This window comes from Rousettus aegyptiacus, unplaced genomic scaffold (assembly GCF_014176215.1).
Source record: "Rousettus aegyptiacus isolate mRouAeg1 unplaced genomic scaffold, mRouAeg1.p scaffold_m13_p_13, whole genome shotgun sequence".
NCBI classification, from domain to species: Eukaryota; Metazoa; Chordata; class Mammalia; order Chiroptera; family Pteropodidae; genus Rousettus; species Rousettus aegyptiacus.
The window spans coordinates 46,086,916-46,147,863 of NW_023416288.1; the positions used below are offsets into that span (position 1 = coordinate 46,086,916).

A 60,948-nucleotide genomic window follows, 5' to 3' on the forward strand; every position below is an offset into this window, starting at 1 on the left:
AGACATGGCAGGACCCGCTCGCTGTAGTCCAGCCGCGAGGCCAGCCGCGCGGGCGGGGGGCTCGTCGCACCGGAGGAGGCCCCGCCGCTGGTGACACAGAGGGCTCCGCAGACGTCCTGCCACCTATGAGCTTTCCTTAATTTTTTTAATTACATTTTTGGGAAAAAAAATTATTTTTGAAAAGTTCGTCTTGCAATGTATTTATAATTGGTAAATAAAGTTTCACAGTGAAGAAATCCTCTCCCTGTGTCAGTGGCTGGCTCCGGGTTTGGCGTCACTAACGCGACAGTCCAGAGAGGGCCGGGCACTCCGAGAGTCCGAGCTGTCACAGCCAGTGCCTCTGCCTCGGGAGCAGCACGCAGGATGATGGGCAGAGGCCGGTCCCCGGGCACGGATCCTCCCGGGAAAGGGGGCGGGGACGGGCCAGATGTGCATCTCCGCGGCCCTCACTGTACTTGAGTTTGGCTCCCAGTGTCCTCTCTGTCACCACTCAGGCAGGCACGGGAAACAAACTGGATGATTCAGCCCGATGTCCTTTCCTCTCGGTCCCTGGAGAAAGGAGTGGGCAAGGACCCAAGGAGACGCTGCGAGGTGGCAAGGTCGGTTCTGGGGTCTCGGCACCCCTCCGCAGCCTGGGGACGAGTGCCCCTTGTCACAGAGCCACTTCGAGCAAAGTTCTGGCCTTAAGACTTTAGAGCATCGAAGGATGTGTTGAGTGTCAGGGAGTCATGTGATCAGAGCATCTGGGCCATTCGCAAAGCCCCTGGGGTGGGTCTTCAGCATGGTGGCAGCAGTGTGCCCAGCAGTGAGTGCTGAGTGTCCAGACACCGAGGGTGGGGGTGGTCCTTGGAGATGACACGGGAGCCAGGGAGCAGAGCACAGGTCCCGGGGGCAGGGTTCCCCCCAGGTCGTGATGCCCCAGGGAAGGAGCGAGGTAGCGGCCAGCAGGGCCAGCTGTGGGGAGCAGGCACGGTGGGCCCCAGCATGGATGCAGGGCGGGCGCTGGGCGCAGCGAGCCGTGCTGGACGCCTGGCCCGTGCACCCGGCTCCCCTCCCTGGAAGCGCCACCCCCACCCGGCCTCCTGTCACCCTTCCTTCCGAGTGCCCTTCTGTCGTGCTTGGTGAACTGGGGAAAGCTGCACTGGCCCCTCCCATCTCCCCTCCCTCGGGCCCAGCTGGACCCCCGGCTGCCTCACCCGCCCAGGGTTCAGCACCCACCCAGCCAGCACCACGGGTGCCCAGCCACCGTCCCCCAGACACACACGCGGTGGCCACTCCATGGCGTCAGCCGCGCACCTCACCGCACGGCCTTCCAGGGTCCGAGGAGCACATGGGTGTGGGGGAGGCGCCGCCAGCACCCGCAGCGACAGGCGTCCTGAGCAGGGATCCCCGGCAGCAGCCCGTCAGGAGAGACGTCTGCTCCTGCGGTCGGCCCCGTGTGCCCAACGCTGCGGGACCTCAGGACGGCCAGCGAGGTTCAGTCGGGGGGGGGCTGCCTTGTCACCACTCGGTGGCGAGGACCCCGGGCTCACACGCTGGAGGGAGGAGCTCGGGGATGCCAAGCGCCCCGCGCGCGTGTGGGGTGCATGCCCACCGGCTCTGCCTCACCGCAGCTCGGGCGGCCCCTGCAGGAGGCGGGCGCAGACCCCGTGCCCCGCGTCTGGAGGCCCAGCGCCCACCCGCCTGGTGCGCGCCCCGCTCCAGTGGCCGAGCAGAAGCCGGCAGCTGCGTGGCCACCGGCCACTGGCGTCTTCCCTAGGTCAGCATCTCGGGTCCCCACCCGCCTCTGTCCAGCCCCTTCCTTCACCTCAGACGTGGCCCAGACCCTGTCCGGTCCCCAGAAAGCGCCCCCGGACTCTGACCGAGGGGGGACCCCACGCGGGAGGGGTGAGCGCTGTGGCCCGGTGCAGTCCTCCTGTGTGCCTTTCCTCTTCTCTCTTATTACTATTGTTTTTTTAATTTTGAAAAGCTGCTCCAGGAAGGGCTCCGATACGGTGACTTTCAAGTGGCGACTGAAGGCAGCGAGGTCGCAGGCCGTGGGACGCCGAGGGGCCCTCTCTAGCCAGAAGCGAGCACGGATCCTGGGGAGGAACCCGGGACAGCAGGGCGTGTGCCCAGCCGGTGGGGGGACAGGCGCTGAGACCAGGGAGGGGCCGGCCCAGGGACAGGAGTGGAGGGAGAGGGGCGTGACACCTGCAGGGGCCACAGAAGCCGGGCTGCGCGGGACGCCTGGAGAGCAGCCTTGGGCCCCGGTACCTGTGGCCCGGATGGAGGTCCGCGGACTCCCAGGAATGGCGGCGCGTCTGAGCCACCTAAGGCGGTTTCCACGGAAGAGCCAACGGCAGGAGGCGGCTCCCAGGTGTGCGCCGTGGGCGTGGCTCGCGGGAGGAGCTAACGGTGAGGCCCCCCCCACCGCCGCAGGGAGGCGCCCCAGGGACTCTCAGCTGGGCTGCCGGGCAGCCCTGGAGGACGACTTCACTGCGGCCCAGCGGGGACGTGCAAACCGACCTGACTGCCTCGGAACTGCCAGACGGTCTCCCCAGCAGCCATGCGAGCCTCCCCACCTGCTCACGCCCGGGTCACCTGATGTTTGAGCCAGCGCCCTGATGGCACCGCAGTGGGTCTCACTGCATTTCCCTGGTGACCAGTGCCGAGCACCTTCACCTGCTTAGCCGCCGTGTGCAGGCCTCCTGTGGAGAATGTCTTCTCAGACGCTGTGCCCACCCTTAACTGGGTCGTTTGTCTTTATATCACTGAGTCGTAAGGTTTCCTCATGCTGCTGTGAGCTACAGACTCCAGTCCCTTATCAGGCACGCAGCTTGAACATAGTTTCTCTCTTGGGAGGAGTCTTTTCACTGGCCGATGGTGGCCTTCAAAGCACAAAAGTTTTTAATTTTGATAAAGTCTGATTTACCTTTTTCTAAGTTTATTGCCTGACTTTTTGATGCCAAATCCAAGATCATAAAGATTTGTCCCTATGTTTTCTTCTTAACGTTTCACGTTTTTAGCTCTCACATCTGGGTCTTTGATTTTGAATTAACTTTCACGTAGTGTGAGCTAGGCTTCCGCTTCTTTCTCTTGCCTGTGACCATCCAGTTACATGTGACTGCCCCAGCCCCATTTATTGAAAACACAATTGTATCCCCATTAAAGGGTCTTCCCTCCGCCATCGCCGTGTGGGCTTATTAAAGGTCTCTCGGTTCCGTCTCTCCGTTGATCTGCACGTCCCCTTCTCCAGTGACACTGTCATGACCACGCAAGGGTGTGGGATATTATCAACTGCTTTTTCTGAGTCTGTCAGGGTGATCATGTGATGTGGGGAACTTTTTTATTCTATCGATACAATTTATCACACGAATTGATTTGGGAACGTTAAAACAACCCTGCACGCCTGAGATAAATGCCACTTGCTCACGGTGAATGATTCTTTTCATATGTTGCTTGAGTCAGTTTGCTAGTATTTTGTTGTGGATTTTGTGTCCATGTTGTTCAGATATTATGATATGGAATTCTGGGTTCACAGATGGTTTCTGGGGCTTGGCGGTGGGGTCAGAGGGTGAAGGGGGAGACTCGAGATGGGGGCTGGAGTCAGGGGAATGGCCACCTGAGGTGAGGGCATCCAGGAGGCGGGGCTGGATGCAGCAGGGAGGCCCTGGTGGGACCCTCAGGGAGACCACCCAGGGAGCGAAGTGGCAGGAGACCTTGTCGGGGGCGGGGGGGGGGGGGGAGGCAGAGTCAGGAAAAGCGAGCGCTAAGAAGGGGCCCAAGGAGCAGAGAGGACCGGCGAGCTCTCAAGGCTGAGCCCCGCGAACAGGAGGGGCAGGCAGGGCGCCCCCTGGAGGCGCCACTCAGGCCCTGCAGAGGGCCGAGGCTGAGGGGAGGTGGAGCGGAGGGTGCGGGGCGGGGGGGGGGGGGCATGGGGCGGGGAGGCCAAGGGAGGGTGCTTCTCTCTGCCCCGCAGAGGGGACCACCCCTGGCCTGTTTACAAGTGGGAAGGAAGGGGCGAATGGTGGCGGAGCCAGCCAGGGGTGCCCAGCCCAGGGTACCCAGCCCGGGGGTGCCCCAGCGGCCCTGCAGGAGTGAGGCAGGACCCGCAGACCCGCGTGACCGCAGGGAGCTTCCAGAACATCCACAGCAGTAACGATGTTGCGAGTAGAACTTTTATTCCAAATATGTTACATTGTCCGAGTGCGTTTGACAACGTGTTCACAGGCAGCGACATGGCCGCGAAGAGCTGAGCTTAATCAATATGCATCTCCTCCCGCGCTTACAGCGAGCGCGGACCGCCGAGCCCGCGGCTGAGTCCGCTGCGGCGCGCGGCGAAATCCGCGGCCTCCGGTTCTGTTCGGAAGTATTTTCTCACGCTCTTTAAGAAACAGAAGCTCGAACATTTAAAGAGCTAAAATACAAGTATTTACAGGCAGGTGGTAAGAAGTGTTTCACGATATATAAATTATACGACACAAGTTACTGTGTAGAAAAATAAACTTACAGTGAATAAATAAATTGAAGCTTTATATATCAAGTACTATGTGCAGCATAAAAAGTATATACAAATACATATCTATGTAACCGTGTGTGTGCTCCAGAGTATAAATACGCTATGCACTTAAATATCCCCTGCGAGGGACTAGGTCGCACTCCTCCGTTCTCAGTGAAAATACTGAGGGCAGTTCGGGTCTCCTCGGACCTTCGCGGACTCCGGGATCCTCTTCCCGCTCCAGGGGTACACGCACCAGCAGAGCCCCGCCTCTCCGTCCAGAGACGCCTCACACTGCGGGCACAGATGCAAGGTCAAGAGCAGCCCGTGACAGGGCCCTGTGCCGCCCCGCGCTACGCAGAGAGCATCCCTCGCTGGCCGTGACTGTGACCGAGGGCACACCCAACACCCTCCTGGTTCTCCTCATAAAGTGGAGACCAAGGTCACGTGTCCAGTGAGATGAGGCCCCCACGCGTGCGGGGGCCGCGTGCTGCGCCCACAGCTGTCTGCCTCGCGGCCCCATGGCCTCCGCTCCCGCCCCAGGCCCTGCTCTGCTGTGATGATGCCGCGTCTCGGCACCCCCGCGGTGTTCACGGAGCCCGCACTTCCCGGAGCCCTCCGCTCCCCGGGTCTTGGCGTGTGTGATCACATTTATTATCTGCCCAGTAATGACAGAGTCCCTTCCCCTTTGTGGGGAGGAAAAAAGCACGAGGTGTCCGAACGGATGCTCCCCGCCCTAAGCAGAGCTGTCCGCCCTCGTGGTGTAGGTGAGAGGCTCAGACCCAAAGAGCGGGGCCTGAGAAAGTCCCTCCTGCTCAGACAGCCCAGCGACGGAGCGCCCAGGGCCCCTGCCCCCAGCACGGTGTCCTCCGCAGCTGAGCGCTGAGCTGTCCAGCAGGCTACTGGGTGCGGGTGGCTGGATCCTGCTCAGTAGGACCCGCCTGGGCACTGTCCACGGTGTGGGGGGTCTGGATGCCCTGTGACAAGAAGGCGTGGCTTTGCAAGGGGGCGCACCTGTTTGGGGTGGTAGAACCCGCTCCGGTGGCAGTTGGGCAGGTAAAACTTGTGTGGTCGGGACCCTCTGGCCCCCTGCTGCTGCTTGGCTAGTCTTTCCAGCACTTCATACAGCTCCCGGCGGCACGGCTCCTGGAAGAGACATTGGACGTGGTGGTAAATGACTGGAAGACGAGTGCGCGGCCTGGTGACAGCTGACCGGAGGCGCCTCCTGCTGCTGGGGGCTGCTCAGCCTCTGCCCTGGGCTGTCAGGAGGGAGGGGACCCTGCGTCCTTCCACAAATGCCCCGAGCACCACGGCTTCCTCTGCCACCCCGGCCCGGGCGTCATTCCAGCCCCAGCGCCCGGCTCACAGGAGGATGCACGCTCTGCAACGGCGAATTTGCCGCAGAGATTTCCAGGCGTTAACGCCTGATCTCTGCAGTGAACGGGCTCAGTTCACGGGACCCTGACCGGCGAGGACGGGGCGCCCCCCGGGGAACCCGCGCAAGGGCAAACTTTTCTTCCTGCATCACTGTCTCCAGATGAAATACCGCAGTGTCAAGAAAATGGTTCAGCCGCTTTGTGGAAGGGATGGTCCTCCCACTCAACCCAAGTTCCTCCAACGTCTGTTCTTTGTCGCCCTCGAGTGGTAGAATTTAAAACCGACGCCAATTAGGATGCTGTAGGGAGTCACCTGCGTGGCTCGGTCCCGGTTTGGGAAGACAAAGGTCTGGGGATGGACGGTGGTGACGGCTGCAGAAGGTGGCGGGTGCGCCCAGTGCTACAGCACTCGACGCTTTGAAGTGGTGGAATGCTAAGTGTTGTGTTATGCTTTACTCCAGCGACTCACTGCCCTCACCTTCCACTTCTGGATGTCGGTGGCCCCGAGGGCCCTTATGCTCTGGGAGCTGCTGACGGCTTTCCAGAGGGTGGGCAGGTCCTCACTGGATGAGGCCGCCAGGTGGAAGCTGTCTGGCAGCTCCTCCTTAGTGATCTCCGTGCTCCCAGGGGACACGCTCTGGGGGGCTGCGAGGCCCTTTGCGTCTGAAAATGGAACACACAGACCCGTGAACCCCCCCGAAGTGTCTGCACCTTTCCCCCCAAAGTCGCGCCCCTTTCCAAAATACCAGGCTGGGAAGAGTCTGATGATTCCGGGAAGAGTGACACCAGATTGTCCTGGGGAAACACTGAGCTTGGGGTCTGGCGAGGGCGCCCTGTGTCTCTGCTCCCACAGCAGCGGGGCGGGCACCACACCCTCCTCTGCCCTCCCTGGGCCACACGTCACAGTCCCCACCTGAACCTGCCCCAGCTTCCCACCCACCAAGGCATTTCAGTAGCTCTGACTCGCGCTGCTGGGGCCACTTGGGAGAGAGTCTAGACTTCAGCTACCCCCTGTCCTCTCGGCCTCCCACATCTGAGGGACTTCGCAAACCCCAGAAGAGGGCTCAGCAGATCTCTCACAGACCGTCCCAGGGTTTGGGTGGGTACAGACAGAGTCACCCAGAACTGGCCTCCTGGGGGCCCGGGAGGAGCTCTGTCCTCCGAGGACCAAAAAGCCAGCCCCGTTTCCTTGACTCTGCAGCAGAAAGGTGGGTCCCCTCCTTGGAGGCCCAGGGCTGCAGCGGGGCTAGGGAGCCGGGAGGTGGGGAGGTGGGGAGGGGGCCGAGAAGGCGTTTCCTGTGCTTCCCACTACAAACAAATCGCTACTCAATCCAGGAAAGAGCCTGATTGTCGCGTTCTGGGCAGGCGACAGGCACTTCAAACACTGTTTTCTGTGGCTTGAATGCAGTGCAGTTTTCAGCCTAAACTCTCACATTATGTTCTGTAAACACTTGGGAAGCACATACTGTCTCCACAGGACGTATATTACAAAGGACACTGGAGCGTGTGGTGGGCACGGCAGGAGGGGCGCCAGGAGGGGTTCGCACCGCGGCCTTCCCCAGGCTCCCCCCGGGGGCTGCCCAGCCCGCAAAGAGGAGGTGGCTCCCCCAGCACGGACCCCGCCACCTGCCCGCACACCCCCCGGCTGGGCGTCGGGTCTGCGGGCTGCTAGGCTCTCGCCTCCCCCACCGAGCCGCCGCGCGCCTTCCCGGGTGCCGGCTGCGGGATCCTGCGGGCGGGGCGCCCTTCCAGGCTCCGCCCTCTGGGCCCGGGCGGGTTCGCCCCCACCGGCTGCGGGCTTCCGTGGCGCCCCTACCCCTGCCTGTCCCAGAGGGGCCCGGGTTGGGGGTGGCGATACCTGTGGCCTCGGCACCGGGCGCGGGGCTGTCGGGAGCGGCCATGCAGGCGCCCCGGCCGCGGGCGAGGGCGTGCAGGGGCCGCGGCTCCCCGGGCAGCGGGCGGCAGCTGAGCCCGCGGCCGCAGCGCGCAGTGGCCATGCCGCAGGCGGCGCCAAGCGGCAGGGCGCACGTGGGGCAGCAGCCGCAGCCGGCCGGCCGGGTGATCTCCGGGCACGAGGCGGGCACCGGCGGGCAGAGCGCGAGCCTCTCGGCGGAGCAGGGCGCGCACTGCCACGGCTGCGGGGCGCTGGCGGCCGCGCCGAGCGGGACGGCCAGCAGGAGCAGGAGCGGCCAGGCGCGGGCCGAGGGGATCGCAGGCATCGCCATGCCGGGGTGGCGCACGGGCTCGCGGCTCGTTGGGCGGCGGCGGCGGCGGCCGGTGTTCGGTGTTCGGTGTTCGCTGGGCGGTGGCGGCGGCCGGTGCTCCCGAGCGGTGGATGGTCGCTGGGCGCTGCGCGCGCCTTATGAAGGGCCGGGGCCAGGTCAGCTGAACCCGTTGGTTAATGATTGGCAGAGCTGCGCGCCGCCGGCAGTGTCCAAAATAAGTTTGTTTTGCTCGTGCGCTCAAGGCCCTGCGCAAACCGTGGGTGGGCCGGAGGGTCAACGCGGCCGGACTGTTTGTTCCGTCGTGATGTACCCCACGGCGCGCGCGGCGGGTGGGGCCGGCGCAGACTTGTTTTGTTCAGGGGGGACCCGGCCGGCCCAGCAACCCGTGGTCCTGGGCTGACCCTGACCCAGGGGAAGCGCCCCCCCACTCCCACATCCCCCCTCATTTCCACAGGGAAACCTGGGCCCAGGGAGAGGGCAGGAGCCCGCGCTCAGCAGAAGCCGGGACCAGCTTCTCCTGCAGGAAGCAGCCGGGGTGTAGCTTCAGTCTCCACAGCCTGTCCCGGGGAGGGAGGGAACAGACGTCCACCCAGGGCAGAGCCCAAGCACCACATGCCTCGCAGTCTCAGCGCAGCCCCGAGGCTGACTGTCCACTGTGCTCCCAGGGAGCAGGGGCGGGGCCCCTGGGCCCAGCAGGAGCCCAGGCCGCGGCTGCGCCCAGACCCCAGGCTGCCTCTGCCTGCCTGGCTCGGGCCACGTTTTCGTCGGGGTAGAATACCAGGGCTTCCTCTTTAGTTAAAATTTCTATTCCTTGGATAGTCTCTTCCTTTGCAAGGAAAATGCCAGTGTACCTTCAAAGACAGTGAGAAGTGGCCCTGCTGTCCCCGGCAGCCGGAGGCGTGCTCCCTGACACCCGGTCCCTGGACAGACGGACCAGGCAGCCCTACGCTGACCAGTGGGCGAAGCCCCCCGACTGCTCGCGCCATGTAGTGGACTCGCCCCTGAGGGACGGAACGTGTGCTCTCTGCACTCAGGAAATGTGCTCAGACCTGTCACCGGGATTCTGTCGTAGTGAAACTCTCAGGGACACATGAGAAACGGTGCCGCTGTCCGCGGGGGGCGGAACTGGGAGCCTGGGGGACTGGTTCCCCTGTGCGTTCTCATCCTCCCGCACTCGCGTAAGCGCTGTGTTTACTGCGAGCAGGCACGTGGGCGCTCTCTCGCGGGGGCCGAGCTGAACCCAGGGGCGAAGGCCCCCTCTGGCCGCTGCACCTGGGGCCTCGGGCTGGCCTCTGCTCCGCCTCGGGTGCCCGCAGGCCTCAGCTGCCCCAGCTCCCCAGCAATTATCAAAATAAGGTCATAAAAATGACTGCACTCGGAAGTTCACGGTCATGTTTGTCATTGTTTTTCCAGAGCAAAGGTCGCTGTCTGCGTGGGGAGCGGACTGGACCAGTGCCCTCGCCTCGGTTGGCACTGTTTTCCACGTATCCTCCTAAATGATTTAATTTCCAGAAGAGTTTCAGCTCTGCCTTTTCCCCCAGCTCTGCAACGTGGAATCACCGTGCCCACAGACACGTTTCCTCAACAACACACGAGAGGGCCGTGGGGGGCGCTGGGGGCCCACCTGCCTGCCCCGGCTGTTTGTCTGCCCAGAGTGTCCCCCGGCTGTGCCCCCCCCCCCGCCCTCTCCGCACGTAGTGGAAGTTCTGTCCCAGCGGATCGATTCTCGGTGTTTCCATCACTCACCTCAAAGCAGGAGCAAAACAAACAGCCACCAGCCCTGGGAGTGTCCGTCCTGTGACACAGGGCGCAGACGGAGAGGGGCCTGCCCGGGTGCTGTGCGGGCTGCCTGACTGCCCTGCGGGGTGGGCCGCCCTCGCTCCGCAGGCCCAGTCACTGTGAGGTGGCTCTGCTCGTGGTCCTTTCTGGGTGCATCCTGAACCCAGCCCCTGCGGCCTGCGGCGGGGCGCCCACTGCGTAGCCTGGCTCCGTGCCCAGCACACCGATCTGACTCCCCGCAGCCGACTAGGGGGAGGGGTGCTTCCTGTGGGCACGGAGGTGCGGGAGCCCCTCTCCGGTGTGGTGCCCGGGGCCACCCATCCCCCACCCCAGAGAAAGGAAAGGTCACACCTCCACGACCTGCTCGCGCACTTCCACCACCTGCGATCCACGTCGCCCTCTGCGCCACATGCCTCCAGCTCTTGTCTGCCTCACGCACCCTCCCGCCGCCCGCGTCTGTCATCCGCCTCCGCCTCCGTGGCCTCCGCGGCTCCTGGGCCATCTCCTCAGCTCATCCAGTTCCTTCCTCCGCCCCACCCGCCCCCGCGCGGAGTCCTGCTGGAGCTTCGGCCTTGCTCGCCTCCCCTCCCCAGAGCGGCACAGGGGAGCCAGGGAGCCGTCCCCTCAGAGGGGTGCAGGCACGGAGGTCCGCGGGGGCCGCTGCAAGGCCCACACTGGTGCTGGCAGGCGCTGTGGTGCGCACGCCCTGTCCAGGGCTGGTCACAAGCTGGCCCTGGTGACAAGCGCTTTGGTGAGAGCCCGGCATGTGCTGGGGACAGCAGGTTGGGCGCTTCTCAGAGAAGAGGCCACCACCATGGTGTTTCAGAGAAGCGCCCCATGCCCCCAGCAGCAGAGGCTGGGGAGCAGTGTGGAAAGACGGCCAGGTGCGCAGTGATGGATCAGCCCCAGCTGCGGCCAGCGCCAGCACAGCCGGAGGGGGCCGCCCAGAGGCTGAGGTCTGGGGGCGGGGGCGCCCGCACAGCCAGGACCTCGGGGCTCCTTGGGAAGCAGGGTGAGGGTCCAGGAGCCAGACACCGGGTCACAGGCCCGGAGAGCAGGGGTGGCAGGCACCAGGCCCTGTGGCCAGAGCTGCGGGGACACCCGGGGGGGCTACCCACAGCTGCTCTGCCCAAATCCAGCATCTGAGGCGGAGGGGGACGGGGCACCACTTCTGTGACTTCAGGGCAGTTGGTGGGCCTGCAGGCTGGGCTGAGAGGTGGGGGAGGGGGTCCACGTGGGACATTTTCAGTGCTGCACGTGGACTCTATTATGTCGCCTGGGCAGGAAGGAGCATTAGACTTGGGGAGGTTCAGGGGACGCAGAATGTGAAGCATCCCGGCAGAGAAGGGAAGCCACTGCGCCCGTCTCAGAGAGGCCGAGCAAGCACGTCACCCAGGCGGCCGCCGCGTCCACCCCGGGGCGCAGGACGGCTGGGGCCACACGCAGCGTCTTCGCCAACCGCGTCTCTCCAGTTCACGACGCGTGCGCCCTGGGCGGCGGGGCTGCGGGCGCAGGTGTTGCCGGCTGCGTCGTCGAGGACCTGAGCGCGCTGGCCGTGAGGGGCGGGTCCCCCGAGCCGGGCCACCTCGGCGGTGGCGGCTCCGTGTCGCCCCCGCACGGCCGCCCGCGCCGGCCCCCGCCGTGCTCCGCAGGGGCCTTGGCGCGGCGGGTGGGCTCGGCGGGTGATGAAACCGGCCCGGCTCTTCCGTCACCCAGCGCTGCCTGCCCTGCCTGCGTGCCGGAAAATTGGGCAATCGGCACCCGGACAAACAATGCCGGGGTCAAGGGCAAAGCCGAGCTTCAAAGGGAGAGAACGCCGGCCCCGGGGGGCCCTCCGAGGGGATTGTTTTCAACCTGGGGAAAAAAACAAAAACACGCCGGGCTGGGCTCCCGCCAGCCGCGGAGCAGCAGCCTGTCCGAGGCCGGCCCGCCGGGGGCGCGCCCGCCCCCCCACCTCGCGACGTGGGCACAGCCCGGCCCCTCGCTGTGCCTACGGCCCGGCAGCCCCTCCAAACACGGAACCCCTGGCGCGCCCCCGGGACGCGGACGCAGGGGCCGGGGTCTCCCGCCCGCGCCCGCCAGGCCCGGAGCGGTTTTCCAAGTGCCTATTCGCATCCGTGCGTGGCTTTTGCGGCTGGCTGTCTGTTGAGGCCTTTCACCTTTTATTAATCTGGCGGTTTTCTTGTTTTTGAGTTTTAAGAGTTCTTGTAACATTCTAGGTGACAGTTCTGTATCAGACGTGCCTTTTGCAAACGTTTTCTCCCAGGCTGCGGCTTTTCTTCTCATTCCCTTTACGTTTTCTTCCACAGATCAGAAGTGTTTCATTTTTTTGAAGTCCAGCTTATAAATTTAAGTTTTCGTGGTTCATGGGCTCGCTGTCGTAGCTATCGAGTCATTGTGATACCGAAGGCCATCTTGGTTTCCTCCAGGTCGGCTGCTAAGAATTTCGAGGTTCGCATTTTCCCTGCAGGTGCGTGACCCATGTTGAGTTCACTCGTGTGAGGACTGGGAGGGCTGAGCCCAGGTTCCTTTCTGGTTTCGTCCCTTTGTTTTGCTTTTGTGCGTCCCCGGTCCTTCCAGCAACGCTTGCTGAAGAGACCGTCTCACTACGTCGCAATACCTTTACCCCCTTGTCCAAGATCAGTCAGCACTACCCACGGGCGTCTACTTCTGGGCCCCCCGGGCTGTCGCGTTTCTCTGTTCCTCTGTTGACTCCCTCCACGCGGTAGATCTGTGCGTTATGATTACTGCACGTTCGTAGCGAACCTGGAAGGTGGGCAGCTGTCGGGCCTCTGCTTTGCTCTTCAGCATCGTGTGGCTGTTCTGGGTCCTTTGCATCCATGTAAGGGTTCGGATCAGTTTGTCGGTATCTCTAACATGAGCTACTGTGGCTTAGCTGGGATTGTGTGAAGTCCGCAGACGGAGCTGAGACTGGTTTCTTGACCTTGGTGAGTCTCCCCACCCATAAACAGGGGACACTCCTTGTCTATGTAGTTCTTTGAATTCTTTCGTCAGAGTCTTGCAGTTTTCCTCATAAAGACCTTGTACACGTTTTGTTATATTTATACATAAGTATTTCATTTTGGGGGGTGCCGATGTAAACGACATGTTTTTAATTTCAAACTCCACTTATTCGTTGCTGGCATGTCTGAAACGGATTGACTTTTGGACATTGTTAGCCTTGTACCCTGCAACCTTTAGTTCTAGATTTTTTGTTGATCCTTCCGCATTTTTTTTACGTGGACTGTCATGTTATCTGCAAATAAACACAGTTTAATTCTTTCTTCCCAACCCTTACACCTTTTTATTTTCTCGTCTTATCGTCCTCGCCGGGACTTCCAGTACAGTGTCGAGAAGCAGTGGTGGCGGGTCACGCCTGCCTCGTGTGTGACCCTTCTGGGGCCCTCGAGCCGCCCACTGGGGCGCACAACTGAGCTGTGGGCTTCTTGCGACGTTCTCATCAGGCCAAGGAGGTTCCCTTGCATCCTGGGTTACCGGGAGCTTTCATCATGTTGGATGCCTTTTCTGTCCCTGTCGATGTGACCCTGTGATAGTTCCTAGACTGTCGATGTGATGGATTGCATTAATTGATTTTTTAGTGTCAAGCCAGCCTTGTACGCCTGGGGCGAACCCCACCTGGTCATGGCGTATAAGGCTTTTTATACAGTGTTAGATTTGATCTGCTCATATTTCGTTGAGGATTTGTGCATCTATGTTCATGAGAGATATTGGTCTGTAGTTTGGTTTTGGTAATAGGGTAATGCTGGCCTCATAAAATGGGTTACGAATTACTCCCTTGGGTTCTATATTCTGGAAAATTAAGAAAATCGGTATACTTTCTTCCTTAAATGTGCAGTAGAAGTCGCCAGCGAGCGTATGTGGGCCTGCTCCTTTCTGTTTTGGAAGACATTTTGGCAGTTCATGTTTGCAAATTTCAGTAACCTTCGAGTGGTATTCATGCTATGATATTTGGCATGTTTTTACTTTTAATGAAGTTTGTGAAGTTTTTCTTCCCTGTGGTGTTTCACAGGAGCCCCAGCCATGAGCCTCTGCTCAATAACCTGGGGTTGAAGGCAGCCTCGAGCACGATGTGTAGCAGCTGTGCTAAGAATATACATGTTGGATATGAGACTACGAAGTGGACGGACCACATGAATGATGAGGATGGGGCCTAGAAGGACAAAGCTTCTATGTTCGCAAGTCCTAGGGTCACGCGGGGCCCCTGGGAGAGGTAGTGGCAGGGTCAGCAGGTGGGGAGCAGGAGCGGGCTGAGCCGGGGCCGTGCCTTTCGTCAGGGCTTCCCCGGGGTAGGCAGGGTGAGCAGTCTGGGATGGGCTCGTTCCAAGGATGCCAGTGTCTCTGGGCTATAGCAGTGGTCCCTTGATGCCTGGCGCCTGGCCCTGCGTCATCCGGGGGAGGAATGTGCCCCCTGGGTGGACAGGCAGGGTGGAGGTCTGGCTCTGGCCAGTCAGTGTGCATGAGTGATGTGCTCCAGCTGGGCCTCTGAGAACTGGCCGAGCCAGGAGGAGCAGTCTCTCCCTAGCCAGGAAGGTTTTCAGACGTCAAAACATCATCATACAGAGAAAATTCAAAACATCCAATACAGAAACACGAGTAACTCATGGTCCTGGAGCTCAGAGAGCATGGCAGGAGGTGGGAGAAGAAAGCAGGTGGCAGGTGACAAGTCACACAGCTCTGGCCACAGGTGTGGCCAAGGAAGGTGCGGGCGGGGGCCGAGCACTTGTGCACCTGTGCCAAGCATTGCCCTGGGACTTCTCGTACCTGATGGTAAAGCCCAGTGAGGTGGCTCCCATGTCCTAGGCCATCTGTGTGTCCTGTCCACGGCACACACCAAGCTGACCAAAGCCAGCTTTGGGCCACTTCCTATGCCAAGAGCACCGTCTGTGACCACAAAGCATCCCCAGCTGCAGACAGGCGGGCATGTACGGGTATGCAGGCTGGATCAGAACCAGGCTCAAATTTGGCTTCTCCTGGTGCTCACCTGCACAAGGAGGGGGACTGGATTCTGGGTGCAGCCTCCAGGGTTCACCACAAGGGGCACCCAGGCTCCCAGCAGAGGCCAGAGCTAGCGGCCTGGGGCCAGCTCCTATCACAGGCCCAGCCCGGAGCCCCGTGTGCAATGTTAACCAGCCCCACACCCGGCTGGCTGCCCAATGCGGGGGGTGGGGGGCACTGGTGACAAATGACGCTGTGTGCCAGGCCAATGTGACTCTTGACACACACCGCAGATTTCACAATGTTTTTATTCACAAACACAGATAAAAGAGCCTGATGCCAAGCTCAAAGCAGCCAGGCGGCCGGGGGACCGGGGCACCCGGGGTGCCAGCAGGTCAGGGGGCTCCAGATGGCCTGGTACAGTGAAGAAACATCAGGACACTGGGCCAGGGTCCAGCAGCCCCTGCCCGACCGTCTGGATATTTGGACAAACTGTCCTCCGTGGCCCACAGTCTCCCCACCTGGAAGTGACGGACAGTACTAGGTGAGCTAAATTTTTAAATTACTTTTTTACTAACTATACATTCTTTTTAGAAAGTGACACAGATTTAAGTGATGTTAAAATGTGCCCAGCATCCTGACACCTAGATATCGCCAACCTTACAGTTTCCTTCGGGTCTCTTTCTGGACGTGTGCGCATGTGTGTGCACGTGTGGTGTGTGATTATGAAACGGCATCACACTACGCTCGGCTCTACGGCCTTTTCTCACTTAGTATATTAGACAGCACGTCTCTAGGTGTGTCCGCGTGCACACGCACACCCGCGCGTACACGCCGGCATGCGCACACGCAGGACTGGCTGCAGAGGACTCCTGCCCTCGGATGAGGCCCGCCTTATCAGACTGGAGTGCGTTTCCTGGCTGTGCACACTCTGCTGGGCGCCCGTTGGATGGGGGGCAGAGCGAGCGGGGGCTGGCCGGTGGCCTCTGGTGTGCCTGTAAGTGGGGCCACCCCTGAAAGGGCACGCGTGCCCCCAAAGCAGTGTGGCCCCTCGTGACCCGCAGTCAACCAGGCTGTGTCCCCAGGGACTCAGCGGCCAAATCCGGGTGAATACTGCCTTTCGACACCAGGGCAACGTCTGGGGGCGCGAGCGCTGACCCTGAGTCACACAGCCCAGGTTCTCATCTGGGGTAGCCAGGGATCACTGGGTGGCCTTGCGCAGTTCCCCCTCTCGGGGCTCAGCCTTCCCCTCAGCAAAATGGCAGAAGGGGCAGCTGAAGTGGAGAACACACACGCGGGTGTGGCCAGCCTCCCCACCTCCCTCTGCTTGGTCCCCTCCCCCAGATGCATCGAGGGCAGGAGGGGATCAGGACAGGCCCAGTGAGCAGCCACTCGTGAATGCAGGGCGCCTGGGGGCGGTGGGAATTGCCAGTCCTGGGTCCCGGAAGAACCTCAGCTGCGCCCTGCAGAGGTTCCGATCGGCTTGAGTTTGAGAACCCCTGAGTGAAGGCTGGAAAGGACCCTCAGGGCAGCGGGACTTGGGCTGGGACAGCTGTGTCTCGGTTGCCATGGGAACTAGGTTGGGATGGTGACCTCTACCGGTTCGGGTTGTCCTGATGATGGCACACAGAGCACCGCAGTGAATCTTATTGGCGAGTCCGCAGGCGCCCCGACTTCCTGCGGACGGGGCATGCGCGGGCAAAATGAGGACCTGGCCAGGTGTAGACCCTCCGGGCTCACGGGCTCCGGGCTCACGGGCGCCTCGCTCACCCGCGCCCTGCGCCTTCTGCGCTTGCGCGGCCACGGGGTCATCAGGTGGAGGCCCTGCACAGGTGGGCTCCTGCACACCTGCCCGGCCCGCGGGGAGGACGCGCGCGTACCTCAGGGCGCCGGGACGCGCGGGGTGCAACTGCTGTCGCAGGAGACCGTGCCCGCAGGAGGCGGGATGGAGCCCGGGGCGCAGGTAGGCGCGGAGCCCTGAAGAAGAACAGCGGGCGCGGGGGCGGGGGAGGAGGCCCAGGTGGGAGAGGCGGGTTCCCTCTGCGCTCCCGGCGACACCAGGGCCTCTAGGTCCTGCCTGAGTGGACACCTGACTCCCGGGTCAGGAGGCCCCTGCCCACCCACTGAGCCACCGCAGCCGGCGCCCAAGGGCCTCCCAGCGACTTCAGAGGGGCCCTCGGCCCCGCCCTCGGCCCCTGCCCCGGCTGGTCACAGTCCGGGGTCTGGCCCTTTCCCGGGGGGCGCGGGAACAGAGGGTCCAGGGTCGAAACGAGAGGCGGGTGCGGAGTTAGGGTAACGGCTGCAGGTGACGTTCACACCGGCCTCATGACCCTGCCGGCGCCCCAGGCCGCGGGGGGGACCCTCGGCCTCGCCGAGGCGTGGCGGCAGCGACCTCGAGCCTCTTCAGACGAGCAGGGCGGGTTCTTTTGTTTTTCTTTTGAAAATAGGTAACAAACAGGCACACGGTGTCCCTGTCACCCTCGGCCCAGCCCCCAGCATAAAAAAAAAAAAAAAAAATTTCCAGCTGCTTCTAGAACTTTAGATTCTGGTTTTTCCTCCACCCAAACATGGAGCTCTTTTTTTTTTTTTTAAGTTTGTGGGTTAAAAATAAACTACTAGGAGTCCTCACAGGTTTGTGCATGAGGTGGTTTTTCTCCTGAGTATTGGGAAGACTGGCCCCCTGATTGTCTTTTATGGGGATCATGGTTTGTCTTTTTTTCACTCAGGATATCATCTTTTGGTTTTTTTTGCTTTGCCTCAGACTTTTAAAAAAACATTTAGTATAATTTTGTTTTATGGTTTCTGTGCTGTGAGTTATCGTTAGCCTCCTTCTGACAGGCAGAGGAAGCACCCACATTTCCTGCGAAAACTTTTGTACCTTCATTTTTTACATTTTAGTCATATATCCATTTGGAATTTATCTTGGCGAATGACGTGATCTCAGATTTTAAGTCTTTTTTCCTGAGTGATCTATGAACTTTTTAAGTATAATGTTCAACCGCTCGTGACTTATTTAAGGGTAAAGCAGGAGTTAGGGACGTGGCTTTGCTATTCTGAGTTAGTCTCCAAGTGACCAGCCAGTCAGAACAACACGAAACGAGAGAGGCCATCCCCCACTGACGCGAGACCCCGGCCCTGGCCGCTGGCGTTGGCTCTGCGCACATGCGCCGTGCGCTCCGCGCCGTGAAACGCTGAACTGCCCTCTGTCCGCTTTCAGTCGGCTGCGGGGCTATTTTTTCCGAAGGGCACATGAAATTCCCAACACGTAGTTGGTTCTGAGTTCCCTTCATTAACAGGTTAGTGAACAGCAGGTCCTCTTGGTAAGAAAACAGACGCGGCTTCCCTCACGTGGGCGACTTCCGCAGCCGGGGCCTGGAGCCCACCGGCCTAGGGGAGGCCAGGTGCCCTGACCCCAGCGGGAGGGCACTCCAGCTGCCCAAGGGGGCTTGTCACCCAAACCTGCAGTGTTTGGCCACCAATGTGCTTTTTATGTTGAGTTTAAATATTAAGATGATAACATTGACAATGCTTCGCACTTTTTTCCCTGAAAACACTGTTTTTATCTGAAAGCTTCAGTTTTTCGATACTATCCTTAGTACATTTTTACTGATGCTTAAAGTTTTGACTCCCCCCCCCAAAAAAAAAAAAAAAAAAAAGACGAAACTGATGAAAAGGCAGGTACAGCATCTGAGTGTTGGTTTCTGGCCGGGCCTGGTCTGCCCCCGCCCGACGGAACTGAAGGGTGGGCCCCGGGGTGCTGTCCCCTGGAGGGGCACGTGCCCAGCAGGCTCAGGGGCCATCCCTCGGCCCACGGGAAGCTCCGCTTCAGGAGGCCACCCCTGCACTGTCCCCACAGGTTCCCGACTGGGCCTCTGAGGACGAGGGCCTGCCTCCGGTGCCGCCACCTTTGGGAGCGGCCCCCAAGCACAGCACCCCTCGGGGACACGCCCTTCGCCGGCGCAGGAGGCCAGCGGGCCGCGTCGCCTACCGCACAGGAGCGGGCCTCGCCAGTGCGTCCCCGCCGCCCACCATCCCCGCGCGCCCCCTGTCACCCCCCCGCAGAGAGAGGCGCCTCTCTGCTGTCTGGGACTCTGAGGAGGCCAGTGGGCGGCTGGGGCCTGACTCGGACCCCAGGGTTCCCGAGGAAGAGCCACCCGGGCCAGCCTCAGTCCCCCGTCGGTGGCAGCAGCAGCAGGAAGTGTCCCCAGGGAGTGGGCGCCGAGGCAAGGGGCTGCCTGGGATCCCCAACTCCGCCAGGCCCAGGCGCAGGGACCTGAAGATGCTGGCGGCTGTGGTAGGCCCAAACCCCACCCTGCCCCGGCCCCTCTCCCAGCCTCGCCCCCCACCCCCGTGCCGCTCCCCACCCCCACCCCGACACTGCCCCCTGACCTCCAACCCCCACCCCACCGCCGTCCCCGGGGCTCTGGGCCCCTGACCAAGGCCCTGGCGGGTGGCCTGTGGAAGCAGGGAGCCCGAGCTCAGCCTTTACTGAGGGCCTTCCCCCTAGGCACCATGAGGCCTCAGGCTGGAAGAGGCTGGTGGCTGGGCCGCTCTCTGGGGGTCTCCGTGCTCCAGGTGGAGGGTCTTTGCTGGGTGCCTCACCATTCCCACTGCTCCCCAAACTCCTCCCTATGTTCTGAGATGAGGTGGGATGGGTGGGAGCCCCAGAAGGCCATTTCCCCCGTGTGCACCCTGCTCCCTGTGGCCCTGAGAATCCCAGTGGTCACAGACGAAGTGTCCTCGGCCCTTTGCTGCTGTGAGCTCTGCTTCCCAGCCCCTCACCTGTTCTAGAAGGTCCCTGAGCAGGGGCACGGCCAGGGACATCTCCTCCTGGCCCCTCACACTGGTCGCCAGCTGAGCTCCCAGGGGCCCAGGCCCCGCCGACCTGGGCCCCTCCCACCCCGGCCGCTGGCCAGGGGCAGGCCGCATGGGGGTGGCCTGGCCCGTCGCGGGCCCCCTGCCTGCTCAGCTCTGCGCATCCCTGACTCCGGCCTCCGCAGCCCGTCCTGCTCCGTTGGCCTGGGGTTCAGCTTCTGCTCTCATCTTGTCCCTCGGGTTTGCCTGTGGCCACGCACTGCCACGGGGTGTGGAGGACCCCGGCCTGCAGTGGGCTGGCCTCCCACCCTCCCGCCTCCGAGCTCGGTCTCTGCGGTCCCACCCCGCGCACACCCCGCGGGTCTGGCCGAGCCGCCCCTGGCTTGTTGGTGCAGGAGTCATCCCGCCCCAGAGTCCCTGCACCCTTCTGGGGCCTGTCCCCCTCCTGCTGCAGCTCCTGGAAGGGGCTGGTCAGCCAGCACCTGTCACCGGGCTGGCAGGGTGACGACATCGGGTGGCTCCCTCGAAGTCCTGTGTCGGCTCTCGCGTTCCCACCGCAGGCCTGGCTGGGCCCTCCTTGTCCCCTCCCAGCAACCTCTCTGGACCCTGCTCAGACCCATCTCCCCCTGTCCCCATAGCGACTGGCCCTCTGGGTGGCTGCTGGCCCTGGCGTGGGGTCTCGGTGCCCAGCTGTGCAGGGGGATGGTGTAGGCTGGCCAGGCGCTCTGGCACGCGGTCTGCGGCCGGGGTGGGTGCGGCTTTTCCTGCCAAGGCCAGTGGTCCTGCCAAGGCGGCTCAGAGGTCCTGTCCCCCTGCCCCTCCGCAGGTGGAGCGGGTGAGGCAGTGGGAGGCCCGGCAGCTCCAGAACATTGAGGAGGCCACGTGGCACGAACTCACCGTGGAAGATGACCCACCCGACACAGTGCCCTGGACCGCCATGGCTGACTGACCCACCCCCGACCCACCCGTCCACCCGTGGACCCCGTGCCCTGCTCAGGACTTGGCCCAGGTCACCCTGGGCTTGTGTCCTGTCGTGCACATGCCTCCTGGCGTGGGGCTCGTTAACTGACACCTGCCACTCAGACCCCAGTGTGGCCCCGGGAGGCGCCACCTGAGACCAGGGGACAGGGAGCAGGCACTGCCAGGTAAGGCGAGCGCAGACCCGCCGCGGCCCATCCACCCTGCATCCCCAGCACCGAGGGCCGCAGGTGCCGGGCAGGCTCACGTAGAGGCGGGCGCCCAGCCACTCACCCACCTGGGGAAGGCCGCAGCGTCCCCCCGTCGCGGGATGCCACCTCAGGCGCGGCCGGAACGGGGCCCCCTGCTGGAGGGCCTCTGGGACCCGAGGGCGGGCGCTGCTTTAGTTTGGGGGGCAGGAGTTTAGCCTCCTGCAGAAATAGGGCTGCGTCCACCTCCGCGTCCGGAGAGGAGGGGAAGGAGGTATTTGTGACTCGCTGTGAGAGGGGAGCAGGCGCCCAGCTTCCTTCAGTCGAGCCCAGCAGCAGACCTCGGACGCGGCCTCCTGTGGACATGTCACGGCCGTACACTCAGGCTTAGGTTTCGTTCTCGTACATGTCTTCATCCCCCACTGTGTCTAAAACGCGTTGCTTTTTTTCCTTCTAAAAGCCCAAGATCGCTCATGCTGCCAGCCCCTTCCTGGATGGCCACCGTGGTCCGTCATCCAGGCCTGTTGGCGGTGGCCTGGCTCTCCTTGGGGACATGGACAAAGCTTACCGCTGTAGCAGAATCAGGAGCCCCGGGACGCGGCGGTGGCGAGGCCCAGGGTGTTCCAGGTCAGGGATGCATCTGGGGTGGGGGCAGCCAGCCCCCCAACCCCCGTCCCCTCCCCCCTCCCCCCACCTAACCTCTGCGCTTCTCCCTGGAAGCTCCAGGGGGATGAGGGGGGAGGGTCACCGCACGATGAGTGGACGCTTCCCGAGCGAGCCCTTCCTCTGCAGGTGAACGCTCACTTTGTTCAGTTTCCTTTGTTATAACAATGACTGTCATTATAAAAACGGTAAGGCTAATTTTTTGGAGTGAAGTGGAAGCGGCAGGAGAGCTGCCTGTCACTGCAGCGGGGGCAGGAACGCTGGGGCGCGCCCCGCCGCCGTGAAGGGGCGAGCCGCTCGTGAGAACACGGGCCGGGCGGGCGCGCACCTCCTGGCTTGCGTTCACACCTGGAAGAATCCAGAAGCTCGCCAGCGCCTCGGCCACGCGCTCCTGGTCGCCGGCTCTGGTCCCAGCCCTGTTTCTCCTGCCCCCTAATCCAGGCATAGGACAGGCTTCCCCCGAGGGTGGCGTCAGGTGTGTCTTGGTCACCAGGGCCGGCCGCTAACCCGCCCTGACCGCTGTTCAGGCTCCTCAGGGCCCCTTCTCCACCCTTGGCCCGACCTTCGCCAGACCTTGGCCTGCAGAGCCCAGTTTTAGCCAACAGTCCTGCTAAGACCGCTGATGGAGCCCCCCCCGCCCCCACCCCGCATACCTGACAGATTCCCGAGTCCCTCATGGGATGTCCAAGGCCCTGGCCCGCCTTCGGCCAGAGTCCCCGCCCCAAGTGCCTGACCAAGCTCCCCTGAGCAGCGGGTTGTCCACTGACCCCTCGCTAGCAAGAGGGACGGCCAGCAAGCTTTTTTCCCTATTTTATAAAAGATTAAACTAGCGGAACTCAGTGTCAGCGGCAGACATGTCGTGGGGCAAACAGCACTGATCACCTTCCCTTAGAGTCTCGTCTTGAGGGCTGCGGTGTGTCCCCACGTCACACAATGGGCTTTTGCAGCCCAGGAGGGCACAGCCCAGCCAGGGCCTGAGGAGCAGGCGGGGCCATCCTTAGCCACACAAGCCCTGCTTTTCAATGAAAACGGCAAGATTTAGTCAGGCAGTTTTTTCCTTTACTTTTGTTAGATAAGATTCCAGGACGCACAGTGCAAACACCCGGTAGAAAAGTCGCAGTTAAGAAACGTACATTCACATTTGACATTTCGGTCCATTCACTTTTTAAATAAAAATAGGACAAATTATTTGATTACTTGTCTGAACTGAACAATCTTGGAAAAGACTGGAAGGTTTTCTACAGTGCTGACATAAAAATAGACCCGTGTTGATCATACACATCTATCGTGGGAAGTTGCCAGGGACAGGCCGCGTCATTCCGTCGTCCTGTGTCCACATCTCAAGCATGCTCAGGGGGCCCCCGGGGGAGACCGTGTCCCGCATGCCACCCACTCTGTGTGCCACAGAGGGACAGCCCTTGCAGCCGACACAGAGCTGAGGCCGCCTCACCCCTTCCTGGTCGAGGACAGACAGTACCCAGGTGGCCATGGGGCCACCTAAGCGACGGGGCCGCCGCTGAGGGGCTACGTTCCGTTCGCTTCGCTTGTGCCGGGGCTGCTCGGGCCCAGGCCCCGCTGTGCTGGGGACGCTCTACGGCCAGCCGGCAGGCAGCCTGCGGTGGGCCGCCCCTCCGCTGTGCATGCTGCGTGCTTCCAATGCAAACTACACGTCGCACAATCGGGGACTTTGGGGCATGCGACTGAGTGCAAATGGCTTGCGTGTCCGGTGTTTACAGGGACGAAGGCTCAACAGCTCGCCTCTGTAGGACACGTGCTAGGGGCGGTGGCACCCCGAGTGTGCGAGGCGGGGGGCTTCCTCAGGGTTCCCAGGCCGGGGAGGGTCCCCTGAGACGTGTGCTTTGTGCCCGGGGCTGCATGGGGGCTGCTGGTGGGAGACAGGAAGCGGGTTCTGGCTGCCGGCGGGCCACCCGCCCACCGCACGCACGTGGGGGGCCAGGCCGCTCCCCACAGACCGCCCGCAGCGGTCCGCAAGCCCAAGAGGCAGACAGCCCTCCTGGGGGCTGGTCCAGGGCACCCTCTCCATTCCAACATCATTTCTCAGTAGGTGACACCTGCCTGAAGTCTGGGCCCAGCGCAGCCCCCAGTGCGTCTGCCCGCAGGACCCTGCCACCCCAGGAAGGGGCACTGAGTGCCGACGCCAGGCCGGCGGGGGACGGTGCCGTCAGGGGGCTCTGACCAGGCACTGGGAGCCGGGCGGGGTCCAGGTAAGTGGAGAAACACGTGCGGTTTGCGGGTCCGGGGGCCCCGTTCTCCCCCCTTGGGTTTCTTCAGACGGTGATGGGCCGCATGGCGGGGTGCAGGTCAGGACAGAGACAGCATGCAGGGATCCCCCAGGCCCCACGTTCCGTGTCCTGCAGAGTCGGCTGTTAGCAGAGGGACAGGGCTTGGCCGGGACGACAGGAGGCGCTCTCACCCCCGCAAGGGGTCCAGGCGAGGACGCGGCCGTGCCGTCGCGAACCGGCCCCAGCCCTGCGCCCGCCCTGCCGCAGTCCAGGGTCCGGCTGGGTCGCTGGCCTCGGCCCGCCGACTCAGGTCAGCGTGGTGGGTGCAGGGGGCCAGGGCCCACGAGCGCCACAGTGACCCACGTCCCCTCACCGCCCGCTTTGCTCAGGGTGGGCCCCCCGCCTCTGTCTGGGGACGGGCACGGTGTCAGAGCTCCTCGGGTGAGGCCCACCTGTTGTCCCCAAACTCACTTTGGGCGCCTGAGCCACCACTGTTGGCCTCCCAGCGACCACGATAAGTGGCGCGGGATCCCCAATCCTGCTAGCCGAGCCCTGGGCCTTGGACTGCACCCCACAGAAGAACCTAGCTCTGATTCAAAGCCTCCCCCAGTGTAAGGACAGAGGCACGTGGACAGCCCAGGTGCCATCTGGGGAAGCGTCACGTTCTTCATGGCCCACTCGACTCAGAACCTGGAGTCTCACGGGGAGACGGGGGGCTCTGGCGCAGCTTCCGGCCTGAGCACCCCAAGCGCCTGCGGCTGGGGGCGGGTGTCCAGGGCCAGGCCCCCTGCGGCTGGGGGCGGGTGTTCGGGGCCTTGTTTATTTCACCAAAGAAATAACCAGCTCCAAGAAGGCTAGTTTTGGGGTTTTCGGTGGGGAGGGGATGGTTTTGTTTTTTAAATTGAAGCCATTGTAACATGGGGGGCCGAGTCTGTTTCTGGGGCTGCTGTGGGGAGCCTGCAGGTCTGCACGTTCTCGGAACTAAAAACACCCGCAGTGACAGCCACCCGCCTCGCGCTGCTCGGCGCATGCCCCACACACAACCGCCGCCTGAGGACTCAGTGTGCTGGGGGGTGGGGGGCACGCTGGAGCCGAGACGGGCACCCCCACCTGAGGACTCAGTGTGCTGGGGTGGGGCCCACGCTGGAGCCGAGACGGGCACCCCCACCCGAGGACTCAGTGTGCTGGGGTGGGGCCCACGCTGGAGCCGAGACGGGCACCCCCGCCTGGGAGAAACACTGGAGACACGGCCGGCCGGCCAGTCCGGCCCATCTTCCGGAGAGGCGGTAAATGGAATTAAAAGCTGTTTCTCGGTGGCTTCTGGGACGCGGCCCAGAGCTGCCAGCAGGGGCCACAGACACGATGTCTCAGGCCGGCGGGGTCCCTGCCAAGGCCACCGTCCTGCAGCGGCCTGTTTACCGCGGGAGGCAGCCCGTGGACGCGCCGCACCCTCGGGCCAAGCTGAGACGCAGGGACGAGTCACAGACCTGCACAGGCCTAGGCACGCCTGCCTCCCCCGCCCTCACCTCGGGACGACCTGCCAGGGGCCACGACTGGCGCAGACGCTCTGCATCCCGTCCCGAGCCCAGGGTGCTCACAGCAAAGCCCCCAGGGCGCGCTGCCCCAGCCGGGTCTTCGGAAGGGCCCGGGCCTCGGGCGTTGGCCGCGCAGCACCGTCCGTCCGGGCAAAGCCGTGCGTGCGGCGTCGGAACCAGCAGCCGCTCTGGACCAGGCTTCCGCAGCTGGGGTTACTTATTGCTTCTGGTGACACCGGACGTCTGGAAGCCTGGGTGGACTCAGCAGGCTCCAGGTGGCTGGGGCTCTGGGGGTGCCGCCCGCAGGGCACGCACACCGTGGAGGGGATCGGACTGGGGTCGCGGCCCGGGGAAGCGTCCGGAAGTTCTACTCTACTGCGGTCAGGCACAAGGCATGCGAGGGTCATGCATGGGGTCGCGTGGGGATGCACGGGGTCATTCCAAAGGGCTGAGGGTCGCCCAGCAGGGGTGCCCTCAGAGGAGCAGCAGGCATCGGGCTGAGCGCCCTCGCGTGGGGTCCGGCCCTTCGCCAGCGGGTGACAGGCGGTGGCAGCGCGGGGCCCCCCAAAGTCCGTCAGTCCGAGGGCCCTGCCGTGACGTCCGCACGTGAGTATCGTACAAGGTTCGAGGAAATAAGGCAATATCATGGTCTCATCACGCATACGAAGGAAGACGCGCTTCCACCGAACCCCACGGGCTGGGTGGCTGCCCGGCTCCCACACCCCAGGAGCGGAGGGCACGGCGGGCCCAGGCTTTGCACTTGGGTTCTATGGACCCGCGGTCCAGCTGCGAGGTGGGGGCCGATGAGAGTCTCACGGGCATCTGATGTCACCGGCTGGACTGTCGCCGGGTCCACCTGCCTCCCTTCACTCGGCCGATGCCGAATCCTCTGCCCGCGGTCGTGGGGGTGGCCGCTCACCTTGGGGCCGTCCTGACCACCCCGCTCCCTCCGCCCCTTCTGGGGGACACACGTTCACGCTGAGCCCCCCAGCGGCAGGGTCTTCTCCCCAACCTGCGGCCACCGCCACTCCCTCTGCCCTTTGTGGTGCGGTGTGACAGCGCGCTCACAGCTCAGGGGCCGTGTCCTGTCCGCCGCCCACGCCCGCACTGCACCGGTGTGAGCTCAGCTGGGACGAGCAGGCGGCCGCCGAGCCCTGGTCCGTCAGGCCCCGTGGGCAGGGGCAGCCCGGAGCCACACGCCTCGAAGGTTCTCGAGACAGCTCGGGACAGCTGAAAGAATCGCACCGTGTACCTCAGTGGGCGGGGAAACGGCCACCACACATTTCTCGCCTGAGTGACCCACCAACGGCCTTCAAGGCCCAGCACACCCCACGCCCACGAGGGGGACGTCCGGGGATGCCGCTGGCCACCCCGCAGGGCCCTGTCCAAGGAAGCCCCCACGCCCGCCCTGAAGCTGGGACCCAGCCCCGCCCCTCTGCCCTGCAGCCCACAGGGCCCCCGGCTGCCTGTCGGGGCCATGGCCCCAGGACGCCGTCCCCCTGCTCACTGGCCCACCCAGCACGTCCTCCACCTACGCCTCCATGTGACGACAGGCGCGGGGGGTGTCCCAACTGCCACAGCTGCCTGCAGTCACCGCCCTGCCGACTGGAGCAGGGATGGCTGGAGCGGGCCGCGCACCAGCCCCACACACTGCGACCCGGCGGTCCCGCCCGAGACGCCCATCAGGGGAGCGTCTCGTCCCGAGGGAAACCTGCTCTCAAAGCCACACGGCCTCGCACTGTCCCCCAACGGGCAGGAGCCCAGGGCGCCACACGAGAAGTCGGGGCTGCGGCGGCGGCCTGCGGCCAGCACCGCGGCGGGCGGGGCGGGGCACCAGGCTCCCGGGAGCCAACGCCGGGCGCAGCAGAAGTGTGGCTACAGGACACGGGGCAGGGTGGCGCCGGCTCTCAGAAACGGCGCCGGTGGGAAAGCCGGCAGCCGCCCCCGTGCTCCGGGCTGCGGCTTCTCCGTTCTCCCCGGACCGTTGAGGCCGCTCTGGGCCCAGCCCCACCCTCACGGCCCGATCCCCGCTCCGGCGCCCAGCAGGCCGCGAACCAGGGCTGCAGCCGCCCATGTGGGACCTGCCACGGCTGGGCTGACGCGGCTCCAGCTCAGGCTCCCGGCGCGAGTCTGAGGGTCGCCACCCGATGCTGGCCCGGCCCCCGCAGCCGGCCCCCCTGCAGGAGGAGAGGGTGGCGTGAGCAGGGCCGCCGTGGAGCCTCCTGTCCGTGCAGGCGGGTCCCCCCCCCCCCACGTCACGGCCCCGCCACTTCAGGTCCTGCCTGGGCAGCGCCCCTCCCAGGCTGGCCACTGGCCCCAGGCCTGCTCTGCAGGCCGGGCTGGTCCTGCTGGAGTGACCGAGGCCCCGAGCATTCTGCTCTGTGCCCCCAGCGGCCAGCGTGGGCTCAGCTAAGCCTCCTTGCCGGAGGCTGCCGGCGGCAGGTGTGGGCCAGGGGGCCGAGGAGCGAGCCCCGAGCCCTGCAGCGCACCCGGCCCGGCTCCGACCCGGGGGCAGCCTGTGGCCAGTCCGGTCTGGAGGCCGGCTCTCCCATACGGAAACGTTCTCCGCTCCGAGCTCAGGGGCCTGGTCTGGGGGCCGTTCCCATCGGTCCTGCCTTCCAGGAAGTAGGTGAGCATCTCGCCCTTGCCCTTGACGCTGACCTTGCCGCGGCACAAGAAGCGGTAGGCGCCCTGCCTCAGCAGCCGGTGCACCTCCTCCGTCACCTGCGGGAGAAGAGCCTGTCACGCCCAGCCACAGCTGGGGCCTGTGATCCTCCTGGGGTCACTGTGAAAAGGACATGAGCCTGTGGAGACTGCCCAGGGGCCTAAGGAGCCCCGATAGGTAGACCCCGGGAGTCCGGCCTGCGCGGGCCCTGGACGGGCAGCAGGGGGCAGTGTTCACCACAGGGGCACCGGAGCAGGCAGCAGGCTGAAGGGGACCGAGGCCTTGCTGGAGGGTGAGCTCCGTGGGACAGGAGCAGGACTGGCTGTCGAGCCCACGGCATCTCAGGATGTCTCCGGGGCAGGGGACTGGCAGGGGCTGGGGCTGGAGCCACGCCAGGCCTCCGCCCCTCGGCTGGCAGGGCCCCAGTGCCTCTGTGGGCCCGAGCCTGGGGGCCACACAGAGGGCGGTGGGCACGGCCCCCAGAGAAAACAGAGCAGGACCACACCCCCTAGACTCCCGGCCCCAGCCAGTGTTTCAGCAGGAAGAATTTGTCTCCAAGCCATAAAATCGCTAAAAGGCGAGAAAATTCTAACAAAGTTCTGTGACTGAAGATGTTTCCTCCTCCCGCATCACGCTGGAGGCCACTCCCCCACCCCCGGAGCCCCACGTGTGCCGGGCTCGCCAGTCCCCGCCAGCCGAGCTCGCACAGTGTCCCACAGGGACCCGGGCTGTCCCTCCAGGTCCTCCGTGGCTCCTAACACGCACAGTGGTCCCTGAACAAAAGACGAAGGAACCGACGAAGGGGGGAGTGAGCGAGTGGGGGCGAGGACAGGCGCGGCGTGCCAGAACCATCTGGGGCCACACGTGACACGAGAACGGCCACGGACGTCAGAGCTGCTCGGCCGGCCGGGCAGCGGGCGCTGCGGCGGACGTGACCGCAGGGGGCGGGGCCTCGGCTCCGGGGGGCGGGGCCTCGGCTCCGGGGGCGGGGCCTCGGCTCTGGGGGGCGGGTATCGTCCCTTAGTTTGGAGCCGCCGCCAACTTCCGTGGCTGGCCCTCAGGGAGCCCCTGGCTGCCTGGCCCCTCCGCCTGGGTCTCGGCCTGCAGGATGGCACCCGGCCCGGGGCTGGTGGCTAAACTGACCTGGATTCTGCCCGGAACCCCAGTGCTGTCCATCCGACTGGCCACGTTGACCGTGTTTCCCCAGATGTCGTACTGCGGCCGGCGAGCCCCGATCACTCCGGCCACCACAGGGCCCACGTTGATGCCTGGAAGCGAGGGCCGCATGGCATCAGCCAGACGCTGCCAGGGGAGGCACCGCCCCTGGCCGGAGGGCGGTCCTGGGGCCACCACGTGCCCCCGCCGCAGCCGCTTCCAGAAGGAGCAACGGCTCCTGCCCAGCTTCCTGGACGGGACCCTGTGGCTATTTGGGGAGTGGGCCCAGATCTGATCACAGCATTTCGGGGGGCTCTGCAGGGGATGCAGGCCCCTCCCTCTGCAGGCTCAGGGTCCAGCTGGCCAGGAGAGCCAGGGGGTGCCGAGGGCCCCTGTGGCCACACCTCGTCCTGTCACCCCTGTTCTGCACTTGCACGTGGACCCTTCTGGGCTCAGCCAAGGGTGTGAGTAGCATTTTTTAACTTGGCTTAGTGAGTCGCCCAGGGCTTGCGCGGTGGGTGCTGGGGTGCTGGCCAGGTGCAGGGGTACCCGGGGAGCAGAACTCGGTGGTGTGAGCCAGGGCAGGGGATAGGGCTCCACTGAGGCCAGGTGGGCATGGGAACCAGGCAGGGGCTCCAGGGTGACCACTTCATACATGGCTCATGGGACAAGGACCCCCAGCACCAACCCGATACTCCAGTCCACGTGGACGAGACTGAGCCAGCGTCCAGCCCCCCCCACGTGACCAGCAGCTGAGCTCATCTGTGGGGTCCCTTGGGGACAGCGAGGAACAAAATCTCCATGAGGAGCCCCGAGACCCGCCTCTTGCATGTCACTGCAGGTACTGGCCAGAGCACGGCCTGGTGAAGGGAGGCCGAGCCTGCGGGTGAGGCCCGGCGCCCAGCCTCTCGCTCGGCCGTCTCCGGTCCCAGGCCACACGGCCAGACCAGGCTGAACCCACCCACCCAAATGTCACCTGCTCCGTCCCACACTCAAAACCAGCCCTGGGTTTACAAGGCAACCAGGCATTTACAGCTAAAACAACCACAAACCCGCAACTTAACTCGATGCTGAACTGGTCGGAGAGAAAGAGCAAGGGGCTAAGATAGGGAAAGAGACAGAAGGGAGGGAGGAAGGAGAACTTTCTAGTTTACATCCTAGACTAGTAGGAATTTTTCTAGTAAACTGTCTCCATCACAGAAAAAAACTGAACTGGAGACTAAAGCGACCCCGCGAGTCTGAACGCTGGAGGGGCACTCAGCCCTCCAGGGTGCCTCCTCTCCACTCGCAGACGAGGGGAGGGCCCACAGGAGGACAAGGACCCCCGCGAGGGGGCACGGCTGGGTGGCCTGTGCCCGTGGCCTGAGCCCCAGGGTCTGGGGTCGGCTGACAGGAACAGAGCACCATCCTGCAGCTCAGCGTGGCCTCAGAGGTGCCTCTGGACATCTACACATGACCGAGATTCCTCGTGTGTCCTGAGCTGGACAACAGCCCATCCCAGCCCTAAGGCGCCAACACCCAGGCTCAGACGCAGCTGTCACTGCGTCCCCAAGCTGTCCATCTAGGCCACGCCACCCTCCTCCAGTGAGACCAGGAGGCCTGGCCTCCTGACCCCTGCTCCTAGGGATGGGGCCCAGGCTTCCAGCCGGCAGGGAAGGAGGTGCTGGCCCGAGTGACAAGACCAAGGGCCACATACCCACGCGGAGCACAAAGTCATTGTACGACTGGTAGTTGATCTCGTCCAGGACGTCAAACATCTCGATGGCGAAGTCCGCCAGCGTGCTGAGGTGGGCGGAGATGCACTTCTTAGCCTGGACGTGAGCACACACAGGTCACTGTGTTTGGGAGTGCAAGGAAGGAAGGGGCAGAGACACACGAGGTGAGCTGCCAGGGGTGGGGTGCCGGCCTGTCCCCTGGTGGGATCGACAAGGCAGCAGCCCTGCTGACTGCAGGCTGGTCCCTGTGCCCGGCCGGGGCGGGCTGGCTGCTTTCCACCAGGGACGTGTGAGGGGGGGTCACCATCTCCTCCGACAGGTAGGAGGCTGACAGAGACTGAAGTGGGTGACATGGCGCCCCTGGTGCGGAAGGGTGGATCAGTGGGGACAGAGGAAGCCCCCTGGGTGGCACTGTGTTGACTTCCCATGGGACGTTTCGTCTGGAGAGAGCTGGTCACGGACAAGAAGACCCCAGGCCACTGCTCCAACCCCGTGCACAGGGCAGACCGAGGCCCAGAGCAGGTGCCCATCCAGGGCCCCAGGACAGCTGGGGACAGAGCTGGGACCCAGTTCCCAAACAGGGTCCCCCAACAGCACCCACCTTGGCCCCAGCCACGGGCACCAGCCCCACCGCGGCCATGTAGGTGCTCCCGATGGTCTTGATCTTTTCCAGGTCCTTGTAGAAGTCCTTCTCCATGAGCTGCGTTTAAAACACACAGCTGTTAAACTCGGGTAATGTCTAGACAAGGCACCACAGAGACCAGCCAGGAGCGACGCAGAGCCGTGAGTGCATCTGGGAAGCTACGTCGTCTTTGCTGTGGGCGCCGGGCAAGGTCTGCACAGAGCCGAGAGGTGCAGGCGTGCGGGGCTTCGGCCAAGGCGTCGGAAAGAGGAGCGGGGCACCTGCGGAGCGTGCCATGGGCCACCTGTCGGCCCGTCACCCATCCTGTGGGTGAGCCGCCCCACCCGAGCCAGCATTACAAGACGGGACAGGCGCCAGCGCCTAGCCCCACGGCCCGGGGACCCCATCGGCACCCTGGCAGCCCTCCCCACCGGCCCTGCAGCTAAGACCCCCCGCAACTGGCCGTCAGTCAGCCTGGGGCCCAAGCGGCAGACCGTGTGCGCTTCTCCCCACCCCTCCATGGGGCACAAGCGCCGGTGTTGGGCATAGCGGACTCTGGGGAGAAGGCGGTCTCCCCAGCCCAGGCACACGGCCCCGCCGCCTGAACCTACATCCAGCGCCAGCGCCGAGCCCCGCCTCCCAGCCCCGCCGCCCAGCACCTACATCCAGCCCTGACTCCCAGCCCCGCCGCCCAACCCCGCCGCCCAGCACCAACACCCAGCACCTACATCCAGCCCCGCCGCCCGGCCCCGCCGCCCGGCCCCACCACCCGGCCCCGCCGCCCGGCCCCGCCGCCCAGCATGGGCGCCGGCTCGGAGCCCTGACCTCGTCAAAGTCAGCGATGATCTCGTTCAGGAGGCGCAGGCACTCCACCCCCATGTTGTTGCCATCCAGCTCGATGTAGAAGTCATTGAAGTTGGGGATGGAGGCAAACATGACGCCCACCTGCGAGTACGACTGGTAGTAGAGGTCCTGGGGGTCAAAGGTCGGGTCACCAGGCAGGGTAGCTCAGGGGAACCAGAGCCCACAGCCCGCTGCACCTGTGGGGTGAGGAGGGGCAGCGGGGACGGCCCACCAGCCCCGGGCCCGGCGGACAGGCGTGGGCCTGGGCGCGACTGCAGGCCAGCGGTCAGTGCCCCGGGGCTTGTGCCTTCAGGACATGCAGAGCGGCCCGAGCTGCCTTCTCTGCGAGTCAGCGTTCGGCGGCCCTGCTCTGCGGGTCCAGGGCCTGACTGGGCGGCGTGGCCACGTGCACCTGAGCATGCCAGGTGGCCCCCACCCTGTCAGTGCGGCCACCGTCCTTCCTCCTGGGGACAACGAACGCTGCGCCCTCTCATGCGGGCAAGGGGAGGACAGTATTTTTGGGCGGCCTGCCTGTCCCAGGAGCTTCCCGACAGCCCAGGGCCTCTCTGCCCTTGGGGGTGGCAGAGGGAACCCCTCGACCTCGGTAGCCGAGGACTCGGAAACAGCCACACTCTGTGACTTCAGGCAGAGATGTAACGGGCGGGCCGCTGGGGTGGCACCTCCCGTGGGGCCCGGGGCCCCGCACAGCACCCCGCGGGCCACGGCGGCCGCGCCCTCACCATGCTCCGGGGGTTGGACGTGAGAAAGTGCTGGGCCACGTGGGCCGGCAGCAGGTTGAACAGAATCCTCTTGTTGTCCAGCTTGACCCGCTCCATGTCGTCCCGCTCCTCCTCAGCCTGGGGGCAGCGGCTCCGTGAGGCTCTCGCCCGACACACCCACGCGACGAGGCGCTCCCCCTGCCCAGGCTCTGCACACTCTCCCCAACCGGGCACAACTGCCCAACCAGCCCCCGCCCTCACCCTGACACCCCAGCATCTGGTCGGCCCCGCCCGCACGGCCCTGCAGGTGACGCCGACCGCCCGGCAGCCCTCGGCGACAACGCCGCCAGCTCGGCTTGGCCGGACATCCCCCCCTCACTCCTGACATGTCCGCTCCCCCCATACGGGGGCCCCCGCCCACCCGAATCCAGACCCACACGTGGCGTGAGGACAGAGCTGGGCAGCGGGCGCTTAGAAGTGGGGGTCCCCCAGAGGTAGACCTGGACCCCGGCAGGGGCATGGCCGTCACCTGTCCTCCCGAGGTCAGGGCCGGGGTATCAGAGCTCCCCACGTCCACGTGAAGAACCGATCCAGCCCCCGCCACAGCATGAGGGTCTGCACGCTCCAGGCTTCCCATGACCCACTGGACCCGCTGTCTGTCCAGCCAGGGGACGCTGAGCCCCTCTGCACCATCACCCCCTGCTGGAACGGCCCCGGGGATGGGGACTCACCTCTCGTAAACCTGCCACACTGACCGTGGGCAGGGCTCCCCCACGGGCCCTGCCAGGCTCCTCGCACTGCCCTCTCCCAGGCCCCGGCCCCTCGGCACGCCCCGGACAGTGCCGCCCACAGCCGGGACCCTGGGGGCCCCGCCCCCGAGGACGCAGAAGGCGGGTCTTGCCTGCGCAGCCCACAGGTAGTCCAGCCGCAGCTTGATGTCCACCTGGCGGGCATGCAGGGCCAGGGTGCATGAGAACAGCAGGACGGCCACCACCGGCTCGAAGCTGCCCCCAGGCACGGGGCCGCCCCTCGGGGAGACGAGGGGGAAACCAGTCAGTGCCGAGACGTCGTCACCAGACACGCGCCCATCCCAAGAGCTCCCTGAGGTGCCACACTCGCAGTGGCACCCGGGACCTGGGCCGAGAGCCAGACCGAGGCCTCGCCGGAATCGGGGCTGAATGGGGGAACAGAGACGCCGCGGAGCCCGTGAGCCCCGACCGGCGACCGGCACACGCAGCGACCTGCGCGGGCTCCGTGGAGCGCGCCAGGCGGCTCGGGGGCCACCTACCCCGCGGCCCTGGTGTAGCCGCCGAGCTCCAGGACCAGGATGTAGGACGCGGTGAGCACGGACAGCAGGATGACCTTCGGCAAGGAGGAGACGCGCAGGAACAGGGTGAGCGGCAGCGTGCCCACCAGGCCGCAGAGCAGGGCGTGCGGCGCCGACTCGCAGGGCGCGGCCGGCAGCACTGGGCCGCGGCCGCCGGGCGACAGGACCACCAGGGACCCGTTGGCACTGGCGCTCCAGGCCCAGGGCAGGCAGCCCACCTGGAGGGGACGGAGGCCAAGGCGCACGGGCGCTCACTCACGACACCGAGCGGTGCCCTCCCCGCGGCAGCCTCCACCCGCGCAACGCGCTCCCCCGGGCGCCCCGAGGGGACGCGGACCCTCCTGCCTGCTCTGCCCGTCAAGGCCAGAGAAAGGAGCAGGACCTGGGCCAGGCGCGGGAACCCCTAAAATCCTGCTCTCCCCCCAGTCCCAGCTGTTACTCCCGACCGGCTCCATCCTGGTGCTCCGGCCCGGCTCCCCGCTCGGTGCGTTATGAGGGGGCAGGCCCCCCTCAGCGGTAGAAGACTGTTCGCCCACTGTGTTCGCCCTGGCTCCCTGGGCACCCCGGTCCTCCCGCTCCCAGGGGGTGCCGCGGCCCACGCCCTGCCCCGCTCACCACGCACGCCTGGGCCACGGCATAGATCAGGACCACGATGAAAATGCACAGCACGGTGCGGATCCGGATGGTCAGGCACCCCGGGAAGCACTGCGGAGGAGACGCCACTGTAACGCGGCACCTCGGGGCTCAGGCGTCGCGGCCACAGTGACGAGCAGCCCTGCGGGCGCCCTCCACGCCGGCTCCCGGCCACCGTCCCACAGATGTCTCCCAGAGGAAAACTTGCCAGAAAAAGACAAAACTGGCGTCTTAAAATTAAAAAGAACGGCACATCCTTCGACGTCTGCGTTGTGACTTTGGCACCGAAATTAACCGAACGCGGCAGCGCGACGTTCCCGCGAGTCGGCCCCTCCGCCTCGCGGACGGCGGGGAACACACCCCTCCCCCGCTGCCCCCGTTCTGTAAGCTTTGCCACGTTCTTCACACAGGGTTTGTGTGCTTTTCATGTTATTAGTGATTCCTTTTTAAATCTGTTTTAAATACAGTTAGCAACGTTCAACAGTTTCATGGATAAAAGTTAGCCTTCCTTTTAGACTCGCTCTTGAAATTGGAAATAAAAATGGAAATACAGACCACACCTCGACTGGTCAGCCTGACGCGGCCGACCCTCTGCCCTGCCTGAGCCTTGTGGCTGCAGGTCAAGTTCGCAGCCACAGCCTGGCCCTCAGCCCGCCGTGCCACACCCCACTCCTGTCTCCACCGTGTGAGGCGTCACAGGCCGAGGAACCGGGGTGCGGCCAGCGGCCTGGAGGATGCCCCAGACGCTCTGACCAGGCACCCTGGGGAGACGTGTGCTCCCCATCATAGCCACAGACACACGGTCCTCTGCCCGAGCCTGCGGTGGACTCAGAAGCCGGCAAGCACGGGGCCCACTGATTGAGGGGAGAGCCGCACCCCGAAGCCACTTCCTGTCAGGACACTGACTCCCCACTCGGCTCGGGACCCGACCAGCAGCCCTGGGTGGCCCACACTGCTGGCGGACGGCCTGACGCTCCTGGGCCTGCTCAGCCCCGGGGGAGGGGGCGGGCGACGGCCGGGAAGGAGAGGGCTGGTGGGCCGGCGCCCCTGCCAGAACCCCGTCTACCTCCAGGCACACGGGTCCCCGACACGGGGGCGGACGCGGCTACCTCCAGGCACACGGGTCCCCGACACGGGGGCGGACGCGGCAGGCTTCAGAAACCAGCATCCAATTGTCAGGCTTTCACTTGAAACTACGTGACTAAACCAATCTTATTTGAAAAGGGAAATTTCAAACTTTACCAAACCAACGTCACTGTGTCTATGAAAGTCAAAGGCCTACGACGGGGTTTGAATACATAGCACTTAAGTTCTAAAAAACTGAGTCGTCAGCTAGGACTAGTGAAGAAGTTAAATGAGTGAAACTTGATTTAACTTTTCGAGAAGTTGCTAATTTCCACCAACTCTGCCGACTAGCCCTGGGTCTGCAGGAAGGCACGACCGGGGGCGCTGCAGGGGATGGGGTGCTCGGAAATGAAGTCGGGGGGGGGGCGGCCCTGAGACAGTCCCCACCGGGAGCCACAGCGGCGCTGTCCCCACGGACTCCGGTGCCGGGAGAACCTCGCACCTCGTCCGCGGTCGACCGGTCGCTGTCGATCGCCCGCCCCCCACCCCGGGCAGCGCCTGCCCACGCGCCCGGCACACGGCGCGCGCGGTGAGCTCAGGCTGCTGGGGCGACACTTCCCAGCGGCAGCAAGCCGGGCGCCAGGCCAGGCGCCTCCTCGGCCACGCCTGTCCTGCAAGAGGCCGGGCCGAGGCCACGAGCACGCCCGTCCAGGTGTGCGCAGCTACGGGACATGCGCGCACGCACCTGGACCCGGGTGATATGCAGGTACAGGACGCAGGCCACCAGGAAGCAGATGCAGAACACCAGCAGGAGCAGGACGGCCAGACTCCTAGGGCAGAAGGCACGTGCGCCGTGAGCCGGGGCCGGGCCCCAGGAAGCAGCAGCGGTCTCTGGGGACACGCGCGGCTGGCTCCCCATCGGAGGGGGCCCCAGGACCCCAATCCTGGGAGACTGTGGGAGGCCCCGCCCTTGCGAGGCCGGAGCCGGCGGACTCGGCCCCGGGCGCTGCCTCCACCCGGGAACGGCGGGGGCACAGGTGCACCCTGTGGGCAGAGGCAGCGGCCAGGTCCCCGCAGGATGCTCGCCTGGATGCGTGACGAGTAAACGTTATCAAAATCGCTAAGCTTTTCTTCCTTTTCAGAAACCACGTTTTCTCCTTTTCATTGGGCGCCCTGTCTGTGGCTCTCCCGCAGAAGCCGTCACAAAGGCAAGGGTGCGCCTCGTGTGACAGAGACGCCGAACGCACGCCACGTCCCGGTTGCGAAAATGGAAACCGAGACCTGAGCGGAGAAGCCACACACGCCGCCATCGCGCTGGACAAGCCCGTCCCCGGAGTCGGCGCGGCGCTGGTGTGTGGCCTTGCCACCCCGGAACCCCGGGACGCGAGGGACACGGGGCGAGAGCGTTCCCGGCGCGCGCGGCCGCCACACTCACTGCGGGATGACCAGGAGGTAGACGAGGCCGAACAAGGCGGCCAGCACGAGCGCGAGCACCACGGCGCTGCCGAAGTGCTCGTCCTGCAGCTGGTGGTACTGCGGACCCGGAGCCGCCGTCAGGCCGGGCCGCGCGGGGCCCGCCCGCCCGCCCCGCCGCGCGCCGGTCGCCCACCTTGTGCTCCCGCTCGGCCTGCTTGTACTTCAGCGTGAAGAAGTTGAGGTCGGCCATCTCCAGGTCCGTCTGGCGGGCTTCCAGGAGGCGGCCGATGTACCTGTTGACGCGGGTGCCTGGGGCGGCGTGCACAACGTTTGTGGAGAAAGACGAGCGGTTTCTGAGCTTCTCGGAGGCCGTCCTCAACGCCCTGCGCTGCAGCCACCGTGGAAAGAAAGGCGTGTCACCAAGCCACCGCGGCTCCCCCGGGCCTGCTGGCGCACGGCCGCCTGGGCCGCACGGGGCCGTCGCCTGTGCAGCGTGGCTCCACCGCCTGCTGGCGGCGAGGTCCCCGGTGGCTACCTCATCCCCGCTGATGGGGTCTCTCCATTTGTAATGGGGTTGCGGCGACTGGGGAGGGTTGCAGGACCCCATGTGAGTACTGGGGGGACCGTGCCCCGCACAGAGCAATGAAACAAAAAGCTGGTTCCCTGAAAATATCAATAAAAGTGACAAATCTCCAGCGAGTGTGACAAAGAAAAAGACGGTAAGAAATTCAGGAATGAAATGTGATTTTACTGCAGATGTCGGGAGGATGATAAGGAAACAGTATGAACAAAACTCACTTAGGTCGATGGCTCGTCCTCAAAACATCGACCTACCCCAAGTCACCCCGTATGCTAAAAATGTGAATATAATCACCAAATAAACTGAATTCATAATTTTAAAATTCCTGACAAACTAATCTCCAGGCCCGGACGGTTTTCCTTGAGAATTCCACCAAACGTTTAAAGAAGAATTCACACCGAAGCGACACGGTCTCTTCCAGGAAACAGAAGAGGAGGCGACATTTCCCAACTCGCTTATAAAGTCAACAGTAACCAGATGAAGACAGCGCGAAAATGAGCCGCTCCAGGACACACCCCTCGGGATCGAGATGCACAAACCCTTCACAAAACACTAGCGAGCAGAACTCGGCAACACACACGTAGAATTAATCGTACTCCACGCCCCTTTCTGCTCTGCGTGGATGACAAGACGATCCGAGGGCTGCGAGAAAATATTTGCAAACCTGCACCTGACAGAAGAACCATGTCCAGACTTTTGGGGGAACTCTCACAATGCACAGCCGAGCTGAGCAGGAAGTGAGGGAAAAGGCTGGGTGTCAGCAACACAGGAAGTGGGGGTCGGGCGGGAGGCGGCTGACGGCCGCAGGGGGCTCTGCCAGTCCATAGTGCCGGGGAGACCCTGCAGGTCCGCCCTAGACCCACTGTCGCTGAGGGATCCCTGGGCACGAGCATGCACACGCCTGCACACACATGTACATGCATGCACACGCCTGCACACATACACCTGCCCATGCCTGCGCACGAATGCACATGTGCACACACATGCACATGCCTGCACATACCTGCACATGGATGCACACACCTGCACATATACACCTGTACACACATATGCATGCACACATACACATGTGCACGCACCTGCACACATACATACCTGTACTCGCAAGCACATGCACACATGCACACGCCTGTGCACATGCACATGCCTGCACACGCCTGCACTGCCTGGGCTGTCTAGAAACACAAAGCAAGCTTCAGTGCGTGCCCCGGCCCCACCTCCTAATGGAACCGCCACCGACAGAACCCCTAAGGTTCAAGTCAAACCCGTAAAAGCCCCTGGGGCACCCAACCTCCCCAACCTCCTCAAGTGACAGCAGGCAGCCTCGCTTCTTCCCAAAAAGCCTGTCAAGGCGATCGGCTTCCTCTTAAAGGCACGGAACCCGGGGGCGGAGACAACGTGGGGGAGGCTGGACGCAGCCTGGGAAACGGGACACGGGCCTGGCCAGCAGACCCAGGACACCACGATGGGCAATGCCAGCTCGTCCCGCAGGGCTGGAGGCTGAGGACGGCGGCGTGGGGAGGACCCACAGAGCTGCCATGAAGGGGCGGCAGCCGGGCCCCACCACAGGCTCCCAAACACGGGCCCCTCCCCGGAGGACAGGTTTCCCTGGAGAGTCGGGGCGTCTGGCCCAGGCGGCAGACACGAGGCGCGTGTGGACACTCAGGACCCCACATGGCCCCCTCACTCAACTCCAGGCTTTCACCCAGCCCACCCCCCAGCAGAAACTAGAGGAAGATAAAGGTGACTGACCAACCCAGGAAGGGAGCCAGGCCCCCTGCAGGCCGCCCGGAGGGAGCTCTGCCAGGCGCTGGGGGCCTGGCCCATCGACCCGAGGGCTCCCCCAAGGGCGGGCCGCGTGACGCCAGACAGGAGCCCGCACAGGAGGGCCCGGTGGCCAGAGACACTGCCCGCAGAGGGACGGAGGGACGTGCGGGCCAAGTGAGCCTGCGTGGAGGCGGGAGCCCCGGATTGAGCAGTGGGACACCGGACATGAGGATCCGCGTGTGGCCGTCGACCGGGCCGGGGACCCGCAGCAGCTGCGGGGGGCGCCGCGTCGCAGCAGGGCACGGGCTCGGACGAAGGCCGTGCAGGGGGCGCCGCAGCCGGCTCACGGCGAGCAGGGCGCCGCGGCCCTTACCTTGTCGTCGTCCTCACAGGTCATGACGTTGGAGAAGGGGACCTCGGCCTTGAACACCCGCCGGCAGTGCATGAGCTGCACCAGCAGGTAGCACACCGTCCGGAACCTCATCCGCTTGGCCGGCTTGATGTCCGACAGGATCAGCCCTGGGAATATCTACGACACGCAGCAAAGGAAGGCTGTCAGCAGACGCGCCCTGCCTCGCGGCCGCAGCGTGCCTATCACGGGGACAGGGGCCGGCTGCACAGGGCCCACTGCGTGCCAAGCCGGGGGACGTGCCGGCACAGAGACCACTGGCCCATGGCACACAGGACAGCCAGCCTGGCTTCTCTCCATCCTGCACTGGGCCACCCGGGCCTGCACCCCTCACCAGGCCCTGCGCCCCTCGCCCAGGCCCTGCACCCCTCGCCCGGGCCCTGAGCCCCTCGCCCGGGCCCTGAGCCCCTCACCCTGGCCCTGAGCCCCTCACCAGGCCCTGCGCCCCTCGCCCAGGCCCTGCGCCCCTCGCCCAGGCCCTGAGCCCCTCGCCCGGGCCCTGAGCCCCTCGCCCGGGCCCTGAGCCCCTCACCCTGGCCCTGAGCCCCTCACCCTGGCCCTGAGCCCCTCACCCTGGCCCTGCGCCCTTTGCCCGGGCCCTGCACCCCTCACCCAGGCCCTGATCCCGTCTCTCAGGCCTTAATGCCCTTGTCCGGCCCTGTGTCCCTCGCCTCGGCCCTGGAAACAGCTCAGTCCCCCTCCATGCTGTCCAGATCACTTCCTTGGACATAGTGAGCTGAGTGCCCACGTTAAGTGTGGATGGCACCCCTCAGTACACAGTGCACCCCTTCCCTGACCCCTGCAGGAGCTATCAAACCTGTTTGCACGAGAGGCAGTGAAGAACTCAGGACTCAGGGTGCTGCCCCCTCCCTTCCCCCCCCAAACGTGCAAAAGGCCAGGCCGGGTGAAGGGGTGGAGGGGACCCCTCGCCTGCACGGAGCGCCAGGCCTGGGGCAGAGCCTGGGGGAGACGCCGGAGCACCGGTCTGAGCAGGGCCTGGCCTACCTTCCGCCGATGTGAGGGCACAATGAAGAAGGTCTCGATGTTGTGTGTCCTCAGAAAGCTGTTCCTCTCGTGCCCGTGGCCCGGCTCCACCTCGTAGTCGCCGTTCAGGCAGGTCAGCGTGGTCTTGGTGATGTGAACCTTGCTGCAGAGGAGGGGCAGATGTTGGGGACCACGCGACCCCCGCCGCGCAGTCAAGGCGCAGCCTTCGGGCGAGGCCGAGGCCGTGGCCCAGCTCTCCGGCCAGCGCGAGGCCCGCGCTCCAAGAGGAAGGCGGGCAGGAAAGAGGAGGTGAGGGAGGCTCCGGCGGCCGGGCAGGCGAGGGGAGGGAGCGAGCGCCAGAGGCTGCAGCAGGGACGGTGGCACTGGTGGCAGTGAGGTGCCACAGACAGTCTCCCCCTGAACCCCAGAGTGGGGGGATGGCCGTCAGTGTCCCTGTGGGTCAGCCAGGGCAGTGGTCAGGCCACAGCTGGAGGCCGGGGCGGTGCCGGTCCTCCTGCCTCACGCAAGGCGGGTGGGAGGGGACAGCGCCAGGGACAGCGCCGGGGAAGGGCACGTTCGTCCCACGCGTGTCTCCTGTGATGGGGGGAGGAGCCCCACAGCTGGCACCCCCGCCGCCCACAAGCAGGAGCATCTGGAGAGGACGCGCAGCCTCCGCGGGAGCCAAGGCAGGCGCTCGGCCCTCCCTGCTCCAGACCTGCCGCCCAGGCCGCGCGGGCCACTCACACCCGCCAGCTGTCCAGGGGCCCTGCTGCTCGGCCGCCGCATTGCTGGACACAGTGGCCACTCATCTGGCATCCGACCCCCACTCCCTGCTCTGCCTCCTGCTGCCCGTCCCCCAGGGGCTTGGCCCCGGGTCCCCTTCTCTCCTCGAGTTGGCACAAGGCCTTGTGTGCCCCCGACACCCCCCAGACGTGACCTGTGGCTGAGACCCCTGCCCAGCTGCTCACTGAGGCCATGGTCGTCTGGTTGCCCGGGCTGTGGGAGCCGCAAGGGCAGTCAGCACCTCGGACAGCGCCACCCGCGGCCTCCGCCTGGGCTGCCCTGTGCCCTGCTCCCCTCTGCGGGTCCCCGGGGGCTAGGCATGCCCGGACTCTGCTCAGGGGAGCGTGTTCACACCCCAGAACCCCCCCGGCCCAGCGACTCACCCGGGCAGGCCGGCGGCCTCCATGACGTTGGCCAAAGTCACGTCGTTGGACCACACGTCATACTGCCACTTGCGCAGGCCCAGGACCCCGCAGAGGACGCGGCCGGTGTGCAGCCCCACGCGCATGTTCAGGTCCACCTCGGTGGCCTCGGCCACGGACCTGCGGCACAGGCACAGGTGTGGGCGGGGCCCGGCGTGCGCGGGGCGGGGCCTCCCGGCCCCCTCGCCCGACCGGCTCCAGGCAGGTGCCCCAGCCGCCCCGCCACTGCCATGCCACACGGCATCACGCCGGCCTCTGCGTCCCTGTGGCACAGTCGGGGGCCCTCCCGCCTGCTTGCTGGCCGAGGCCGGCGCGACAGCCGTGGGGAGCGACTGAGTCTCCATGGCCCAGGAGCCACAGGACGGTCAGGATTTGGCCCCAAGCTCCAGACGAGGCGAGGGCTGCAGACCGGCCCACGGGGTCAGCCAGGCTGAGCACACCCGCCGGACCCACAGGCGGACTGTGCGGGACGCGAGCTGTGCCTCGGTGCAGCGGCGGAGAAACGAAAGCATGGACACCGAGGTCAGACCACAGACCACGTGTGCTCGCCTGGCCGGCCGGGGGCAGCCCCACCTCGGACTCCAGCCCCCAGGGAGGGGCGGGGGCAGCGGGAGGCCATGTGTTCAGGCCGGGCCTCGTGGACGGTGGGGGGGAGGAGGCTGGGGGTGGTTTGAAACGCCTGGGGGAAGGGAGGGACAGACCGAGGCCGCGTGGGAGGCGCTCCGAGCTCCTGGCCCGAGGTCTGCCCACCCGACGCACACCATGCCACGTGCGGGGGCACCAGGTGTACCCGCAGGCTCAGAGCAGAGGGGCCGCCATCTTTTACATTCTCCACTTTCCCCCAAAGGGCAGTTGTTTCATTTTTTAAAGTCCGAAGCGCGTTGCTGAGGCAGCAACGTGGGGCCTGCCTGATGTCCTCAGAGGGACGACATGCAGAGTGGCCGTGCCGAAGGGGCGAGGGGCAGCCTCGGCCCCAGGGCATAAAGGGCCGAGCGCAGGGCACCACAGGGCCCACCTGAGTGGCTCCACGTGGGGCCCGGAGGCCGGAGCCCTTTGCCTCCCGTGGCTGCAGCCCAGAAGCACTGAAAACGCACAGAAACACCGCCTGCAGTTTCTCCCGGACTCAAGTCTTTGGCATATTTTGAAAACTAAATCGTCGCCTTAGTTTTCTTGTTTCAATGCCTCTAACTAGAGGCTGGCAAATGACTAAGAAAAAGTTAAAAATTAAAAGAAAATGCAATCGAAACGTATGACACTAAATAGGTGTGTAAGAGACGGCAATAGTCAAACTTCAAGACCACACTTCTTGAAAACGTGTGGGGCTGGGACGCCGGAGGTAGCCAAAGCTGGACACGCGCCAGGACGCCGGAGGCCATGGACGCGCGTCCCGGTCTAGGTCTGGCCTCCCGAGAGGCCGCTGTCCACTGGGGCCCCGCTTGAAGCGGGTTTGGGGACATGCCCTCCTGTGCCCTCTGGCCACCGGCAGAGCTTACGCAGTTTAGACGTCAAGCCGGCGCGGCGTGGCAGCATTTCAGGGCGGCCGCTGGGGGGCGCGGCGGGGCGCCCGGAGTGCGGGCGGTCTGCAGGTGGGGAGGGGCCGGGCCGGGCAGTGGGTAGTTCTGCGCCTGGCCTCCCCTGCGCGCCCTGTAAACGGCCCAGCTGCTCTCCCTCAGAATGAAGCTCCTCCATCGCTAGCAAGGACCGTGGGCCCAGGCCGGCCGAGGCCCGCGGCATTCCCGGGGCTCCCGCTCCATCCCCGCGACTCCCATGCGGAGCGCCTGAGACCTGGCGGCCGGCCCGGGGGGAGGGCACAGCGGCTGCTTCCCAAGCAGGACTCGGCTAGGACTGGGCCGGCGCCCGCCCAGCCGGCCCTCTGCCTACCTGTCCCACTAAGGCAGGTGACCCCCCTGAATGCGGGATGAGCACCTGGCAACGGCTGGCAACACCTGGATTACCGCCGACGAAGAAACGCAGTCCCAACCAAGTGCAACGGCGGACGTCACGGAAGCTCCCGGACCAGGGCCCTTCCTCCCCCCAGCCCCTGGCGGTGCGGGCTGGCTGTCGGCAGCCACGACACAGGTGATCCGCCGGGACAGGCGGGGCCTGCGGGCCTCGGGGGCGGGGCCTGCGGGCCCCGGGGGCGGGGCCTGCGGACACTCACGTGATGGTGTCGATCATGTCCAGGCCCATCTCCACGCAGCAGTGCGCGTGGTCGGCCTTGGGCTGGGTGAGGCCGGACACGCAGTAGTAGCAGTCCCCCAGGATCTTGATGCGGCGGCAGTGGTTCTCCTTCGGGCGACAGGGCGGTGTTAGGGGCGCCCCAGGCTCCAGTAGATGCCATCAGCACAGAGCCCAGGGCCCCCGCCCTCCCAGGAGACTCCCCATGGGCAGAGCAGCCCTGGGCAGGGGCAGCCCCCCTGGCTGTGACCAGGGTGACCCTGGGGTACCCACACCTCCCCCACACCAGCACCCAGGCCCCCTCTGGGCAGGGGACCACACCCGTTCCACAGCTCACCCACCCACCCACCCCACAGACCCTGCAGCGTGGGGGAGCTGCCCGTAGCCAGCTCCTCCCGCACGGCGAGGCTGGGACAGCCCACCCCTGACCAGCAAGGAGCAAGGAGGCTCGCAGGGGACAGCCCTCTGGAACATGCTAGACCCCCCCCCAACCCGTTACTCCCAGCAAGGCCAGGCTCCTAGCACACCTAGCAGGCGACGGGCAGACGAGGTCCACCACGCCCTTCCGGCCAGGCTTCCCACAGAGCAGCCATCAGAGCAGGCCAGTCAACACACACATGCCACACGCCCGCCACACAGTTACAGCCTGCTGTCGGGGGGTGTGAGACGCGGAGCCGTGTCCTCCCTGGCCAGGCCCCGCCACAGCCCCCCCCCCGCCCAGCACGGACGGGGAAGTACAGGGTTAGCACGTTTTCTGGCTTTATTACTCTCAAGTGTCCTGGCTCTGTCAAAAGCTTTAGAGACTGAAAAGGTTGTTTTTCATTGGTTTTGGTGTTTTAGATTGTAAAATCTCCCTGTAAATATTAAAAGTCGTCACCAGAGTCCCTGGGGCCTGAGCACAGGAAGCAGGGAGGAGGGAGGGGCCAGCCTAGAAGGACAAGAGTGGCAGGAGGTGAGGACAGCCCTGGAACACCAGTCGGGGAGGGAGGTCTTACGCCCCAGACGAGCGCTGGACCCCAGCCCGGCCCGAGCAGCAGCCATGGGGGCCCAGCGGTGTGACAGGCTCTCTCCAGAAGCAGAACCCTGAAGGACTCCGGGGTCGTGATTGGAGCCCAGGATGGGCTTTCACCGCCCGTCAAACTGTAGAGCGGGGCTGGGACCTGTCCAGGCAGCTCACTGACTAGAGGCCAGGACTCAGGCTCGTTCCCATGGCTGGCACACGGCACCCTGGAACCAGCCAAAGAGACACCTGCTTCGTGTAGCCCTCTCCTCTGCCCACTGAGAAAGCTGGCATCAGAGAAGGGCCCGCCCCCCAACAGGTGGCAGAGCGAGACTAAGCCCTAGGCAGGTGCTTCCCCGTCAATTCAAAAGGACGTGACCAGCTTCCCAAACATAGGTGGACATCAGAGCAAATGCAAATCTAAATGGATCTGATAAATGGGGGAAAGGTCAAAAGCACCATGCCATCTGCGGCCGTCGCCGTGGGCAAGGTGCAAAGCGGCACCCTGGAGACCAAGGCAAACACTGTGTTTGTCTAACCGCCGCGGGGACCTCGGCGAGGACGGATGTGTTTGCAGCACAGCTGTGCGTGCCGCTCCAGGCCCCACGGTGACAGCGCCACGTCCTCCACGCCGGGCACACGACGAGACAGCAAAGCATGAATACGCGCCCCACGTGCTCCGCGGTGCGCGGCTCAGGCAGGTCAGGGAACGTATTTTAAATCTATCCAACGCCATCAGCGCACAAGGGAACAAAGGAAAAAGCGATAAACAGAAAGGAACGAGGCCACCTCAACTGGGGGTTTCCTCCTAGTCACTGCACGGGGGGAAAGACCCGAACTGAACTTCCGGAGACGGGGCTGCCGTGGGGGCAGACGCTGCGCAGGAGGAAAGACTGCGGAACGAGCACAGCAGGGAAACTGTCCACAGTGAAACACGGAGAAAGGACCCAGAAGGCCGAACGCAGTCGGCCGAGCTGTGGGGCAACGGGTGTCCCTGAGGAAACAGGGACGGGGACATAAAAAGTATCTGGAAAAGGGTGGTTGAGTTTTTCCCCAACATGACCGTGATCATGGACCTAATGACGGAGCTTGGGATGCACGACGCCGAGGCTGACAGGGTGGCAGGAGAAAGGCAGCCGGGGCCGCGGTCAGGGCTCCAGCTCGTCCCTCCCTCCCCGAGAGCAAGCGGCCAGGAAAGCCTGAAGATCCCCGGACGTGGGGACCCCCACCCCAACAGGCCCACTGGCTGAGGACCTTTGCAGAACGCCCGCGAGCACAAGAATTCTAGAAGGGTGGGAGACACGGTATTTTTGAGTGTATGTGGCTCGTTCACCAAAGTAGACTATTTCTGGGCCATAAATTGAAAAGGATTCAATTCTTGTATTTTTTAAAAAACTATATTTCCTAGCCATAATAGATTAAATTTGAATTAAAAAGCAGAAAGATCTTTGAAAAATCTCCCCCCCCCAAAAAAAAAAAAAACCTCTAAATAATCCACTGGGTCTTAGAAAAATCAAAAGGGAAATTAGAAAGTATTCTGAACCGAATGAAAATAAAAACACAAGTTAAAAATTTGAGAATACTGCTGAAGTGGTAAGTCAGGGAAGTTCACAGCTGAACATTTATAAAGAGAAAAAATATCTCATATCAACGGCCTCAGCTTTTACCTTAAGAGACTACAAAACAAAAAGCAACTTAAAACCAAAATAAGCAAAAGAAACAAAATGACACAGATCAGACAGGAAACTGATAAAATACAAGAGTGGAGAAATCAATGAAACCAAAAGCAGCTTCTTCATGAGCATCAGTAACACTGATGAGCCTGTAGGCAGAATAAGCAGAGGAAAAAAAGACACGAACTAGCCAAACCCGGGAGGGGAGGCGGGTGTCGCTCCAGCTGTCGAAAGGGCAACAAAAAGCAGCGAGAACCACTTCATTCTAATAAACTCGATGGTAAGTGGGCAGAGTCCCTGGAAGATAAAAAAGAACGACCCAGCTCATTCGCAGACGGAAACAAGATAACCTGGCCAGCCCTGTTTCCAGAAATCGTGTGCAGGGCAGTTAGAAACTCCCACGAGCAGAACTGCAGGCCTGGGGGGCCCCCACCAAATCCTGTCGCACTTAGGAAAGCAGGGATACCTATCCCACACATTCCCTCCCAGAAGTCTAAACGGGACACAGGTGTCCCGAGCCCTCCCGCGACACAGGTGTCACCCTGACGTCACGCAAAGACCACGTGAGAAGAGACGCCGCAGCACAGGATCGCGGACGGAACGATGCTGGATGAAATGTCGGCAAACCAAAGCCAGCAGTGCGTGAGAGGGTGAGGCGACCTGCCCGGGCAGCTGGTCCCCGGAGTACAGGGCTGTCCTGGCATCCCGCCATTCACACTAGCAGGCCACAATGGAAAGCCACAGGACCGTCCCAATGGACGCACTCAAACGTTGGACAAAATCCAGCCTCCGTTTCTGACAGAGACTCTGCAAAGCGAAGATAAAAGGGACCTTCCTCAACGTGATAAAAAGCAATCCACAAGACTGGAGCAGTAGCGTCACACCTCAGGATGAAACTCACACTTTCCCGCTGAGCCGGAGAGCAAGACAGGAAGGCCAGCTCAGGCCCGCTCCAGAGCCTCCACCAAGGCCAGCTGGGCGAGGGGCTGTGACAGCTGGCGCCACCCCCAAAGGCAGGCCGGTCCCCGGCCTCGGCTCCGTGGGCATCGGTGGGCGGGTGCAAGGCTTTCTCTCCTCCAAGCCCAACACGTGGCCCAGGAACCGGTCACGGAGCAGTGAGCTGACAGAGGTGACAGGGACGTGCTGGGCACGTCCGGCTCTCGGGCAGCCGGGACCCCAGACCCCGTTCCAGCGACACGGGAACGCAGGGCCGTGCTTACCGTGGCCAGCTCGTCAAACTTGCCGAAGAGCTCGTTCAGCAGCTTCACCAGCTCCTGCGCCGTGCACTGCGATGCCAGGCCCGTGAAGCCCACGATGTCCGCGAAGAGGATGCTGCGGGACAGAGGGCGCTGCCTGCGGGGCCTGCGTGAGCCCCCCTCGCAGGCCTCCCCAAACCCACCTCCCGTTCACTCCTCACCCCAGCTCTCCTCTCCCCATTTCACAGGCGAAAAGACGGGGCCGGCAGAAGCCACAGACTCCGCGTGGCCAGAGGGCAGGGATGCTGCGGCCGCCCTGCTGCCGCCTCCCGGGACACGCGAGAGCAGCTCCGCGTGCACCAGAGCCGCCCCCGTTCCTGTGCCCCGCTGACAGTCGTAGCTAGCGGCACAGGAGCGACGTGCTTCTGAGAAGTGAGGGGCCCTCCGCACCCCGTTCCACTCCCGCCGCTGACAGAGGCGACAGGAGGCCTGGGCGCTGTGGCAGCCCAGCCCTGACGGTGGATTTCTGCGCTACGCGGAGCGGTGCGCGCGGTCTGCAAACGCCGTGTGCAAACCCGAGGCGGGTGATGACACGATGACTTATGGAAAGCCAAGTGCAGCCGGCTGGGACCCCAGTCCCAGCGGCGAGCAGGGGGAGCGCTTGTCTCCAGAATACAAGGCCCTAGAGCCCACCCCTGGAGGGCGGTGCGGCAGGGGGGCGGGGACCTCAGGGGGCGTGGTGAGCGCTGGGTGGGCGGGGGCGGGGCGTGGTGAGCGCTGGGGGGGCGGGGCGGGGCGTGGTGAGTGCTGGGTGGGTGGGGCAGGGCGAGGTGAGAGCTGGGGCCCTGTGGGGTCCAGCCGCCCCATTTATGCAATGCGACCCCTGCCAAGGCCTCCAGTGTTCCGGCCCTCAGTCCTTTCCCGGGCAGAGTCCACCCTGTTGGCTGTGAGGGTTAAACAGACCGACAAACACCAGCACTTGAACCAAGACCTGGCCCCTAACTGGAGCTTGGGCCTTCTCGGGCCTTCCTCGAGCGCGCGCCCGCCCACGCTCTGTGGCCCTGCTGCCAGATGCTCCCACCCTCGGCAGCGCCTGCGGGCCCTTTGCTCCCGCGACGCGCCTGTGTCGGCTCCCCCGGCTGCCTGGGCGCCCTGGGCGCTAAACAATTGCCGCAGGCTCTTCCGAGCCAACGTCCTGGGTGACCACCGAGCCCGCTGAGCTGTGAGACTCCGACAAAGACGAGCTCATGTGCGGGCCCCGGGGGCGTCCCGACGGTCCGACTGGAGGGCTCCCCGGCACTGGGCTTCGAGAGAGCAGCGGCGCCCGGGCGGCCAGGCTGCAGGCCTCCGCGCTGGTTTTCAACGCCCTTGGGAGCAGGAGGTGGTCGGCGAGACCTAGACGTCCACGAAGCTCGCGCCCTCACCACGACTTTCCGCGTTTCTTAAACAAGCCTTCCTGAATTCTTGCGGGACTTTGTTAAATTCCAGTGTTCAGACAACGTTGATTCTGACCGTTTTCGCCGCGTCGCCGCCGTTTTTACGAAGGCGTCGCGTGCCCCGCGCCACCATTCCCGAAGGCATCAGCCAGCAGTGAATCCCGGAGCCACGCGGAGCCCCGAGGGATTCTATCACGGCAGGGAGAGCTCTGAGCGGGCCCCATGGGGCTGCAGCCCCGCGTCTCCAGCCCCTGGCTGCGAGTGCGGCTAGCGCCACCGCCACCGGGAGCCCCACCTTCTCCCCACCTTCTCCCCGTCTTCTGCTGTCACACTGCACCCAGCAATCGGCCCCCGAGCTGCGGGCAACAAGGCTCCGGCCAGCACCGTGAATGCAGATCTTCAGGCGCGTGGAGACTGGCCACAGCCGTATTCGTCGCCCCAGGTCAGAGGAGAGGGAGGGAAAGGCACGTGGCCACCCACCTCCCCCTGCGGCCCGGGTGACGTCTGATGCCTCCCCTGCTGTGTGCGGACATTTCGCCCCATCCAGGGAGGTGTCCCCTGGGCCATTCCAGTGGTCTGGTGTTCTCAGCAGGGGCCAGGTCACTGTACTGTGTCCATAACCAGAACCACAGGCAGCGGGCAGACGGGAAAAGTCTAGGCGGATGTCACCTGACATCGGTCCATCCCGGGTCCAGCCCCAGCCCCAGCCCTGCCGCTCTCCGTCAGGAAGACCTGTACACTCGCCTCTCCTGCTGAACCTTGATTTCCTCCCCCACACACAGAGGTGATGGTGCTGGCGGGTCACAGGGGTGTGGGGACATTAAATGGGACCAGGTGTCCAGGGGAGGCTCATCCTGCTGGGGTGTGAGCGACGGCCCCACCCTCCGGTCTTCCGCATGCCCCTCTGCAGGGGGCAGCTGTCCTTACCCAGAGGCGCGGCAGCCGGGTGAGCCTCCCAGCACCCAGTGGAATAGGGCTCGGCTCTCGGCCCGAAGGCCGCTGCCTAGACCCGCTCAGGGACAGCACCCCCACCTCTCTAGCCAACGTGGGAAAGACAAGGTGCTGAATAACCATAAGGAGCAGCTGCGAGAGGCGTCACCCGAGAAGCCACCACTCCACACCTCTGGTGGGTCCTGCTTCCCTGCCGGCCAGGTGCCCACCTGGGCCTGCTGACCCACTGCTGCCCCTGCTCCCCTCAAACTTGGGCCCTCTGCCCACCCCACCCCCACCCGTCACCCCCACCCGTCGCCCCCCACCTGTGGCCCCGCCCCCGCTCCCAGGCCCACCACGCAGCCCACCTCACGTTGTCATGCCGCTGGATGTAAATCTTGTGGAAAATCCTCTCCGGAGGCTTCAGGAAGTCCTCCTTCATCTCCATGGCAACATTCCGGGGCAGGAGGCTCATGAGCAGCCGCTCCTGGATGGGAGAGACGGGCGGTGTGACAGGGCAGGGCCACCCCTGTGTGTCCCGCTCGTGCCCACTGGGCCTGGATGGCCACCGCACGGGTAACTGCCTCCTGGGCCCCGGGCAGATGCCAGCGTCGCCTCCCGAACAGCCAGCCGCCCGCGGTGCCCCAGCTGTTCCTGTGTCCCGGAGTCACAAACACTGGGTCCCGGGAAGGGACACAGGCTGCCAGCCCAGCTCCCCGCCCCACCTGCCCCGCATGGCGAGAGAGCCATCGGACAGGCTGGGGGAGCCCACTCCGAGACAAGCGGGGGGCGGGGGGCCTTTCAGAGACGAGCGGATGAGCAGGCAGAGCAGCGTTCTCTCCTGGTCTCGTCTCGGGGGTCACACGTCCCCCCTAGAGGATGGAGGAATGTCTGTGATTTTCTGCTGGGGACTCCCCGCCCTTCTGGGCACAGGGACGTCCACACCAACGTGGATGTGACTATTGATACAGCAAGGGCTGGGTCACTCGTCAGAGGACCGTGACAAGTGGCAGCCCCACAAGCCTGCATCCTGTGCGACTCCAGCCGCGGGCTGTCTGAGCAGCCCACGCAGGGAGCAGAGGGGCCCGGCGGGGCGGTCCTCCGCGGGTCGGCGGGGCGGGGCGGGGCGGTCCTCCGCGGGTCGCTGGGACCACCACGCCCGGCCTGCCCCGCCCGCGTCGGCCATCGAAGCTTTCAGATGTTCCTGGTCAGGTCACTCCGAGCGCGTCCCTGTTACCTATTTGTAACCGGCTTGATCTGCGACCTGGTGCTTCCTGTCCCCAGCACCCCGATTCCTGCCTGCCCCTTCTCCTTCATCTGGGTCTCTAGGCTTTTCTAGCTCAAAGAACCAACTCTGACGTCCCGTTCTGAAACTGAATTGGGGCCGTCACAGACCTCCACGGCCCTCGGGACGTCCCCTCGGTGTCCATGAACCCAGGCCTCCACGGAGACCGAGACTGTAAAGAGAAGATGTGGGCCACGGGGGACTCGGCGCCAGCCTCCCCGTCCCCCGGTGCCACCGGCCACTTTGGCCCTCGCTTCATTCTTCTTCCCAGGTGGTTACACCCTCTGAGCCGCCCCGTGCTCGGAGCTATAAAACCAAGTCCCTTTACGCTTGACTGCAAAGCGCATGGACAATCCTGGCCGAGAGGCGGGCGGGCGAGCAGTAGAACTCGTGGTGGCCCCTGAGACTGTCAGAGGACGTGAGGTGAAGCGCCCTACAGCCTGCATCGAAACGTCGCTGGTCAGCCTGGGACGAGAAAACCTCTGGTGTGGACTTAGCAGCCCGGGGGCGTCTTTGCCCAGGGTCCCCAAGCAGAGCCGTGCCATGCTTCCCAAGCTTCCGCCTGCTGAGTCCTGTCCCGGGACAAAGCAGCACGGCAGCTGGGCCAGAGGGGCGCCCCCGCTGAGCCCGCATTTTCACAGAGGAGCGGGGCCCTCGCCTCTCGAACGCCCAGCGGCCGAGGCCCCGCGCGGGCGCGAGCGCGTCCTGCCCCGCGCGCTGAAGCGGAGTCTGCCACGTCGCGCGGCCCCGGCCTCCGCCACACGCTCACCCCGACACGAAAGAACACTGCGACGTCGCCCAGGGCGGGGCCCGCCCCCGCCCCCGCCCCCGCCCCCGCCCCCCGTCCTCTGCTCCGCACTGACCCCCGCGCCTGCGCCTCGCAGTCGCTCCTGCTGCGCCGGGCGCAGCCCCTGACACGGTCACACGCACACATCTCCCCTCCCGTCTCCTCTGGCCGGGGACACTGAGCACGTGGCCCCAGGCACCCATCTGCCCCTCCCGACCGGACCGCTCTTGAGGCCTTGTTCCCGGCCCTCCACGAGCCCCCGCCCCCGCCCACCCCGGCATCTCCCGCCGCCCGCGGAAGCCGGTGGGCACCGCGCCTGCACCGCGCCCACGCCGAGCCCGCGCCCAGCGCCCGCGCCCGCGCGGGGCACAGCGCCCCCACCGCCCCGGGCACCGCCCCGCGCGCCCGCCGCCGCCCGCGCACTCGCCTGCTTCTCGTTCTCGTCCTCCAGCCGCAGCCGGTCCTCGATGCAGCTCCGGGCCTGCAGAAAGGCCCTCCGCTGGGAGCGCTCGGCCAGGACCCTCACGAAGACGCCGTACATGTTCACGCCCACGAAGAGCAGGGCGTTGGCGCCGAGCTGGGAGGAAGAGAGCAGCGCGTGTGGGGGACCTGGCTGCGGGGACCCCCACCGCCTGCGACCAGCGGCGGGGGAACCCCCGGCCCCGCAGGGCTGCGTGGGTCTCTGCGTCTGATTAAACACAGGCACTGCCGGCAAGTCCCCTGGGGTCACCGCTCTTCCTGAACTAACCAGAAATCTGCCCTGCACAGGACCGCCTGCCACCCACGACCGCACGGTCAGAGCTGCGGGCCATGGCCACAGGGCGCCTCCAGGGTCGCCATGGTGCGGGCGGGACAGGAAGAGCTGCAGGAGAGAAGGGGACCCACGGGCCCTGTGGAGAACCGGCAGCCCCTGGGCATGGACCAGGCGGGGGCTGGGGAGCAGGGGACACGCGGCATGCGCGTCCCCAGCCTCGAGGGGCGGAGGCCGCGAAGCGGACATGAGGGAGCAGAGGTATTGGAGCACATGCCCCGCTCCAGGTGAACGTGACGGCCTCGAACATGTGTCCCCTGGGGGGGCGGCCATACGGGGCTGCAGTCAGCGGTGACTTCCACCTAGACACCTTAAAGCTGTTCACAGGAGGGGACAGGAGACCGAGGGCCACGAATCTACCCGCCCCAGCGCTTAACCGACACCCAAAAACCAGAGTGAGCTCGTGTAAACGATGCGCATGGAGCCACCTAACTGGAGCCTGAGCTGCCGCCCCGGAGGGTCCGCCCGGCCATCTGAAGCCACACCCCTCGGGTGTTAAAACGGCTGTGGGACAGAGCCTAAAGCAACGCTGCACCCCAAAGAACTGCTGCAAGGGAAACCAGAAAAGCAGATGTTACGGCTTCCCGACCCAGATGGGACCGAAAGTCAAAACGTCGCTTGGACTCGGTATCGCTGTGGTTCGTCGTCTGCACCCACAGCAGCGCGCTCCTGCTACGGGCGTAAGTGGCCCCTTTCCGTAGCCAGAGCCCCTCGCCTTTGTCTCCTCGTCAGGACACCATTCGGGCTTCTGCCCGAATCAATGCGGGTAGCTCTTCTCCTCGATCTCACTCAATGCTGTCGCCCCTCACTTCGAAAGGTTTTCATTCTTTAGGTTGACACTTGACCCGTCTGGCCCCGTGCACACCTGGCTGAGTGGGCACACACACCTTTGCACCTCAGACATGCCAGGAAAACACCCCTCCCGGGGCCACCTCACAAAAACCCTCTGCCAGCCAGAGGTCAGGCAGCGACCCCCTGGGCGGGGTCAAAGGGAGAGGCTGAGAGTCCTCTAAAAAGAGTGCCCACTCTGACCCAGATCACCCCCATGTGAGATCACCCCCATGTGACCTGATCAACCCCTGTGACTTGATCACCCCCATGTGACCTGGTCATCTCTATCTGACCCCGATCATCTTCACCGTGACCTCGGACATCTCTAGTCTCTCTAAATCTGGGCGCTGTCCCCTGGCTGGAGTGCTCCATGGGTGGACCAGGCGCAGGCTGGCTTCTGCGGTGCCCGCTCCAGCCTCTCACCAGGCCGGGCGGCCAGCCTCGGCTGTGCCGGGGGCCTGCACTGGGCCCCGGTGCTGGGCCCGTTCCTGTCCTGCGACAGACCGTCTGCCGTATCTGGGCACACACACGCGCTGGTCGGTTGGCGAGGCACTTGTCCGGTGGCCGCTGGAAGGCCGGCCAGTGCGGAACAAGTAGACACATCTGGGCAGAGTCGGCGTTTGGACCACGCGAGTGTGTTTAGGGGCCGCGGGCACGTCCCCACAAACCACGCTCCTCGTCCCAGGAGACACGGTCATCCCGGCTTCTGCACGCCCGTCCCAGCCGTACTGAATGGCAGGGCACGCAGAACAGGGGGCGCCCTCCCCGGACGCCCACCACCCTGGCCCCCGAAGGCCCCACGGCGGAGCTCCCAGCTGTCGTCTCCTCAGGAGGGGCCCGAGGAGGTGCCAAGGCACCCAGGTCGGCCCTGCTCAGGGCTCAGGATGCCCAAGGTCGTGCTCGCGGGCCAGGCTTTTCCAGAAAGAAGGCCTGCCGGGTTGGGGGCGGGCAGGCACCCCACTGAGGTTGGGGTGGAGTGGAGGGGGCCGAGGGGCAGCCTGAGGAGGGGACAGAGGGCCGGGGAGGCAGGGTGGTGAGGCTGAGGGGGCGGGTCCCCGGGAGCCCCGCCTGGTCACCCCCCCACACATGCCTTCTTCACACTTCCCTCTACTCAGCCACAGTGAACCCAGGGAAACCAAAGCCCACGGGAGGGGTCACGAGCACCTGACGGCCCATCAATGCTGTGCGAGCCGCCCCCCCCCCCCCGCCCGAGGGTCAGCGTCGGTGGGCAGGGTGGGGCCTCCCCCGCTCGGTGCCCGTGTTCACACACCCGGGGGCCTCCCTGCACCCCGACCTGCTGCGGCAAGGCCGATGCTGCCTGCGCGCCCGCTTCCCGCCCCTCCTCCACTCACACACCCCTGTGATCAGCGGCCTTGGCAGCGATGAACGTGACAAACCAGAGACGCCGTGTTTACATGTCACCTGCTGGCAGGTGTGGCCGAGGTGGGTATTGGGAGAGACCCGAGCTCGGGCAAGGGCACGTGTTGGGGTGAAGACGGGAGCTGCACGAGGTGGCAGGGTCACATGACGAGGCTGGAGCAGGAACTGGCACAGGCTGGCTGGGGAGGGGCGGCCGACCCACTGCCTCAGGCCCCTCGCCTGGTCTCGGGGTTTCGGTGTGGCCAAGCAGGTTGGCCTGTGAGAATCAGCACCCTGATACCCTGTTGCCCTGCGCTTGGCCACCCACCCGCCCGTCATCCATCCCTCCACCCATCCATCCCTCCACCCACCTCTCCGTCCACCCACCCACCCACAGGCCGTGCAGTTAATCAGGCCTGCAGGGCTCCGCTGTGGGAGGACGGGCCGCACCCAGGAGGCAGAATCTGGAGGCCAAACAAGGACCAAAAGCGACAGATGGAAGCAAAGCCCCCACGGAACCGGGCAGTCCCAGTGGGGAGCTGGTAGAGGCCACTTGGAGATGGCAGACGATGGTGCTGATCTCGCCCTGACAAGAGCACAGGGGCCAGGTGTGTGCTGCTTCCGGAACTCACGGTCCTGAGGCGAGGCCTGCCCCTGCCCGCGTGTCCAGGGAAGACACAGGTCTAGAGAGGTCAGACCTCCCTGAGGACACAAGGCCGGTGGCGGCTGTCATGTCCCAAACGCGGGTGTATAACCCCGGCGCCTGCCCTACCAGGTGCCATCTCTGGATCCAGGCACTTGGTGGGTGGTCCTGGGGGTCCCACGGACCCTGTACACAGGCCACAGGGGGCTTCGGGGCTGCCAGGCTTATGGCCAGTGGGAGGACAGGCATGGCCTCATCCTCCTTGTCCTCCCCACAGGACTGGGGTAGAGGCCGAGAGGGAGGGGGACCAGGACAGGCAGCACCAAGTGCCAGGTGAGGCCATGTGGCAGGCGGGGCCGAGTGCCCGGCGGTGTCAAGTGCCAGGAGGAGTAACCAGGCAGCAGGATGGTCTCAGAACAGCAGGAATCCTGAACAAGGACCCGTCTCAAGTGCTGAGCAGTCAGGAGTAGCCATGACCTAGGCACCAAGACTGAGCAGATCACTGAGAAAGGTGCGCTCCGAGGCCGATGCAGCCGGCAGAGCCCCCACCGCGCCCCCAGGACAAAGGGGTCTGGAAAGGGTCAGGGCCAGAGGAGGGTGATCTCAGGCTGCGGGGCCGCTGGAGCCACAGGAGCCACAGGAGCCACATGAGGTGGCCTTAGGAGAGGCCTGCATGGGAGGCCAGCGTCCACCTTTCAGAGGAAGTGAAAAGTGGACCCAGCCTTCGAAATAAAAACTGTAATTAAGAAAAACAGAAACCTTCCTTTGGAGATTTTCTCGTCACTGTGGCTTCCTTTCTCCCATCTCTGAGGTTGGACGAGAACAGGAAGTGGATGGGACCATCAAACGGCCAGCGTGTCCCTTTGCAGAGACCAGCGGCCCCTCGGGTCCTCTGCCCTGGCCGGTCAGGGAGCACACGCAGAGGGGAGCAGCCGCTCTCCCTCCCGGTTCTTTGCTTTTGCATCCTCCCTGCGAGGAGGGGGCCGGCCGGCCATTAGGGCCCTGCTCACGGCTACACGGAGCCGAGCCCCTGCCCCTCCCCAGGCCTGGACATCCCCTCTGGCAGAGGACAGGGGCTGTGGACTGCGCATCAAAACAGAAAGCCCCTTCCCCCGGGGGCCTGTGCCCAGGGCAGGGACGCCCTGCCCTGCAAGGTGTGGGGGGCAGGAGGGAACGCCCAGCACTTCCGGTGACCCCGATACACCACAGGCAAGAGTCCTGTCCCCCCGACTTTCTGCACACTCTCAGGCCCCTAGCGTCGGCCCAGCCTGGCCTGGGCATTGCAGAGCCCCACAACCCACAGGCTGCACCCCCGGACCCCACATACCAGGGGACCGCAAGACTGCTGCAGGAAACCCCAAGATCCTCCTGCTGGGGGGCACAGGCGCTGGGAGCCCGCCCCGGCCCGGCCTCGGTCCCCGGCGCGCCCAGGCCTCCCTCGGCCTCTCTCAGGCCTGCTGCCCTGGGCCGGAGGAAGCCACTGTCAGCAGGTGACTCCGCTGCAGGGCGCGGGGGCAGCGGGGCCGAGGGGAGCAGCACGCGTGCCCCGCGAACGGGGGTGCCGGCTCCCCCAGCCGCCTCAGGCCAGGCTCCCGGGCGTCTCCAGCTGGGGGGAGGGTGCCTGAGCACCCTCCAGTCCCCTCGCCACGTGCTGCTCTGCGCCCTCCCCATCGACGCGTCACTGTCACCACCCTTCGGGAATCTGAACACATTTGGAAGGAGCCGAACACGTGGCAGGGGCGGATTTCCAGCCGGGGCTTCTGCGCCTCCTCCGCCGCCCTGCCGGCCGCCTGGACGCCCCTGCGCAGGCGGGGAGACTGAGGCTCCACCTCGCCCAGGAGGGCACAGCCAGGGGCTGGGGACCCCAGGGGCCTGCTCCCAGGACTGGCCCTCCGCAGACACGCCCCTCATCCGGGCAGCGGCAGAGGGAGGCCCCGGCGCACTCTGACCTCTCTCGGCTCATCTTTTCACTCTCCAAAGGGGTGACCTGAGGCTCTGTAGGGTCCTTGATCTAAGGAGAAGCTGACAACAGCCTTCCGCGGAACCAGCCGGACTCCTGGCAGCCGGGACGCGCCGCGGTCCGCCCATCTGTCCGGGTCAGCCCCGGCCCCCCGCCCACCGCTGACCTGCCCGGTTGGCGTCCAAGCACACACGGGCGAGGCGAGGTGGGGAGGGCTGCAGGACTGACCCCTGAGAAGGTCAAGCAAGGCCAGGTGCCACTCACAGGAGATAAGCAAGAAGCCTGATGGAGAACTGTAGCTCTGACCTGGACCCGAGCTGCCGGCCCCGCCCCGCCCCGCCCCAGGGCGAGCAGCCCGCGGCCTTCCCCTTTTCTCTGCCTTTATCTCCGCCTCCTCTCCTCTCTGGTCCTCGCCCCTACTTCTCCTCCCTCTTCCCCCCTCCGGGCCGCCTCCGCGTACTCCACAGTGCTGCCCCCCCAACCCACGCCCCCTCTCTGGGCCCTACAATGCAGGTGCCGCCCTGCGTCTCACGTGTGTCCTGTGGGACCTCTGACCACATGACGCCCGGGCATAACGTCTGGGGCACCTCCCTCCCTCTGTCCAAGGGTGGCGGGGCCTTGACCGCCCCCAGGCGCAGCTGTCTGACATGTCCCCCCCGGATGTCTTGTCTGCCCAGCTTCCCCTCCTCACCCCTCTCCCATGGGCTCCGCTGCCGCCTTCTCCCCACCATCCCCGCCCCGACCTGCTCCGGAGGCAGGAGCAGACCTCCCTCGGCCCCCACCCCAGCCGGCGGGGGGCGCGGGGCGGGGGCGGGGGCGCCCCCAGGAGCAGAAGCTCGGAGAGCCCCCTCCGCACAGACGCCGGCCCCAGCCTTGGGGTCCTCGGGCCAGGGGGAGCCGGTGGGAAGGGATGGCGTCCTGGTCCTTACCTCCGCCTCTCCTGCCGGGCGGGACACCAGTGACAAAGTTGGGGCACGGCGAGCCAACCGAAGCTAGGGTCGAAGGGGGCGGCAGGGACCAGAGCTCTGTGCGACCTTGCCAAACGGGTCCTTCTGGACCCGAGACCGGTCCGCCCGGGGGCGCCAGTGCCGCTAGAGGAGAACAAAGTCCTTTCCCGGCCCCACGGCCCCAGGCTCTCAGGGCCAGAGGGGGCTGTAGCAGGCGCGCCCAGGTGCGCGGGAGGAGGAGCCCCGGGCTGTGCCAGAGCCGCGAGCAGCGCGGCCGCCCGGACCGCTCTGCACCCCGTCTCCGGCCGCCCCGCCGGCAGGTGCGGCCACGGCCGCCGCCCCCAGCCGCAGCCCGGCTTGGCCGCTCACCGCCGACCGACCTTGGGCCAAGTCTTGCCCTCCCCACACTGGTCCCTGCGTCCTCACTCCACATCCGGGGTGCTCTGTGTACTGTAATTCGGCCAAAAGCCCAGCCCCAGGGTGCCAGCTCTACTGCGTCCCCAACTCACTGAGTGACCTTGAACGCAACCACCGCCCCCCCCCCAATTCGGGGCTTCATTTTCCCCACCTGCCCAATAGGTAGATGCGCGCCCGGCTCCCAGCGTCCCCAGTCCCTCCTGGGCAGGTGTGTCCCAGACCGGATTGGGGGGAGCGCGGCGGCACTTACCGTCCTCCAGAGACGTGGACGCTTGGCGGGGACCAAGGTGGCCGTGACCAGCAAGTGCGAGGCGGCCACCACGAGCCCGAAGCCGACGGCCAGCAGGCTGCGCACGGGCAGCAGGGCGTAAGACACGAAGGTGACCAGCAGGAGCTGCCAGACGCCCTGGTCGGCGGCCGCTGGCCCCGCGGCGGCCGCGGCGCGGAGCCCGGCGGGGCCGCCGAGCGCGAAGGGGCAGCAGAGCAGCGCGAAGGTGAGGCTGAAGAGCAGCGCGAGCTGGCCCACGTGCTGCAGCTGCGGCACCTGCAGCGAGCGGACATTGGTGACCACGAGCAGCGCCAGGAAGAGCGCGCAGTGCACGGGGTGCGAGCCCCTGGCCAGGCCCGGCGCGGGCCCCGGCGCGCCCAGCAGCTCGGCCAGCGCCAGCGCGCCCGCCAGCAGGCTGAGCACGGCCAGCGCCTTCAGCGTGGCCGCCTGCTCCAGCCGCAGCGTGTAGCCGCGGAACAGCGCCTCCAGCTCGGGGCACGCGAACTCCTCGTCGCACGCCCGCAGCCCGCGCCGGCCGCCCGGGGCGGCAGCCCGCTCGGCGCCCCCGGGCTCGCCCGCGCCGCCGCCGCCGCCGCCGCCGCCTCCGCCTCCGCCTCCGCCTCGGCCGCGCGGCGCCCCCGCCATCTCAGCGCCATGCAGCGGGCGCGCCCCTCGCCGGCTCAGGGGCGCCGGGGCGGGCGGTCGTGGCGGGCGGAGGCGCCGGGCGGGCGGGCCGAGTCGGGTGCGCAGCCCACCCCGCGCGCGCGCGCCCGGAGCGCGGCCGCTCCCGCCCGCCGCGCCTGCGCACTGGCGCCGCCCGCGCCCCCACCGCGCTGCTCCGGCGCCCGCGCTGCGACAGCCGAGCCCGGGGCCCACGCGCGCCC

The 60,948-nt window shown here is 65.0% G+C and overlaps 3 protein-coding genes across 7 annotated transcripts in view; 1 reads left to right on the forward strand and 2 right to left on the reverse strand.

Annotated features, from left to right (window-relative positions):
• IGFBP3 (insulin like growth factor binding protein 3) overlaps nt 1-241 on the forward strand; it is a 6,274-nt gene extending 6,033 nt beyond the window's left edge. For both annotated transcript variants that reach the window (XM_036230545.1, XM_016147898.2), the window contains exon 5: nt 1-241. This exon is cut by the window's left edge. The gene's annotated coding sequence lies outside the window, so the exon portion shown is untranslated.
• Nucleotides 242-4,142: 3,901 nt separating this feature from the next.
• Nucleotides 4,143-8,197, reverse strand: IGFBP1 (insulin like growth factor binding protein 1). The gene is made up of 4 exons (XM_016147897.2): nt 7,715-8,197; nt 6,335-6,519; nt 5,495-5,626; nt 4,143-4,774 (listed from the first exon to the last, which is right to left on the reverse strand). Exons 1-4 carry the CDS (start codon nt 8,079-8,081, stop codon nt 4,652-4,654), a joined length of 807 nt encoding a protein of 268 aa, XP_016003383.2. The 5' UTR covers nt 8,082-8,197; the 3' UTR covers nt 4,143-4,651.
• Nucleotides 8,198-22,497: 14,300 nt separating this feature from the next.
• On the reverse strand, nt 22,498-60,725 carry ADCY1 (adenylate cyclase 1). 4 transcript variants are annotated; one of them, XR_004953978.1, is made up of 21 exons: nt 60,047-60,709; nt 53,256-53,405; nt 51,125-51,243; nt 48,415-48,526; nt 44,505-44,632; nt 42,305-42,463; nt 41,160-41,301; nt 40,119-40,274; nt 37,592-37,786; nt 37,418-37,515; nt 36,728-36,812; nt 34,900-34,989; nt 34,246-34,502; nt 33,859-33,985; nt 32,979-33,095; nt 32,221-32,367; nt 31,375-31,473; nt 30,755-30,869; nt 29,047-29,171; nt 24,814-27,962; nt 22,498-24,753 (listed from the first exon to the last, which is right to left on the reverse strand). XR_004953978.1 is itself a non-coding variant. In XM_036230548.1 (20 exons), the coding sequence occupies exons 1-20, from the start codon at nt 60,707-60,709 to the stop codon at nt 27,648-27,650; spliced, it is 3,216 nt and encodes a 1,071-aa protein (XP_036086441.1). In that variant the 5' UTR covers nt 60,710-60,725; the 3' UTR covers nt 22,498-27,647. The 4 variants fall into 4 exon arrangements, 3 of the variants coding, with proteins under 3 accessions (XP_036086441.1, XP_036086440.1, XP_016003382.2); XM_036230548.1 differs by having other exon boundaries at nt 22,498-27,962; nt 34,246-34,319; nt 60,047-60,725; XM_036230547.1 differs by having other exon boundaries at nt 22,498-27,962; nt 33,859-33,961; nt 60,047-60,725.
• Between the last annotated feature and the right edge of the window lie 223 nt (nt 60,726-60,948).

Bases quoted from the DNA above. Each gene is read 5' to 3' on its own strand.
- IGFBP1 (XM_016147897.2), bottom strand. From the start codon at position 8,081: ATGGCGATGCCTGCGATCCCCTCGGCCCGCGCCTGGCCGCTCCTGCTC. The intron at 6,520-7,714 runs GTATCGCCACCC...TTCCATTTTCAG, and splicing joins GCCCGGTGCCGAGGCCACAG to ACGCAAAGGGCCTCGCAGCC. The intron at 5,627-6,334 runs GTGAGGGCAGTG...TGTCTCTTCCAG, and splicing joins CCGACATCCAGAAGTGGAAG to GAGCCGTGCCGCCGGGAGCT.
- ADCY1 (XM_016147896.2), bottom strand. From the start codon at position 60,709: ATGGCGGGGGCGCCGCGCGGCCGAGGCGGAGGCGGAGGCGGAGGCGGC. The intron at 36,813-37,417 runs GTGAGTGTGGCG...CTTCTGCCCTAG, and splicing joins TACCTCCTGGTCATCCCGCA to GAGTCTGGCCGTCCTGCTCC. The intron at 31,474-32,220 runs GTCAGGGCTCCG...TTTTAAACGCAG, and splicing joins TCATCGCTGACTTTGACGAG to CTCATGGAGAAGGACTTCTA.